The 71927-nt window shown below is 47.8% G+C and overlaps 1 long non-coding RNA gene across 1 annotated transcript; it reads right to left on the bottom strand.

The window, feature by feature from the left end:
• Positions 1-12811: 12811 nt before the first annotated feature.
• On the bottom strand, positions 12812-66386 carry LOC135363996 (uncharacterized). Its single transcript, XR_010410426.1, has 4 exons — positions 66154-66386; positions 20488-20650; positions 16719-16799; positions 12812-12968 (listed from the first exon to the last, which is right to left on the bottom strand). It is a non-coding gene; the product is annotated as an uncharacterized LOC135363996 (long non-coding RNA).
• Positions 66387-71927: the final 5541 nt, after the last annotated feature.

Raw genomic sequence — 71927 nt, 5'->3', positions numbered from 1 at the left:
GATTAATGGCTCCAGCAAAGTGGCTCCCTTTAAGTCCCAGGACCATTGGCTCAGGGTGAAGACAATCTGGTGATTTAGAAATGAAATAAAATGACCAGAATCTTCCAGAGAGTCCAGAGGGAGCTGAAGTCAGGGAATCCACACCTCCCTCATAAATCATCCTCGGCCTCTGTGGATTCTGAAGTGGAATCTGCCGTGGTCCCCACAGATCACTGCCACACTCAGCCACCTCCCCAAGCATCTGAGGGTGGCGAGGGTCCCTCAGGTGTGCTGGTGGAGAGCAGCCCACAGCCTGTGGGGGACTCTGCAAGGACACATGGTCTCCATCACTGGAGAGGGACACTGGCTCTCTCTAGCTGCCTTCTCCCAGGCCCCATCACGTGCCCAGCCACACTGGCCAAACTCCTCATGGGCCCACCTGAGGCCTCAGGTCCACGCGGCAGGGAGGGCCCACAGCATCCCAGGGGTCAGTTCGGCTCATGCATGTGTTGCCACTCTCCCCACCTCACTCTGGTGTGCGCCCGTGCCCAGGATGTTGTCTGAGCACAACCTCTCCTTCCCTTTCCTTCTTTTGTTTAAAAACGTAAAGAAGATAAAATAGCTTAATTCTGTCAAATTCCTGGGGTTTTGTTTTGCAGTAACAACAGCAACAACAACAAAATACAAACTAGCCCAATGAGGACAAAGAGTTTTCCTTATACCCAATGATCCAGATCATTTGGTGGTTGGTAGGAATGGAGTTGAGGTGGGGGGGGCACAATACAGAGGGAGAGACAGCCAGCATGGACCATCTCCCCCCGGAGTAGCCTGTGTGCTCCTTCCTATCTTCCACCTCTCTGTCCTTGGTTGAGCCAGTAGGTCACCCTCCCATCCCCCCCCAACACACACACACACACACCAGTCCTTCAGTGTGAGGCTTTTCTATCTTTTGAGTATGGATGAGCCCACATAGAGCCTTGCCTTAAACTGGGAGTGGCCGACAGCAAGAGTAGCCATTAAGACATAGGTAGAAATGTGTTCACAGTAGGCAGCTAAGTGCAGAGGGCAGAGATGACATCAGAAGGTCAGAAAAGCATTCAGGTGAGGGAGAGAACGATCACAGGGCCAAGCTGCTCCTCCCCAGAAAGTTAGCAGCACTTGGAGCACCGTCTTTGGAGGACGCCCTTATTCCGTTCCATCCATTCTCCACCTGCATTTACTACTGTCTACAATGTGCCAGGCACTTTACCGGGTGTTGGAAAGATAGAGATGAGGAGATCCGCCCCTGCCCTCAGGAAGCCCGCAATCAAGGACGGAGGAACATGCTGGGACAACTCACTAAACCCAGAGGCAACAGAGTCGGTGCCAAGGCCATAGAAACACAGAAGGAAATGGTTCATTTTTAATGAAAATTCCAGGAAGTTCACTAAGGATGTGACATTTGAGCTGAAACTGAGAGAGGAGAAAGTTTTGCAGGACATTATCGGCTGAGGGCAAGATGGCAAGGAATGTTCAATAGGTTATACAGTGGCTTCCTCGGGCTGCCAGAACCGATCACCTCCAACTTAGTGGCTTAAAACAACAGAAATTTCTTCACTCACAGTTTGGGAAGCCTGAGGTCCAAAATCAAGATGCCAGCAGGGCTGGTTCCTTCTGGAGGCTCTGAGGGAGATTTGTCCTGTGCCTCTCATTCAGATACTGATGGCTGCCGGCAACCCTTGACATACTGATGGCTGCCGGCAACCCTTGACATCCCCTGGCTTACAGACTCATCACACCAGTCTTGGCTTCCATCTTCACGTGGCCTTTTTCTGTCTCTCTGTGTCCCCCCCCTTCTTATAAGGACACCAGTCCCTGGATTTCATGCCCACCCTAACTCTAGCATGATTTCATGTGAAATGATTAGATCCTTAATCCTTAATTACATCTGCAAAGATTCTATTTCCAAGTAAGGTCACATTATGAGGTTCTGGATGAATAAAAATTTGGGGGAGGGGAGGGAACACAATTTAACTTACTATAGGTGGTAAACAGATGTAAGGGAAAATGGTTTGGTTTCTGCTGCGGAGTCTCATATTCAGTTATGCAAATCCTTGCCCCACCCGTTTAGGGGCACAGATGTGCATCTGCATCCCAGCTGGATGTGGGCACAAAGGCGGTGGCAATTCAGGCCCTGTGTCCCAGTGCCCAGCTTTTGGGAAGTGACTCATGGATCCCACCCTCAGGTGTAGGCTCAGCCAGAATCAAAGCTCCAGGCAAGCCAAGGAATTAAAATTCCTCCTAAAGTCCTCAGGTTTCTGTTCATTCAAAGCTCAAACTTCAATTTCAGCACTTCTCAGAGTTTGCTAAGAAAACAAGGGATGCTCTCTCAAGTCCCCCCACCCCGCGTCCCCCTTCTCTCCTCACAACTGGGTACAGCGCGTTCTGAGCAGAGAGGAGGCTTCAGTGAGGTATGAAATGAAACAAATCCGCAGGCAAACAGCAAAAAAAAAGCTGGTGTATTTTTAATATGCAGGCACATTTCGGGGATTGTGGAGAAAGTTTTGCCTCTTCGTATTGAAAAACCAGTGTGCTGGAAAGGCAGCCAGAGGGAGGGGGGAGAAATACACAGCTCTCTGCCTGCACACAGACGCTTCTTAAAGAAGCAATTGATTAAAGAGAAAATGCGGGGAACCAACTGTTCACACTTGCCAAATATTTCTAGAGGCTTCAGAATCACTCAAGGTAGTGGATTTTTTTTTTTCCCCATAACATTGTCTACAAAATCTGTCACCTCGACCCCCAGCGCTCAAACAGGGCAGTGTCTTGAAAAATGACTTTGTTCTCCAGATCACTCACAGCGCTGGCCTGACACTGCTTCTATTTTCTGCATCAGTGTAAACCTAGTGCAGACACAGCTCCACCAGGGCTCAGCCTCACAGCAGCCGGGAGCCGGGGAGGGTGGCCTTCATCCCCTCAGATGGCCCGTCTCAGGCCAACTCGCCTCTGCCCGACCCCCTCCCACCTGTGACTAAAGCCCCACAAGGACTCATTGCCTATCCTGGATCAGTGTGACCTGGGATCGCCCACCCTGCAGGGGACAAAGGGGAGTGGCAAAGCCACAGAAGATAGCTCTAGGAGCAACCTTTGTGACCGTCGACACCAAAACCTTTTTTCTACAGTGGAGGAAACTGACGAACACAGGAGGGCGTGCCTCTGATGGGAGCTAATGGACATCTACCAATTGCTTTGGCTGTTTAGCAATCCAGCTCCTTCTTTCATTGTGGGGAGCTCTGGCCTTCAGAGTCCAGGCAGGGCGTGGAGCCCGCCTCCCACAACCGAAAATGAACATGCCAGATAATTACTTCCTGTGCTTCTCTTTTAGCCAGGGTAGAGGCACTTGACCTAGTCTTTTGCCAACCAGCCTCTCTGCTGCGTATCATGCTACCATGATTGGGAGATAGTGATTCAATGGAAAGGGGACAGAGGAAGATCTTACCTCTTAACGACGTGGTTCTGGATGTTGTTCCTGGCTATAAAACTCCTGATTCAGTGAATGCCCAACATCCTTTTCATCAACCGTTCTTTTCCTCCCTGACTTAGCCATGGTCTCTTTCTGTTGTTTGCAAATAAAAGCCTTGGCTAATGCCAAAAAGAGTTGGGCAGACACACAGCCTCCAGAAATTGGTAGGAATTGGGGATGGTCTGGGGCATGGTCAGGGCTGACCACAGGGAAAATTTAGCTAGGATTAAGAGGTGTGACTCTCCCAAAACATGGTGAACAATAGCGAAAACATTAAGTTTTTATCTGTGTCACCTATACCTATTGAAGTCAAGGCTTATGGTATAAAAAGAACAATATAAAGGGCATGAGAAATTCAAGATCTGAAGATAAAAAGCTTGCTTCTAATAGTGTTCGGTGGATTTTTTAAAAAAGAGAATAAAAAAACACAATTCCTAAGTTCTCAACTCAAGACAAAAAATGAAAACCAAGGATTTTCTATGACTGTACCAGAAGAATCTCTTTTGTCTACAGCCACAATATTGAAATAGACAAAAATCAAGCTCAAAGTTTTATCCTGCAGGTTGCTAAATTACAAGATTAATTGAATTTGCAGCCTTGCACTATTGCTTAGGTGAAAATTAGAGCATTGATCAGAAAACAGGTAGTCTTGAGAATTGAAACAAAGATGTATGGGAAGATTCAGATAACCCAGAAAGCATTGAATTTCTAAACTTCATTGATTCCTCTCTCTCTTGTCAGCCAAAGCAGCCCCTCCTTTTCTTCTCATCTGTCTATTCCCACCTTACTTAAAAATCCCAATGATCTAACCTGAGGGTGTTACTTTGCAAGGGAAAGCCAGTTCTCTTCCTCAACCTCTATCCTCAACCCCCTCTATCCCTTCTTCTATCCTCAACCCCCTCTATACCTTCCTCAACCTCTTCCTCCTATCCTCAACCCCCTCTTCCCCTCATTGTCTCCACACCTACAACTAGAGTTAGATCTCAACATGTCCCTGGGACTGGGTGGGGGCAACGCATGGGGAGGGGATGAAGTCCATATCCAATATCTGAAGGGAAAACATTATAGACAAAAGCGTGTGACTTTGATCATTGATATTAGCAGAGACCTGGGAAGTAGATTCTAAAAGTGCTAGGCCAACAAGGGAAAACCATAATTTTAGGTCAGCTGAGTTTACTGATATGGTGGCATCTGCCAGTGACTCTGCATTGGATGTACCAGCTGCAGCCTCTAGGAGTCATTTTAATTGCTTGCTGGGTAGGTTGACAGAAACCTGGACTCATTTGTGTTCCATACTAAATGTAGTTGAGATGCCAGAAATTACAAGGTATAATTTAGAGGAAGTAAATTTGAAGACCAAGGGAGATAGGAATGTTGGAGGGGATTTATCATGACTGTTTACTTATCTCCTAACTATGTCTCCCAAGAGGACCAAAAACACACTTCTTTTGTCAAGACAATGGCAAATACATTGTTAAGGGAGTGCCAACATCTTTATGAAAAGCCAGAGTGGTTGTTATCTATCAGCTAAGGATGCTGATGGAGAAAAGCTGTAGTTGGAAATGAGATACACAATTTCAATTGGACTGGATGTCATAAGCAACACCAGCTTGGGAACAGCACTAATTGCCAGGCATAGTGAGCTTGGCTATCACAGTAGGCAGCTGGCCAGCCCAATAATCAGAATGGTCTGACCCCCAGGGATCACAGATATGGCAGCTCATGGTATCTCAAAAGAAACTGAGATGGACACATCAGTAAGGTCCTTATTTTGATTTGACAGACTTAATGAATAGAGGCCTGACTTATGCCATCATGAATGAGAGTTGCAGTCTATAGCAGACCTTGTTCATTTCCCACCCAACAACCATTCATGAATAACCCGCCTTCCTCCTTTCTAACAGAAGTCCAACGAGAGGCACCTGGGTGGCTCAGTCGTTAAGCGTCTGCCTTCGGCTCAGGTCATGATCCCAGGGTCCTGGGATCGAGCCCCGCATCGGGCTCCCTGCTCACCAGGAAGCCTGCTTCTCCCTCTCCCACTCCCCCTGCTTGTGTTCCTGCTCTCGCTATCTCTCTCTGTGTCAAATAAATACATTAAAAAAAAAAAAAAAAAGAAAGATGTCCAATGAGATTTCTGGGAGCCGATTCCTTACTCCAAAAAAACAAACTCTAGGGAAGGAAGAGTCCCTCTTCTCTTAGACATCACCTGATGTATGTGGTTCTAGCAGCCAAGATGGCAGCCAACTTGCAACCACAGAGGGAAATAAACCAATATGCTGAGAAGGGCAGAGCAAGGAAATATAAAGAGCCCAGGTCCTTAATGACATTTTCAGCTGTTGAATTAACCAACCCTGCCTTCAGACTTCTCATTATATGAGAAATATTTTCTTATTGTTTAAGCCGGTCAAGACTTTCTGTTACTGAAGCCTAAAATATCCTAATGCTCTATGGTCCCTCTTTCATTCCTCATACCTGAGTCAGTTCACAAACTCAGTTCTCCACATATGAAGGGGAAGCTGAGTACCCTTGAGGAAGAAACCTGCCGTTACATGGTAACTATACCCTGAATCTTTTCCCCAGAAATCCCCAAGCTACTCTGCAACCAGTTACCAGAGGATCTGTGTACTAGGGAAAAGGAAATACCTAGAGTCCCTCTCAAGATTACTCGACACTGGTCTGGCTCTACGTAATAGCAAAATCTGAAGACCCAAAACACTATTGTGGTGTCAGAGCAGGTACTAATGGGTGACAGGCAATAAATGGAGTTTTCTCAAAGTCTACCTCATGGTAGGCCCAGTGGGACCTCAAGCCCAAACCTTTGGTCATTTACCCAGTTCCTGAGCAGATGGCTGGAATAGACATATTGAGTGACCAGCAACATCCTCGCACAAGTTCTCTTACTAGAGAGCAAGGGAATAAAGGCTCCTGGGTAAGAAGAGTCAAGTAGACGCACCTGGAGTTTCCTCTCACTACCAAAATGGTAAATAAAATGCAAGCTTTCCCCCCTAAAAGATTCAGAGAGATTTAGTATCACCCCTAAATATCTGATGGATGCAGAGGTAGTGATTTCTCTTACGTTCCAATTTAACCGGCCAGTTTGGCCAATTTGGAAGACAGTTGAACTTTCACAAATGGCCATGAATAATTATAAACATAATCAAATGGTAGTCCTAGTTATAATCAGAGAGTCAGATATGGTCTTTCTACGGGAACAAATCAACATACTCCCTGGTACCTGTAACGCAACTATCCAGCAAATATTTTTTCTCTCTTCCTAAGCAGAGAACACCTGAAGATTTCACCTGGTAGGGACAAGAAAGAGTACCTTAACACAATCTGGCTGTAGGGGTGTGTCTACCCTCAGATATGGACCACAAATTAGTTTTCTGATCCCTTGATCATCAAACATCCACCAAGAATATGCTGTTTTACAAGGATGTTGACATGACAGGATATGAACAGCAAGAAGTAATGGTTCACTAGATGCCTTAGTGAGATACATACATATACCAGAAATGTGAGGGGGAAAATGTGAAAATATAGGTGCCTTCTACTATAGGGGAGAAGGCCAAAGGTGGACTATGTCTGATTATTTCCTCTAAAATAAAAGACAAAGTCAGTCAGAGAAAGACAATTATCATATGGTTTCACTCATATGTGGACTTTAAGAAACAAAACAGAGGATCGATCATAGGGAAAGGAAGGGAAAAATAAAATAAAACGAAATCAGAGAGGGAGACAAACCACAAGAGACTCTTAACTATAGGAAACAAACTGAAGGTTGTTGGAAGGGAGGACAGTGGGGTGATGGGGTAACTGGGTGATGGGCATTAAGGAGGGCACACAATGTAATGAGCACTGGGTGTTAAATGCAATGGATGAATGACTGAGCTCTACATCTGAAACTAGTGATGCACTATATGTTAACTAATTGAATTTAAAAAAATAATTTTAAAAATAATAATAAAATAAAAGATAATTTTCCCTGCCATGTACCTCTTAAAATGAAGAAAACTGGCATAACATTTCAAGGGTCTCTTTGCATTTTAGAAGCAACATATATCATATTTTGGTTACTGCTCCAATCCATTTTCCAGGAGACCAAGAAGGCTGCCAACTTCTAGAAGAGTTCAGGGGAAGAAAAATTCTCTACCTAGTTCAGGCTGCAATGTAAGCATCTCTTCAGTTGGTCCTTATGATTCACAAGATTTAATGCTACTTGAGGTGTCTTTGGCAGATCAGGATGGTGTATGGAGTTTGAAGCAAGGTTGGATAGAATTGTAGAACAGGTCCTTGAGGTTTTGGAGAAAGCCAGGTCCTCTTGAGCAAGTTACCATCATCCCTTTAAGAAACAGCTCTTGGCTTGCTACTAGGCCTTGGTTGAATGCATGGCCATTAGACACCAGATAATCATGCAACCTGAGCTACCTATCCTGAGCTGGATGTTATCTAATCCACCTAACTATAAATCAGGCAGGCCCAGCAACGCACCATTGTCTATGGAGGTGATATAAACAAGACCAGGCTCAAGACAGTCTTAATGGCACAAGTGAGTTTCATGAACTTATATTCCCAGTATGCCTGCTCCTCACATGTTGCTACTCCTCATCCAACTCACTTGTATGGTTGAGGTACCATGAAGTATACAGGATGAAGCAACATACTTCTTACATACCTAGAAATCATGAGTCTAGAAACCAAGGGATGGACACGGGGATGGCACTTCTATCACACTAAATATGTTAGCAAAGTTTGTGCCTCCAATCTTTATGACTCCATGCATTGCAGACTTAGAAATTTTAGCATCCCAGGAAGAACGTGCCTACCAGGAAACACTACAATTAGCTCACTGAATTGAAAGTTGAGGCTCTAACTTAGCCATTTGTGGTTCCTATTTCCTCTGAATGAACAAACTAAAAAATGGGATTACTATGTTGTTTAGAGTACTTGCTCTAGATCTCAAAGGGAAATAATATTGCCACAACACACTGAGTCTGGAAAGAGTATGAATTGAGCACAAGGGATACCAAAAGGCGACCTATGATATTCCTATTTCCCATAGTCATATAGATTGATAGGAAACCATTGCGATTCGATGCAGATAAAAACTACTTAAGGATAAAACCCCTCGAAAATGAATGTTTGCATCCCTCACCAATGTTTAAGAACCTGGACTGAGTACTGAATGAAAACAAAAAGAAACATGGGCAAGTTAATGGAGGAGGAAAATTTAAATACCATCCATAAAGAAACTGAATTTCAACTATAGTACAAACAAGGATAGAAGTACCTATGTGAATCATCTTCCCTGGTGTATTATGCACATATATATATATTTTAACAAATGTGACTCTCCTTTCTTCTCCCTTTCCCTCACTTTTTCATATAGAGTATGTTTGTTGTGATCAGGTTCACAATTTATTCTGTAAGTTACATAATATTAATGCAAATTCATGCCAGAGCTAGAGGACCAATTGATATCATCCACGGATCCTTAGCTTGAAGTTAGATATAATATCTGTTGAGAATTTGGGGAGGAAATAAGCTGTTTGGGGCTAAGAGATAGCTGAATTGCTTTAGGGTCTTTTTCTTTTAGAAGTACAAATATGGAAAGAAGAGTGTACATTGATGTTGATCTGGAAAAGGGGAGAACTGTAAAAAGACATTGGTCATTCTTTTTGGACCACTTCCTACATTTGGGAAAATCTACCATCTTAGGAGTCTGCCTCCCATTATAACAGCCGAAATGACAGATAGTTTCCCAGACTCCCTGTAGCCAGCATGTAGATGCATGGCCTAGAGTTGAGCTGTCAGAAGCACCCACCCTGGACTTTGAATCAGGAGCTAGAGATGCAAAGAAACCAGCAGGTAGTAAGGGATGTTCTCTCTGGTATCATTGACAATTCTAGTACAGTTGAATTCCTGGCACAGCCATGGGAGGGATCCTGGTGGAGAGTTCTAATTTAAGAGTATGTTTCTGGCTGAGAAGCTTTGATCATGGAACTTCAGCCCTCCTGATGGCCCAATATCTTTTGGATAAATTATTATACAGGTCAAATTAGCAAAAGCCGATTTTGCTTTACTTGAAATAAAAAACTATGATTAATACACAGGTCACAGAATGAACTGATGACCATATTTTCATGAATCACATATCTATTTCTGCATAACAAACCACCCTCCAAACTAGTGACTTAAAACAATAACAATTTATTCTTTCTCATAATTGTGTGAGTTAGTAGGGTAGTTCTTCCACCACTCACTGTAGTTCATTCAGCTGGCAGGCTGGCCTGAGCTCTGCTGAGATGGCTGGGCCTCTCTCTTCGTGTTCTCCCATTCTCAAGGGACTAGACCAGGCTTATTCAAAGCAAATCTCAAGGATTCAGGAGGATGAGAGCTGAAGGTGCAGGCCCTCTTAAGACCAAAGCTTAGAAGGAATACCTGTCAGTTCTGCCACATTCTATTGGCCCAATCAAGCCACAAAGTCAAGGAGAGGGGAAATAGACTCTATTTGTCTATAAGAGGAGACAACTTCACATTGCAAAGAAACATGCACCCCGAGATGGGAGAAGTTACTGGGGCTATCTTTGCAGACAATCTGGTATTCGTGGGATCACTTGACTGAAATGTGCAGAATCCAGCGCAGTGGGATCCAGGTGCTCAGGCATTGTCAGAATTTTTTTATATATATTTTGTTTATTTGAGAGAGAGTGCACAAGCAGGTGGGAAGGGCAGAGGGAGAGGGAGAAGCAGGCTCTCCACTGAGCAGGAGCTCGATCCCAGGACTCCAGGATCATGACCTAAGCCAAAGGCAGACGCCCAACTGACTGAGCCACCCAGGCGCCCCTGTCAGAATTCTGTCTCTCTCTTCTTCTCTACACTTGATTGGAAAGACAGTCATCAGCAGCTCTGAATTACAGGGACCCTTACAGACAATGACCATGGGACAGCTCCATAAAAACCACATAGTATGAGTACCCACAGGAAAGAGGGATTCTGTCAACAAGAAGAGAGAGGAAAATGTGCAGGGGAGACAGTAGCAGAGGAGAGCCTTGAGTTCAGACATCATGTATCCTGGACCTGGGCTCTTTCCACTATAGTAAGTGCCTATAATTACTTCACATTCCAGATGGAAGGAGAGGAAGGGGAGTGGGATAGTAATACCCTGGAAGCCCTGTCCCAGTCCTTCAGCTTTGGGAGGATTTGTCCTGACTATTTAGAGGTGTGTCCCATCTAAGGGGAACCCTGGAAGGCAAGACTTTGGAAAGTAATCCATACCTGCAAATAATTCACCGTCTCCTGATAGTAGTTTCTACATAGATTGGGCAATTAGAAGGAAGACATTACTTATATTATTTGTATCAATTTATTACTTACATCAATTATACTATATTACTTATATCAATATAAACTTAGCTTCTTTAAACATTGAGATTTGAATTTTTTAAAGATTTTTTATTTATTTATTTGTCAGAGAGAGAGAGCACAAGCAGGGGAACAGCAGGCAGAGGGAGAAGCAGGCTTCCCACTGAGCAGGGAGCCTGATGTGGTGCTCGATTCCAGGACCCCACTGGGATCATCACCTGAGCTGAAGGCAGACGCTTAACTGACTGAGCCACCCAGGCACCCCTAAACATTGAAATTTGAATTTTGAGCCCTCCCCATCCAGCTATGTTTCTCCCTTCTGAACTCAAGCTTCTGGGACAGGCAAATTTATATGTGATCCAACTCTCCACTTACTTGGTTTGGTGACTTTAGGCAAGTCACCGAATCTCTGTGAGCCTCAGCATCCTCATGGATAAAGTAGGGTTGACACTCTCTACCTTTTAAGAGAATTGTGAGGATTAAATGAGATAATGTATACATTATCAGTTCCCCTCCCCGTTACCAGAAGAAAGCTCTGAACCTTCCATCTTGCCTACTTTAAACACACACTCAAGTCCTCTCTATCTACACACATTTCTTCCTTTCTTTATCATATTTCCACAATGCTTGCCCATCAGAAAGCTGCTCCTTACCAGATTCTTCCTCCTCCATGACTCCTGTACCCCATACCCCTATCACACTCATGCTCTCAGTTTAGGCTCCTTCCTCTCATATTCAGTGTCCCTCCCTCTACATGGGTTCTTCCCCCTTGGAACCTCTATGCTCACATTGAACATAAGGTGGGAGGGAAGGTGGGGATGGGCTCCTCAAGTCTCCATGGAGGCAGTATCCTGGATGCAGGGAGAGCCCCAGACCCTCAGGCACAGCTGCAACCTAACAGCATGCCCTCTCCACGCCTCTCAGAGTTCAGTTGTCTCAAATGCCTCACAAAATTTCCAGCCAGTGAAACAAGCTCTTTTACCCACTTCTTCTCAGTAAGGCCTTATTCCATGTCTCCAGATGCTTCCTTTGATCTGAGCTGACCCTTTCCCCAGTCTGTGGGTAATCTTAGCCTCCATTAAATTCTTTTCCAGATCCCTCTAGAGCCATGTTAATTAAACACAAAGTTGTCACCATGTTCTCAACACAGCCTCCTTCACAGGAGCGCAGTGACCCAAGAACCCTTCCCATGTGCCAGCAAGCTCTGTTCTGTCCTACTTAGATAATTTAACTGCGTGTTGGCCAGGAACCAGACACAGCTAACTCCATCCCTCCCTGTCCAAGGCAGAGATAGTCTCTCAATGCCCTTCTATCATTACTTTATCAGGGACAATTGATGAAGTGATAAGCAAGCACTCAGAAACGTGCAAAGGATTCATTCATTCATCAACAAATGCTTCCTGAGCAAGATCTCCTATGTGCCAGGCACCTTTGTTGTTGCTGGGAATATAGCAGGAAACCAGAGAGACCAAGTCCCTGTTCTCATAAGAATTACATTCCAGGGGAGCCTGGGTGGCTCAGTCGTTAAGTGTCTACCTTCGGCTCAGGTCATGATCCCAGGGTCCTGAGATCGAGCACTGCATCGGGCCCCCTGCTCAGCGGGAAGCCTGCTTCTCCCTCTCCCACTCCCCCTGCTTGTGTTCCCTCTCTTGCTGTGTGTCTCTCTGTCAAAGAAATAAATAAAATCTTAAAAAAAAAAAAAGAATTACATTCCAGCTTGGTCTTAGTACGACCAGGTTTTCGTATCTTGGCCATACACTAGAAATACCTGAAGAGTTTTTAAAATCCTAATACTTAGGCAGCATATCAGACCAATTAATAAGAGTTTCTACTATTTTTTAAAAGATCTTCAAATGATTCCTATGTGAAGCTGCAGATACTTCCTCTGATGCCTGAGATTATCAATCATAAGCCTTGTAAGTAGCCTGGGATGTTTGTCTCGAGTGACTCTCACCTGAAGCTTCGTTAATAGAATCTCTGCAAGGAGGGAAGGGACTGCCCTGCGATGCTTTGTTCTTACCAGGCCACATCTCAGTGATTCATTAACAGGAATGTGGACAAGCCATTGAGAGGCTAGGCTGGTCCTCAAGTTCTGTCGTAGGAGGAACTGAGAAGGTGTCACCTAGGAAAGAGAAGATTCTGGGTATAGGTAAAGGTTTTCTCCAAAATTTTCAAAGGTTGCTTGTGGTTGAGGGCCCAAATCTCTTCCACCAAGGGACAGGTGGAAGACTGCTACAGGAAGGCAGACTTCAGCCCCAACTCTCAACGATCACAATTATCCAAAGATGCAAAGAGCTGCTTTGTGGGACAGTAAGGTCCCCATCACTGGAGACTGTTCAGCATTGCCTGGACAACTGCGCCGTGGGGGTTGGTGTGGAGGGAAACTAGCCCTGAATTAGCCACGACTGATCTGCCAGTGAGAATGGCCTGCATTTTACAGGCTTTGGGGGAGGCAAGCAGGTGGCCAGCAATAGTGGTCAAATCTCCTAGAAACTGCAGAGTTGGGTGGTAGTTTGAGGATGTATCTGGGCCAGTCTTCTCCCTGACACAGCCATTCCCAGTAGGTACTGAGTTAACCCCACAGCTTTCAGATTCTATTGCAGTAGGTGTCAGAGCAATCACTCAGACATGGGCCTTAAGAAGAAGTATCAAAAAGGAAGAAGGAGAATGAAAATGAGAAAGAAAAGAAGACACAGCAGTAGTAGAAGTAGAAATAGAAGTAGAAGATCACATGGCAGCTAAGAGCCAGGAAAGACCTGGAACCAAACAGCAGAGTTTAAGTCCTGGCTCCACCTCTTGCCACCAGTGTGATTTGGGCAAATTATTTAGCCCCTCAGGGCCTCAGTTTCTTCATGATTCATACAAAGAGGAAAACAAAATTACCTACCCAGAGTTAAAAGAAGGATCAAATGAGTCAATCCTGAGTGTGTGAAGAGCTTGTAAGAGTGCCTGCCATTGAGTACTTGCCCAGTAACTGTGAGCTATTATCATTTTCAGGAAGGATTGGATTTTGTCATTTTTCCCTCTAGTAAATCATTGTCATGTTTGTTACTACAGTAAAGAGACACCCAATTTGGCCCTCAAGTGGGGCTTATCGCCGTGCTTTAGAGGTGTTCTATTTACCAAACACCCAGAGTCTACCAGTGAAGAGTAAACAGGGTATAGCTCCGGATATCGAAGGTTGCTGCTCATCAAGAGCTGCCTTAGAGTAAGCACGGGCGCACACACATGCTCGTGCACAGATGCATGCACACACACAAAATCCACCAACTAAAAAAGTTTTCAAAACTCTTCTCTCTCTCTTTTTGATCATTTCCCTTTCCTCCTAACAAAAAAAAAAGAGAGAGAGAGAGAGAGATCATACTACTCTCTAAAGAAATGATAAAATCATTGTCCCTGGAGCTGTGACATTGGCACTTCAAGTCCTAAAGAAGCTCTCCCTGAAAGGGAAGGGAAAAGCTGATAGGCTCACATCCTCTCTCATCTGAAGAGGCTGTTGGCTCTGAAAGGCAGGCAAAGCCGCTGGCCTTGAACTGATCACAGCATCCCTGGACGACTGGGAGATCTCTAGGAGTTTGGGCCACTGCTGTCACCACCCCGTCCATACAAAATCGTCTAGAGCACAAAGTCTGCAAGCTGGCAAGTGGTCTAACCACCCCACAACCCAGTTCAGTTCCTCTTGCTCTCTTGCTCTCTTCTGTAGTTCAGATATGATGAGGGGCCTTCTACTAAAAGTATACTTGTCCTCCAGGTCAATAGAGCCTGGGATTAGGGGCTCCTTAAATTGGTGATAAAGCTCTAAGAAGCATGTCCTTGAATCAAGTGACTCCTAGCAAAGCCTGGGTCTGACTCTTGCATCCAAGATCTCCTTATCCAAGGAAAAATGCTTAATGGAAAAGAGGGAAGTTCAGGAGTTATTTCTTACCCCTGGAGCTGGCTTGAGAACGACCCTGACCCTTGGGAAGGTGACAGCAAAAGGGAAGCTGGCTCTAAGGTCTCAGCACATTCAGTCCTCCCACAGAAATGTGAGGTGCGAGAAGCAACACAAGTGATGGCTCACCTGGCTTTGAGAGGTCTGGGTTCTGGTGTCAGTTCTGTTACAAATTAGCTGATTGACCTTGGGCAAGTCCCATCCTCTCTCTGGGCACAACTTCCTTCTCTATAAAATCAAAGGATGCACTAACAGATATCTGAGAAGCCTTCTAGACTGGGTTGTCTAAGATCTTAAGAGGCTAAGAACAATTGCCCACCCAACTGGCCAAGTGCTCTTGGGAAATGTGTCCATTAGCCAGGTGAAGAGGTGGTGGAGAGGGGTAGGTGAGACCGGTCCATAGCCTAGGACACCAAGAGGAAGAGGCTGGAGGGTGTCCTCTCTCCAAGCAAAGATGTCTGTTCAGAGCCTGACTCCTTCTCACTCCCTAGGCCAGGGACTATCAAGCCATTTGCCTGGTAAGCAAGCAAAGAGGAGTGAGGGGCTAAATACTCATCTGCCCCTAACATGAATCTGCAAAGACACAGCACAGCAATGTTCTCAGCCTCTGGGAATTCTGCCCTGGGCCTGGAGGATAGAGCGAAGCAAGCAAAGGACCTCACAGGCCCCAGTGCTAAGCTTGATTCCAACTTGAAGCTGTCAGAACTACAGCCTGAATTCTGAGCAGCCCCAGTCTTGTGGGGCTTATGGCTCCTCCTGGCTACCTGAGAAATTATTCACTTGGATAAACCCAAATCAGACTTAGGAAAGTAGCACATTTCTCTATACCCCCTCCCTCTCCCTAGATGTCTACAGAGTTTCTCCACTGCCCCACACTTCCAAAATATCTTTCTCCCCCCAAGCCCTTAAGTCATAGCCCTGGAAACTTCTCAGGACTCCAGATTCCTGAATTTGTCAGAGACGCTGAAGGACATACCAAAGTCTAGCAGTGCTAGAGTTGGGTGTGTGAGATCCAGTCACGGGCAGAAATGGCTGGCATGGAAGAAGAGAAACCCATGGTCCTTGCAAATAAGCACCAGACCTTTCCAGCTCAATAAGGTGAAGACATCAGGAAACCTTCCTAACTTCCTACCTCTCTACTGCACCTTCTCTTACTGAAACGCCCCCCTTCCCTATTTGCACTCTAAAAACAAAGCAAAAAAAAAACCACAGAGCTGAAGGTAGGCTTCACAGGGTCAAGGTAGGATTGACCATGTCTACCCATAGGCCCCTCCCTTCCCGTGCCTGATTGGTGCAAAGGTAGAGCAAAGGGTAGACCCCTGACCCATAGGCCCCTCCCTTCCCGTGCCTGATTGATGCAAAGGTAGAGACCCCTGACCCAATCTGGCCAATCAGAGTTTTCCTCCCAGGAAGTTGAAGTCGGGAGCACCCAGAGACCCGGCAGCTGGAACTCCTGGCGTTCCCTGTCAGGCCCGACCAAAGAGGCTGTACTAGTGAGCACACTAGAACCATCCTGGCTGTTCTGGTTTCCCTTTGCTTCTGTGAGAAACCATAATGGCCTTCATCTTGAGTTGCCTGGACTCAGTTCAGTTGTGTGTCTCCAGAAACACTTCATCGGTAAAATCTCCCTTAAGTACTCCTTCCCCCAATCCCAGGACTTCCGCACTATTGCAATTACCTTTTCTCTTTAGCCAACTCTTCCTCTAGACCAGGATCTGCTCCATGGTGCCTTGGGCCATGGACTGGGCTCACCTGCACCTCCCCACCACCTGTCACCTGGCTAACTCCCACACTTCCCTCAGCTCCCAGGGGAGACCTCAACGCCCCTAATAAGCCTTCCCTGACCACCACCCCCTGCACCCTTTGTCTGGGTTAAGTGTGCCTGGAATGTGCTTACACAGCACAAGGTACTTCCCCGAAGGTGATGTGTTAAGTACTTACCTATCTACCATGACACCGTAGCTCCCTGAGGCAGGAGCTGTAGCCTGTTTGCTGTTCTGTCTCCTGCACATAGTACAGTGCCTAGAACACAGTAAGCACTCGATAAATATTCATGGCATGAATGAGTGAATAAATGAAGACATATACTAGCCTTCCCTCCTCCTTCCCATAATAAAATAATAGAAATTAAATTACCTGGTCCAAATTATTATTCATCTCAGAATGCAATCAGTCAACAAATTAATACTAATTGATGTGCCAAAAACTATATTAGGCACTATGCAACTGGGATAAAGATATGAACACAGGCAAATGAGAGGGGGTGGGTCTCTCATGAGATATAGAATCTGTAATAAGGGACTTAAGTTCCATTTTGCCTGATCTGAAGCAATCTGTGCCTCCATCTTCTGTATCGTGCAAATGGATGTGTGAGAATGACCATTAATGATTTATTGGGTTTGCAACCATCTTCTGAATCAATGGGCAGAGACTTCAGAACAGCACTCGATCCAAATGAGGTAGAAACCTTTGGGCAAAATGCCGCATCCAGGCTGGCTAATGCCTTGAGCCCAATCCCTTCATCTCTGGCGCCTGCCTGGTATCACTACACGAGATTGTGGGTTGAGGCTCCAGGCAGGTGGCCAGGAGAGGGGGCTCTGAGTCTCTGTGTCCAAAGGGGCCTGCTAATGCCATCCTTGCTACTCTGGCGGGTGCTGAGAGGAGAGAGCGACCTCCCTCCCCGCCTCCAGGCTAGCAATGACAGGGCCTAAATCGTTTTCCGCAAGAGGTGTTGTTGTCCCGATGTCATTTCAGCCTAAAATAAATCGCACTGCCCATCAGCCTGCTGGAGGCCGGCACTTGCTGGCAGCTCCCCCCGGCTGAGAAAGAGCCTACTCAGATGTGAGGACAAGTCAGCCAGCTGCAGCCAGCGCTGGGAGTGACCCTTCAGGCCCAGGGAGCAGGATTCTGCCAAGCGAGGGCACTGTGCATACCTGAAAGGGCCTGGCCGCAGCCTGGCACCAGCCACAGCTCTGCCGGCCTCATCTCCTATTTGTCAAGCCCCAGCAGAGAGCAGGATAAACAATTCAGAGAGATTCAGGCTAACCATGCCGTCAGCGTGGAGCCTGTTCTTCTCGATGTGCGTTCATGTTCTGACCCTGCCCGGTTCGGTCCTCCACGTCCTGCCAGGACTATCTCAATAATTACCAGCAAGCCTCACACTCCATGCTTCCTCCCCACTCAGTCGTCCTCTCCCACCGCCCAGGACTTGTGTTTCAGAATCCTAGATCTGATCGTGTCAAATCGTGCGAAATAAAGCCTAGCGCCTATGGCCCTTCTCCGCCCCAAACTACCTTGTTAAACTCATAATAAATTTTCCAGCCAAACTGGACACATCTCCACGGTCTCCCCATTTCAAATGTTTTGGTCCCAGAACTTTAAGGCCCAGGTCAAATGTCCCTCCTTTAGGAGACTCTGCCCTCCACTCTCACCCTGCCACCCAGGAGCTGCAAGTTATCTCTCCTCCCTCTGAAAAATAAAGAACAGCCAGCAGCGATCATTTGCTATTATATACCTTTCATGCATTGTCACATTTATCCGGCATGCCGATTCTATGAGGACCCCCTTTTCACAGATGAGAAAGCTGGGGTGGAGGCGGTTTGCCCAGGGTCACAGAACTCCTAAATTACAGAGCCAGAACTTGAACCCAGAACCACCGACTCCAAAATGGATACCCTTCATTACTGTGCAACACTCTCTATCTCTCTTCAGCCCTAAGGGGTAAGCAGGGAGAGATCCATCTCTCTAGCAATTTCCATCACCTTCCCAAATAAGTTTATAATCGAAGATTATATTTTTTATATTATATATTATAATTATATATATTTTATATTTTTTATATATTTTATATATTTATATAAAATATATATTATATTTTATATATTTATATATAAAATATATATTATATGTATAATTATTATTATATCATATATTATATAATATATATATTATAAAGATAACTTTATGATAAAACCATGCAGCTGTACACATCAAGGCCCCTCACTTCTCAGAAGCCCCTGGAGGTTCCAGGAGAGGCCCTGGCGATGTATTTACATGATCTTATGTTTTTGTAAAACTTTCTAAAGTAATATGTTTTAAGCCCGAGTAGTGAAACCAGCTATCTCTTCCCATCCCAGCCTCCCTCCATCACACTTGGCTTCTCAGCAGTTGCCCCAGAGTGACCGTGGGACCCAGCTCAGGCCGAGGTGAACGGGGAAAGCTTTTAGCTGGGTTAGTTACATGTAACTAGTTCCCAGTTTTCCAGTTAGTTGAGTTACTGCTTAGAAATGACTCAGGGAGGGGCGCCTGGGTGGCTCAGTTGGTTAAGCGACTGCCTTCGGCTCAGGTCATGATCCTGGAGTCCCGGGATCGAGTCCCGCATCGGGCTCCCTGCTCGGCAGGGAGTCTGCTTCGCCCTCTGACCCTCCCCCCTCTCATGTGCTCTCTCTCTCTCATTCTCTCTGTCTCAAATAAATAAATAAAAAAAATCTTAAAAAAAAAAAAAGAAATGACTCAGGGAGTACGCTTCCCACCCACTGTGTCAAATCACAGCACCGTGACAGGGTGGGGGGGAGCGCGCGTGGGGCGCTGGGGGGGGGCAGAGCCAGAGAGTGAATGCATGGTGACCGTGCCCATGGCTCCTCCCACGGAATCTACCCCAATTCCGAAGTTGCCGGGCACAAACCGGTGGCGTTAACCCAGAAACATGCGCCGTGTGTGTGTGGAGCCTCATGGTTTATGAATCCGAACTATGATTTATAAAAAAAACAGATTTTGATCAGCTGTGTCAGAAGAAAGACAGAATTCTCCTTTTATTCTCTCTTTAGACAATGACACTCCACAACTGACGTCCTATGAAGAAGCATCAAAGAGCATGCGACCAAAAAAACAGAGGAAGAAAACGTTCTAAGAGGTGTGCCAGTCAGCTAATTCTTTTTTTAAGTCCATTCTTTTTCTGTGGTGTTTGTGGTATTGTCAGCTTTAAAAATATATAATTTATGATGATCTATTTTCCATTTGAAATAAATATTTGATTTTATGCCTAATTCCTTATTCACAATTTTGGGGGGGTTTCCTTAAATAACCTCCCTGTCAATTAAAAAGCTTCACGCTCCCAAAAACCTGGATCCGCCCCCGGAATCTCAGTAAAAACAGCACTCTTGCTATGCAAACACCTCTTCAAGTGCCCCAGCCTCTGCTTCTGTCCAGCTCTGCGCACAAGACCCCATGCTGTGCCATGTGGCCGTTCTAGGACGACCGCTGCAGTCTCTCGTACCTCTCTCGTGGCACCCCTTCTGTTTACTTCTACTTATTGATGCTCTTGTCTTATCTCTCTCCAGCGACCACCTCGGGGCCTTGCATGTACACACTCAATAAATGTTTCAAGATGCGAGTCAGGAGGTGAAGAGCAGACCAGAGATGGGGGCAGGCGGGAGCCCTTAGGTCCAGGCACAGGTGATGAGAATACGTCTCTGATGTTTATCTTTCCTATACTCAAGTTGTGTGGGCAAAAGATGCCCCTCTCTCTTTCCCTGTATCTCAGTCCCTGATTCTCTTTTTGTCTCTTTGATTCTCTCTCTCTCTCTATCTCTCTGGCCCTGATGCTAACAGGGTTAAAGTGGCAGTCTTTGGATGGAGCAGGAATAGGAACAACAGAGACGATCACAGCCCCCAATTTTCCCATCCCAGGTAGAAATTCCAAGAGAGGCACCTGCAGGGAAGGAGCATTCCAGGGACAGGATAACTCTGACCCAATGTGTTTCTCCATCAGCATGGCTTGAACCAGAAGTAATCCACGATGGCCCAAGTTTCCGGAAAGCAGGGGTCAGTCTCATCGGGTGAAGTGACAGGTGACAGGTGAGGGGCGAGGCCTTCTGTAGAGGGAAGCCGAGCAATAAAATTCATTTCAAAGATCACGAGGTTTGGACCCCACCCAGGAAATGAGTCTTCCCGCCAACTAGATGGGAATGAAAAGGACGAGTATTCAAATCACGCAATTATGGTCTGGCTAAGTTAATTGTTGCATTCATTTAAATGGATTAGACATTTTAATTAGCAGGGTCTGGTTGTTTGCTGGAATTGAATTTTTGGCATGTGGGTGTTAATATGCACATGTGTGTTTGTTCTAGCGGGGCCCAGGCTGGAGCAAATCTACAATGATTGCTTTCTCCCTGGACAAAAGGATCTGGCAGCTTGGAAGGAACCAGCCTGCTCTCCACAGGCCCCAACCCTGAGCTGGAAGGAAAGCCATGACACTCTCACCTGGCTTCTGCAGGGGCTCATGCAGCTGGAGAAAACATCTGTGGGCTTAGAAGAAGCAGTAGGAGTGGCGGGGGGGGGGGGGGGGCGGGAAGGGGGATGCGGAGGGAGGAAAGGGAAGCAAGCATATAAAGAAGAATGTTGACTTCGGAGCTTTCCTTTGGTTTATCCTAGATGTGGAAACTACGGGTCTCCCAAACGGGCCTGTAGAATGTGCGTCCCCAGGGGGCAGCAGAGCACTAACCCTGGGAAACCAGCTGCCCAGCAACTCCCTCATGGCCAGAGATGGGCTCTGGATAAACAGGGTATGTAGTGGCAGGAAGAAAGGCCATCTGAATAGGAGAACAAAGTTTGAACCTTCCCTGGGAACTTGGGAGGCCAGTGCCAAGAGAGCAGGAAGAAGATGGCTTTTCTTGGGTACAGGGGTATAGGAAGAGGAGAGCCGGAGCAAACTAGAGCTGGAAACAGGTTGGCATCAGTCCCAGGAGAGAAAACGGGAGTCAGGGTCCACAACGTACGGATTAGAATTCCCAAGCAGACCCAGCGAGGTGAAAAACCTGTAGTCTGAACAGAATCAAGGGTGGACCAGCCAGGCCACTCCCCCAGACGCCAACCATAAAGAGAAGTAAAATATCTCTGGAGATGTAAGAAGCTAGAGAGAATGTGTTTGCCAGAAGTCCCCAAGGGAGAGGACTGTAGGGGTTGGTGGAATACTTTGCTGAGCCTCATTGGGATGAAGTTTGGGGGGTAGGGGGGTAAGACGGGTACTCAGAGATAAAGGAGGCAGAGGTAGGGCATGTCCGGGTTGTATATAGTCACTAGACCATCCTCCTTAACAGTAGGGCTTTTATTTCACTACGTGGGGTAGGCAAGTGTGGAGCCAGCCCTGAATTATTGGGGACAATAGGGGGAGGCAAAACCTGCCACCAATAGTCCCTGTTGCACCCATCCCCCAAAGCTCTCAGCTTTGCCTATAAATAAGTGAGCCAACTGGAAGGGAGTCTTGCAGCAGACTCTGCCCATACAGCCCCAGTGCGGTGGGACCCTCCTTGTGTGCTTGCCCAAGTGACCCACTTGCCGTCTGGAGTAGTAGGGGCCACGGCAGGACCCGAGCCTTTTTTCAAAAAGCTGAAGGAAACTTCCTCTGCCTTCCCCACACTGGGCTAGGGAAACAGCCTCCAACCTGGAGGCAGCAGAGAAAGAAGGCTTTGATTCTGGGATGTGTTTCACTGTCAAGTTTGCAGCTAAGCTTGAATAGCAAACTCTTCACTCCTCTGGTAAGGTTGGTCTCCCATCTGTTTTGGAGAGACGGCAATAACACCGCTCGCTGCTATATGGTCGTCGGAGCGGAGGCAATGAGATTGTCTCTGGGCAAGGAGGAGATCGTCTCATTTGCTTTGTCTTTTTGATCACGGGAGCAGGTAGGAGAAAGGAATGTCATGCAGCTTACTCCTTTAGGCTACAACTGACAATAACGATTATTTCACATTTCCTAAGTGCCAAAAAGCTGCGAGGTACCTAGGAACCTCTCCCACAGCTTAGGAACCGGATGCAGCAGACAACCACAAAACAGTTTCAGGGAAAGGCAAACTCCCAAGATCATTTTATCCTGGCCTCGTGCCTCTGGATAGTCGTGTACATAGAATATTCTAGAAAAACAGTATGGCTAAGTCTTCCATGTCTCCTGCTGGTCATTTTGGAACGTGGCTTGCACTCAGTGAACCTGACCATGTCAAATGAGGCGAACCTGAACACCCTCCACTTCCACCACATCGCAACAAGATCCTCCCAAGGATGAAGGGAGCTAATACACCGAGAGCCCTTGAATAAATACTCTCTGCTCTGCTCTCCGTTTCTCATCCGTGGCATGACAAGGTTGGACAAGATCATGTTTACAGGCTTCTACAGCCGTGCCATCAGAAGGAGTCCCAAAGGGAAACAGTCCAATTAGAAGGCTTAGGTGAGCTCCCAGCTACTGGATGTGGCCGCGTTGAGGAGGAGTGGGGGGAGGCCTGTTTCTCAGGTTGAGGGCAAAGGAGGCAAGAAGAGAGAGAGAGAGAAAAGCCTGCAGGAACTGAGTTTAAAAGGAGTCCTTAACATGTGGGAGGTGGTTTCTTCCGAGCCCTCAATTGAAAGCAACTGAAAATGGAAAGTCTAAGCTCCTTGGGCAGGGAAGCTACTTGACCAGAGTCGTCTAGCTGCAGTGGGGGACTTTGGGGAGCTCAGAGGTGCTCAGTGAGGTCCCAGCAGAGCTCCGGCCTGGGACAGGGATTGCAGGCCTGAGAGAGGTCAGAGGCCCCCCAGACACAGCCCCTGTCGGCTGGGGAGACCCGGTGGGCTCATTCCACCACGCCCTGGGTCCGGTTCAAGCCTCCGCCATGCAGCACGCTCTGAGAGTCTCCAGTGAGGCAGTGGGACTGCAGAGGCAGGAGGACCTTCCTCCCTGGTGCCAGGAGACAGGAAGCTGATCTGGCAGACTCTCAAAGCTAAAGCCGGGCAACAGCATCAGGAGGGAGATGGAGACGTGCTGCGTGTGGGAGTTTTATGGAGTGATGGTTATAACCCCTCCAACTCTACAGAGCTTTCCAGTTGATAAAGCCCTCTCACATCCATTACCCCATTTGAGGCTCCTGGCAGACCTCAGAGACAGGCAGGGCAGCTGTCATCTTCTGTTTTATAGGGAAAGAAGCTGCACTGTAAATGAGTTAAGTGACCTGCCCAAGATCACATAGGCGCCTCCCAGCAGAGCAGGGCAATTCCAGCTACTCGGGAGGGAGCACCAGCCTGGCAGGCAGAGAGATCCAATCGCGTGCTTGCTCTGCCCTTGGCCGGGCCATTTGCTTCCTCTGAGCTTCCTGTTCTTACCTGCAAACTCGGGCACTAACAACTCAGGGAGTGGAGATAGATGATATGTGTAGGGCCCAAGCCTGAACAGACAAATCAATATAGCTACTCTTCTCATTTCTTCTGCTAGCATGGAAGCAGCTCATCACTTGCGCTCACTGCTTCCGGGCCCCCTGTGATCCTAGTGCAAGCTACCAGCGTCTGTGGTAGCCTCCTTCTCTGGAATGGGGGGACTGCAATGCCTAATGCCTCGTGGAGGTGTTTGCAAGTTAAGTGAGAAAGCAGAGAATGCACCCAGCCCGGTGTCTGTCTTAATAAATGCAACTTTCCCTTCCCTCCCTCCCTCCCTCCCTTCCTTCCTTCCTTCCTTCCTTCCTTCCTTCCTTCCTTCCTTCCTTCCTTCCACTGTAGCATGAGGCAGCTACCTCCGTGGAACCTGCCAACAAACCCCAAGACACAAAATGGAATTTGCAGACCCCTGCTGCCTCTTCCACTTGGAAAACGATCATTGTTGTTGTTGTTTCTATTAACGACTGCTTACTCGCTCTGGCTGAAACACTGTTTGCATCGCTTTCCCGGCATTACCTGCTTTCATTCTTGCAACAGTTTGGAGCTATTAGCCCCATTTTATGGATGAGACAAGTAAGACAGCAAGAATTCAGGGAATTTGCCCCAGGCTTTACACTTAGTAATGGCAGAGCTGGGACTGAGCTGTAAAGCTAGAGCTCTTCACCCACTAACCTTGAACCACCTGTGCCCACTGCCCGCAGGCTTGGGGGGCAAAGGCGCTGCTCTCCCGTGTGCCACAGAGCCACGCCCACGAGGAGGGAGCACAGAGCAAGCTGGGAAGCACCCTGGCCCAATTTAAAAGGCCAGATTTAATCATTTATGCAAATTCCAGGATTCTATTTGCCCAAGAGGGCCCAGGTCGAGTTTCATTTGAGAAGCTAGAGAATGTGGATGATCCCGGAAAGCCGATTAGCACACAAAGGGATATTATCCTCTGCCTGAAAAGCCAGGCAGGCACTGAAAATATGAAGAAAATTTACTCTTTGTGCAAACTATTCAATTAGAGAATCAGCAAGTGGGTTTAGGAGCAAGAATGAATACGAGGTATGGGAACTACTGCCTTGCTATCTGGGGAGGAAAGATCTCAGTGTCATACCTCCTTCCCTGGCAGCTCAGCTCAATGGGTCAGGGGCAGTTTAAATGTCTCACAAAAGCCCAGATGCCCATTGCCCAGCACAGAGACCAGTCCTTGGTAAATGCTCAAGAATAGCTGAGTGAATGAATGAATGAATAGATGGATGGATCAATCAATCAATCAAACAATTCTCTTACCAAGAGGTAGCAAGGAATCTGGAATGTTCTCCAATACCCCATAATCTCAGGAGACTCAGAGAGAACCCTAGTCCTTAGGTGAGATTTGAGAAATAACTTTCTTGACAGTGTAAAATAAGAACCAAATGATGATAAATGAAGGAGGAAATTCCAACTCCAAGAAAGAGATTCCTAAATCTCAGGCCAGGCCAGAGGACCACAGCGGAATGGATAGAATGACATGTACCATCTGAATCCTAAAATGATGAGAGAAATTGAATAGGAAAGGTTCAATCCAAGGGGGATATAAGATGTTAGCGCTTGATTGTTTGCATACTTTTCTAGATGCTGAAGTATTGGGAAAATACTTCAGCAGGGTGTATAATAAGTAAAAAGAAATAAAGAAAAAGAAAGCAGGATGCCCCCTCCTCCCCCTCCTGCTTCTGCTGCCCCAGCCTGACCCCACCCTAAATTTCAGGTAGTGCCCACCAAGGGAATCATTCCATCAGGATGTGGCTGTTTGCCAACTTCAGGCCCATATTTTTAAAAGCACTTCTCTTCTCAGAGTTGATGGTCACTTTATGAGATAATGATAGTAACTATAAGTTATTTATTTTATTTGTTTTTTAGCTTTCATTTTAATTCCATTTAGTTAACATACAGTGTAATATTAGTTTCAGGAGTCAACATAGGGATTCACACTTCCATACATCACCCAGTGCTCATCACAAGTGCCCTCCTTAATCCCCATCACTTGTTTCACCTATCCCCCACTCACCTCCCCCCTGATCAGCTTGTTCTCTATGGCCAAGAGTCGGTATCTTGGTTTGCCTCTCTCTCTCTTTTTTTTTCTTTGTTCATTTGTTTTGTTTCTTAAATTCCACATATGAGTGAAATCATATGGTCTTTGTCTTTCTCTGACTTATTTCACTTAGCATAATACTCTCTAGCTCCATCCATGTTGTTGTAGATGGCAAGATTTCCTTTTTTTATGGCTGAGTAATATTCCATTATATATACCACGTAATAGCTCAATTTAGGGGGTGCTTATTATGTGCCAGGAGCTGGGCTAGGGGCTCACATGGATTATCCCATTTTATCCTCAGAATATCCACATGGGATTGGTATACAATTAGTTTATTTACTTATTTGACCCAGGTAACATTTAATAAATGAAAGACCCAGAACTTAAAGGCCCAAGGCGCTGAAAAGATTATGACATTCTCTCAAAATATAATGCAAAAGAAAAACAAAACCAGACTATAAAATAATGTAAAGAAATCCCCATGATTCTTAGGTTGCCCATGATTTTTTTTTTTGGTTTTGGTTTTGGTTTTTAAAGATTTTATTTATTTATTTGAGAGAGAGAATGAGCCAGGAGAGAAGCAGAGGGAGAGGAAGAAGCAAACTCCCCACTAAGCAGAGAGCCTGATGCGGGGCTCGATCCCGGGACCCTGAGTTCATGACCTGAGCTGAAGGCAGACACTTAACCGACTAGCCACCCAGGCGCCCCACCCATGATTTTATTTAAATATAAATTTTAAAAATAATCATAAAAATACTTTAATAACTATTGGGCAACCGACCAGGATGCAAACCCTGTTCTGTCTAGGCCAGGCCTGAATTCTTAACCACAGTACTCCATTGCTAGGTGGACTTTGCTTTTTCCCGGCATCCACGTGCTTCCAGACCACCCGGACCTGCCAAGAAGCCCAAACATTTGTTTCTTCTCAGAGGAGATCACAAAGTAGATATTGCAAGAGGTGGGGGGGGGGGGGGGGTGATGGGGCGGATGATTGAAGTTGTTTAAGCTCAAATCTTAGGAAAAAGATTATAGGAATCTGCTGGTTTGCCAGCCACTTGGGCTCCTTATCTGAACCAAAGTAATCATTTGCAGAAGGGCAAAAAGGGTAAACTCATCCATCGCTGCAGCCAGTGTGGGAAGATGCCTCTCTTTATCTTCTCCAGGAGCGCACGAACTTTTGCCTGCATAATCAGCTTCTGTGAAAGGGCTGCCACTCAGGCTTGGCTCAGTTTATAAATCTCCCTTCCTGGGAGCGGACGGGAAATGAGTGGAGGGCAGACAGGGCGGACCTGGACCTGAAGGTCCCCCGAGGGTGAAGCATCGAGGCGTGCTCTGGTGCTGCTTTCCTCCCCCTGGACGAGCTAAGTCCCGCACTCATTTGGGGACCCAGCTTCACGGAGTGGCCCCCAACTGAGATGCACAAGTCCCAGGTAACTGGCTGTGAGAGCTCAAGTTGACTGACATGGCTCTATCCGATCTGACGGACTTCATTCTTTCTACCCTATTTTGTGCAAGGGGCACTTGCCATTGTATCTGCCCCGTTCCGACCACCAACACCACCCCTCCACCAACACATACCATCCCTTTTAAGAATCGCTCCTGTCACTCTGGAGGGGAGTGTTTCTGTGCCTGTTTGAAGAACGTGATCCTGCTCCCCTCCACAGCCAAGTGGCCAAAGGGGCTTAACCTCCGCGGGGCCAATCACATTTCTCTCTGACAAATACGGACGTGAAGAACTGGAACGCAAGTTGGTGGCCTCGGAACTTAGAGAGATGACTAATGCCAGGACCGGGTGGCCCTATCCTGCCAGGCACACAGAGGAGCAGAGGAAACTTGTCTCAGAGAAAGAGAAGAGAGCTGTTGTACAGGGAGAGACAAGACCAAATAGCTGGACAGCTTTGACAACGTTCTACTTCCAGCCTCCGGACTCCAGTGCAGCCCAGATGTATGGCCCGCCCTTGGGTCCAGGCTCACCTACACCCCTATAGAGTCTCCTTCTACCTTAAGCTCCTCTGAATCTGTTTTCATTATTTGCATTCACAAAAGCAGTCTTGAAAAGTAATTAACATTATCATTCAGATTAAGAGTCTACTAATAGTTATTGAATACCTATTATGTGCCAGGCATGGCTCCAGAAATATTGCCAGGACTCATCTTACTTATCATCACCTTCATCCAGCAACATCATGAACATTGGTATCAGAAAATGTTTATGAGGAGCCCACTTTTGTATAACACTGGGCTAGACTGAAAGATAGTGACAGAAGCCGGGGCCATGTCTGTCCCCTGACAGTTTTCTAGACAGGCATTCTGATGTGAAGACAAATGTACAGGGAATTAAATTAAGGCACAAAGAGACAGTGAGGTATTTGCCTCATTATTAGGTTAGGAGGAAGGAGGGAGGCTGGAGCCCGGCAGAGCAGACAAGGGAACACAAGGCATTCTAGGTTGGGGATGGGGAAGGCTGAGTCCCACGGGCGGGAAATCCTCAGGTTTGCTCCATTTGGACAAGGGGAAACATAGAAAGGGATCTAAAAGAGGCTGAAATATTGTCAGTCCTGGGGCCTACTTCACCAATCAGCAGGTATCTGCTTGGTTTCAGAATTCAGGCAGGAAGAACTGAGGGGAGACCATATCAGGCGGTGGGGTGGAAGGGCTGAGAGAATAACCATGAGAAACCCACAGTGTTGTTGTTGACCCACCTGGCAGGTCCCAGGAAGCATCCAGGATGCCAGCAACAGAAGATAAGTGGCGGGAAGGCAGATGGGAAGAGAGAAACATCCAAAGGGGAAAGCACCAAGTAGAGAGTGGGAGTGAAGACAAGGTGGGCCAAAAGGATCTAAAGGCAGAGGAAAGAAGCAGAGGAAGAAAAATTTGACAAGAATAGAAGGTGCAGGCTGGGGGCGCCTGGGTGGCTCAGCTGGTTGGGCATCCAACTCTTGGTTTCAGTTCAGGTCATGGTCTCACAGTCTTGAGATGGAGCCCCACATCAGGCTCCATGCTCAGCGGGGAGTCTGCTCGAGATTCTCTCTCTCCCTCTGCCCCTCCCCTGCCTCTCTAAAACAAATCAATAAACCTTTAAAAAAAGAAGAAGAAGGTGCAGCCTGGGAGTCCGAGGCAGGGAGGGGCCAAAGACTAAAAATGTAAATGGAGACAAAGAAACACCCAAGCAGAGAATTATAAAGAACCAGAGATAGTGCAGGAAGGAAAGACAGACAAAACTCTGGAGAGGGGATGTGGGAGGCCAACGGAGCCCTAGAGAAAGGGCTCGCCATTGCCCCAGGGGACATTTTTCATTCCCTGAATCTTTCTGGCTGGAAACTTTAAGACTTCTTTTCTCATCTTCATTCTATATATGGACAGCTGAGCACTGTGCTTTGTCATTCTTCCTTCCATATATCCCTGCCATTCTAAACCCCTCTCCCCCTGACCTCACCCTGGATGATGACACTGGAGTCTGTCCCCACCCCTACTCTCAGCATGGTCTTTATCCAGGTCCCAATGACAATAATCTCCCATTTATCTACTGCTTTAACAAGAATTTATGAGACGACCTCTGACCTGCCCCCAATTGCTCTGTGAGTTAATATTACTATCCCCATTTGACAAATCCATTCATTCATTAAGCCAATATTTCTTAAGAACTGTTCCCAGTTCCACGCTCTGAGCTAGGGATTCAACACTGAACATGACAGGTACAGCCCCTGTCCTGGACCCACGGATATTAGACAACTAATTACAACTGTGACAAGTGCCACAAGGGACAAATAGAGGTTGCCGTGAAAATCTCTGACAGAGGGCCTGATTTCATCAGAGTATCAGGGAAGTAATGTTTCAGCTGAGTTCTGAGGGAGTAGAGAAGCTGAAGTTTGGAGAGGTTATCAGAACTGTGCCAGGCCCAGAAGCTGCAGATCTGAGCCCAGAACTGTCATCTTGTAATTCCACGCGGGACTCTGCCCTCCACTGCTGCTCCCTTGGGTAGGCCATGCTGCAAAGCATGGAATATACAGAGGTAGGCACAACTCTCTCGCCTTCAGGGGAGATGCCCTTGTTCCAGAATGCGGTGGCTTTCTCTGGGCCTCTCACATCAAGCCAAACTCCTGCGCCTGCATCCCCAGCCCTCCATCCATAATCTAGCCATCCCCACGGCTCATCCACCCTTTCTCTCTCACTGCTCTGGGCCCACGTGTTGCAAACTAGAGAAGCCTTTCTCTAGCCCTGGCATTGTAGCACTAGATTTCCATTGAGCCATGACAGATGACTCTGCTGCTGTCCTCTCCATCTCGTCACTGTCCCAGGTCGTGGGGCATTCTTGAATTCATTTGTGTATCTATTCATTCCTGTAACACTTTGAAGCCTCTGCCATGTGCCGAGCCTACATCCTGCTCACACTATCTCTCCTCCTTGAATTTTCCTTTCCTTTGTTCTGCACTAAGCTAAATCCTACTCACCTTGAGCCTCATCTCACCCTTCTTTAGGGAGTAGAGAACCCAAAGCCAGAACACTGGTGTCCAAGTCAAGCTATAGCTTGAATTTTTGCAGCCTCGGTGGCCCCACCTTTCAAATGGTGAAAGAATGAATGCTGGCAGAAGAGTTAAAATGCCAAAACAAGATGAGTTTTTGTACACTTTGTAAATTGTTATACCCGATTAAGGAATACGAGTTGACTGCTTGACCTCTAGCTCACCCGGAGCTCTCTCTTCTCCACACCCCTCCCTGTTCGTACATACTCAACACAAAGCCACAATCATTGTGCTGCTCTTCTCTCCTCAACTAGATGACAAACTGTTTGAGGCACGGGGACGCACCATCCTCTTTTGCATCGTCCACAGTACCAAAGGAAGAGCCAGGCGTTCAGGAAACCAGGTTTGTGGATTGAGCTCTCGTGTAAGCATAGTGTCCAGGGAGTGTCTGCCCCAGCCTCACAGAAAGGGAAGAAGGCAGGCAGAAGAATTCCTATTTGGACCCCTGGCTGGCAACTGCCCAGAGCAGACACCCGTGGGGCTGTCAAAGAGGGGGGCAGCCCGGTTCTCCATGTCATCTGACCTCAGGGTACCCAGGCCCCAGAGCTGCCAGGGGGGCCCAGGACAACCATACCTTGGAAATAAGAACCACCAGCCAATAGATTGGTTGGAGGATGTAGCTTGTTTTTCTAGCAATTGTTGAAGTTCCTGTCCCCTTTGCCCGCCTTGCTGAAGCTTTTCTCTAGCCCTGGGATTATAGCAATAAATTTCCATTTAGCCATGACAAATGACTCTGCTCTTCCCCCGCTCCCTCCGCCCGGCCCCGCCTCCTGGTTCTGACTGCTCCCTCCCAGAGGCAGTGCAAGGGCCTTTTCTGCAGGTGACACCCGCAGGTCCTGGCATTTCCGGTCCTCAGCAGCGGGGACACAGCCCAGAAGAGGCTGATTGTGCCCCTGAAGTGGGGAGAGGCCAGGGTGGGGGACGGATGAGGAGCAGAGGGAAAGACTGGCCCGCAATGTGGACCAGCCCCCCCAGGTAGAGTCATTGAGGACGCAGGCAAAAGCAAGAAGAGGAAATGAATGTGAATAAAAAGAGGCTGATGGGAAAGGAGGAGGGCAGAGGGGAAAGGAGGAAGAAGCAAAGATGTTCATTAGTTGCACTGATTCAAGGGGAAAGACGAGTGATTAAATAATTCGCCCCCAAGGAAGAGCTCCTGCTCCTGCCTTCCTTCCTTGGCAGGAAGCAGAGATAATTTCTTAGCCGAGTGGCTCTGCCTTACTCTATCTAAGCCGGGGTGTGTAAGAGGAGGGGGTGCTGAAGAACGGGACTCCACAGCCAACTCTCAGTGATGCATACTAATGGGGGGCTACATGGACAACATCCCAGAGTGGATGATCCCCCTAACTTGTCTCTCTCCGCTTTAGAATTTATACTGCAGCTTAGGTATGCTCAGCTCAGGTAACCCGGTCCCTGAGCACAGGCCAGGAGACCGAGGGGGCCAGGAGGGGCAGGTGGAAGCTGGCATGACTGGAAAGGTTCCCATCTTCAAAGTGAGCAATCGGGGATGCCTGGGTGGACCAGCTGGTTAAGCGTCTGCCTTCCCTCAGGTCATGATCCCAGGGCCCTGGGATGGAGCCCTGCATCGGGCTCCTTGCTCAGCGGGGAGTCTGCTTCTCCCTCTGCCTGCCGCTCCCCCTGCTTGTGCGCTCATGCATCTCTCTCTCTCTCCCCACGCCCCCCCCCAAAAATAAATAAAATCTTAAAAAGAAAAAAAACCAAAGTAAGCAATCTTCATGCTCAGGGTCAAAAGCCAACTCTGCCGATGTGCAGAAAGGAAGGAAGCTAGCCCTTGCATTGTGCCAACCCTGTGCCAGTCCTTTTAGTTTGATTAACCGAAGAACATTTACTGCACTCCTGAGACCTGCCAGGCACAGAAGTACAGAAGGGAGACAGGCTCCCTAAAGGATGCCTCAGTCTAGACAGGGAGACAAAGCGTCAACAAGTCATTTCCATGTAACACGGTAAGGGCTGAGACTGGGAGATGTGTGGATGTACGAGGGGGTGAGGGGGAGACAAGGCTGACGGCTTCTGGAGGGGTTCCCAGAGAAGGTGGGTGCTGCGGCCGAGCCTTGGAGCTGACCGTTCATCCGGTTGGCTCGTAAGGCACTTCTAGGTCTGCTACTCTAAGATGCCCCCGCCCAGGCGCCCTTTGCCCGTTCACAAATTTCTCAGATTCTGCTGTCCTCCCTCGAATTTTAGCAGCCTTGCAAAGGGAAAGGAAGGCTCACACCCCAGGCCCCGCCTGCTGGGACATGATGGACTCCGGGCATTTGACAGAACATCAGGATCCCAGTTGGAGCCTTCCCTAACACAGATTTCTACCATGGGACTTTGCCCTGCCAACTCATTACCATGTTTCTAGCAAGTACAAGGCAACTCTGAAAAGCATTCTCTTTCAGGGCACTCTTTAGGATATATACTCTTAGAAGGAAGTGCAAATCCAGGCTGAGGAGCTAAGAGGGTCCAGGTTCCTCCCCACCCTCTCTCTTCCCACACTCTTCTCTGGTTCTTGGTCAGGTATATCCATTTCCTTTTCAACCTAAGAGTTAGTAGCAGCTAATTCAAAGAGTAAAGGCAGATCTTTTCTCTGTAAGAAGGGTCCCCGAGAGAACTGAAAATCAGTAACTCCCAAGGGAGCTGAAGGAGAAATACACAAGGTATCCCAAGTTTCCAGGAAAGACTTGGAATGCCCTCCAAGGATTGGAGGATTGCCCCTGGAGGGTCTCACAACTAATTCCTGGAGAGCTTTGCTGTGGCTCGATTTCCTCTCTCCACGGCAACACTGCTGAAGGGAAAGCCTCAACTGTCTAGGATGGTGTGAAAGAGGGGTCTCAGCAATGTTCCTTTCTTTTTTTTTTTTAAAGATTTTATTTATTTACTTGACAGAGAGAGTGAGAGAGCCCAAGCAGAGGGAGCAGCAGAGGGAGAGGGAGAAGCAGGCTCCCCACTGAGCAGGGAGCCCGATGCGGGGCTCGATCCCAGGACCCTGAGATCATGACCTGAGCCAAAGGCAGATGCTTAACCCTCTGAGACACTTGGGGTCCCAGCAATGTCCCTTTCTGCCCTGATTTTTCCACCCAACTTCCAGGACTGAGCCAGGCTGCATTTCTCCATTTGCCGAGATGAGGCATAGGGTTTGACTTGCTCCCTCCACCACTCCCCCCCACACACATAACAGGGTCCCAGGAAGGCAGCCCCACAAACTGATCAATTTAGCCAACTTCAGCAATGTTTAAATAAGAAGCCCTCAACAAATTGGGAGTCTCTTCCCTTCCCATAGTTATAGCCAGAGGTCAATGGGCAGCTCAGAAACAAGACCTATCCATAAGCAGCGACTCCACACACGTGTACACACACATATTCACAGACTCCTTCCTTGACTTGAGCTGGGGTTACAACAGGAAAGGGGGCATGCTGAGTGCAGCCCACACAGGCGCAGCCATGGTTAGAAGTAGAGACATGACCCATACAACAAATAGTTTCTTATATCCGCTTCTTCTACTTCTCGGCTAAAAACAACTTGAAGTAGAAGCCGAGTTCCAAAGTTGAGATCCAAGTGCTAAAAGTTCAGAAGGATTGCAAGGTCTCCCCTCCGTTGCCACTCACCTCCACTAAGAATCGAAGCGTGCAAGGGGACCTGAGATAAACTCTAAGCCCAAGGGTGGGAGTAACCTAATCAGGTCAAGGTTAGTATAAAACCTAAAAACCTCAGAAGCAAGTTTTTGTCCCATCACGCAGCCACTGGTTCTTCCAAAATCAGGTGCTGCAGAGAGGAAAAGAAAGGCTGAGGGAAGGAGACATTCACGTTGACGGGCAGAGAGGAAAAGAAAGGCTGAGGGAAGGAGACATTCACGTTGACGGGCAGAAGAGCTCTTTGGGCACCCGTCCCCAACCTATATGGCAGAAACCAATCAGAAAGCATTTACTGATCAGCTACTTTATGCTTCATCCTTTCAAGGCGCCGTGGAGAGTGCAGAAGAGAAATAAAACAGGGAAGCACCTAATAAAGCGTCTGGTCCAGAGTCACATCATTGGTGCTCATTATACATTTGCTGCATTGCACTGCATTGAGCCGTGATAAAAATATTCAGGACTTACTGGGTGCCTACTGTGTACCAGGGACCCTGTTCCAAGCTCCTCTCATGCATTTGTCTTATTCAATCCTCCCCACCACTTTAGAAGTCAGAACTTCTACCTACCCTTTCTCAGATAATGAGACTGAAGGGCAGGAAGGTTAAGACCCAGGTCTCCCATCTGCTAAGCGGTGGCCGGACTGTGCATTCAACCTCCAGGTGATAGAAGACACAGAACACCCATATTCTAGGTCCCGCTGTAGCACTCATAAGCTGTGGGACTTGAGCTCCGCCAGCGAGTTACTTAACCTCTCTGAACTCATTTAAGGAATGACCACCTCACCTTGCTGCTGGGAGGGTTAGTCAGCTCTTGCCTAGCAGAGCCCTGAATACTCGCTGTCCACACCCGTTCCCTCAGGAGCTCCGTGTAGGGAAGATGGACACTGGCATGAAACCAAAATGAACAGGGCCTCCACTTCCTTACCAGCGAACTCGGGACGCTGCTAGGACCTACCTCATAAGGCCGTGTGTTGTGAGGATAGACTGAGTTCATACAAGAAAGCACACAGGAGAAAACCTGGCCCAGAGTAGGTGCTTAGCAAATGGTAGCTCAGACCATGGTTACTGGCACTTTATCCTTACCATTATTATTACTGGTTATAGAGATGGATTATGACTGGACTTCAGAAAGCTGGGCTGGAGGGCTGAAGAAAGCTTTACGCAGGGTCCAGGCTGGGCCGGGAGGGATGGCTAAGATGGTAGGGGCAGTGGGACGAGCCAGGGAAATGGGATTCCGGCCTCCTTGTGGGCAGTGGGAATGTCTGTCCAGGCCTAGAAAAACCCACACGCTGCCTCCCCCTCAAACTGGGGCCCGTAGAATAGTAACAAAGGTCCTCGGTGGCCTGGCCTTGGGACCACCAGTCCTGGGGAGGTGTCTGGCCTTCCTGAGAAGTGATCAAATCAGCTGGTCCAAAGCTCTCAGAGAACTAAGAAAGCTGCTTCCCACTAGCCATGCAAGGCCACCGCCTTCCCACTGCACCCTTGAAAAGAGCATGCTACCCTTCCCTAGAAGCCCCCCAAATGGGTCCGGAGCCCCACTTTCTCTCCTCCCCTCACCTCCCCTGAGCCCCAGCCAAGTTGGCAACTATCGCTGGCTGCATGTGGGATTTGTGTGCTGTTTATGGTGCTGGCTTATTCTTCTTGAACCTGAAAGCTTTACTGGGTATTAAATCCCAGCATCGGGCTGCTGTTTTTGCTCCCTAGTGAAGGAAGGAGAGAGAGAGAGAGCTTTAATGCTCTGCAAAAATTGGGGCCTGAATCATTTATGAACAGGCATCACAGGAAGCCCAGAGCCAATGTTAGGACAAGGACTGCATCCAGAAGGAAAATGTTTGTTGTGGCAGGTCTGGCTCTGCCCTCACCCCATCAATCCGTAAGCCCTTGTTAGCAGGATCACATTAATTGTCCCCTTCATCATTTCAGGGCATCCTGGAGATGGGGGAATGTTTGAGGGATGGCTGACCACTGTATTCAGACAAAGCCCAGAGCAAGCCATCATCTTTCTGTGAGAAGAGAGAAGCTGTGTCCCGGCTGCTATGGCTTATTTAGCCTTAGCTTTGTTCTTCTTGGAATGTTTTAAAATGGCATGTGACTCGGGTGCCTGGGTGGCTCAGTTGGTTAAGCGACTGCCTTCGGCTCAGGTCATGATCCTGGAGTCCCAGGATCGAGTCCTGCATCGGGCTCCCTGCTCGGCAGGGAGTCTGCTTCTCTCTCTGAACCTCCCTCCTCTCATGCTCTCTATCTCATTCTCTCTCTCAAATAAATAAATAAATAAAAATAAAAAATAAAATAAAAAATAAAATGGCATGTGACTCTCCGGCGGACTGGCCGACCAGGACTTAGGGGAAGCCTGCTGACAGATGGGCTGTTTCAGTTGAACAAACCCAAGTGGATCGTGGATTCCGGCCACCCTCCTCCAGCCTCAGCTTCAGATGCAGAGTCAAACAGCTTCTCTGATTTATTTTTTGCTTGCGGCCACTAGGTCAACCCCTTCGGTAGAAAGGTTATTGGGAAACAGAATGTTTCATTTTAGAATCATGGAATTATAATGCCAAAAGGAACAGAAGAGAAACAGAACCAGATGAATATCAGGAGCATCTGGGGGCAGGCCCCTCTCCCCTCCACACCACCCCCTTCCCTCCCTTGTCCCCAAACAACGTTATAGGCATGCAAATGAAAGGGCAACTTTCCTTGTCATGAGTGAAAGACCTTTGTAATTTCCAGCCACCATGAACTAACTGTCCACTTCTGACTCGTGCCCTTGTGGTCGTGGAGATCCAGAAATAGAGAAAGGGACAGAGCTACCCCAGAAAGGTCGTGGCAAGGCTGGTCTGGAGCCCAGGTCAATGTCTGCCCGATCCTTCAGCACCCCTCCAAGCAATAGTGCAACCCAAGTTAAGACCGAGAAGTCTGCTCTCAGAGCACCGGACAGGACTCTTGGCACCCGGGAAAATGAGGCCATCTCCCTGTTCCACTGACCTCACGGAGATGTTGGGAAACAACATGGAGGCAGTGCTGGCAACGACCCCTCATATCCTGGAAAGCAGGGGCCCTCACTTGTGCTCTGGCCCTATCGCCAACCACCAGCAGGACTTGGGGTGACTGCTCCTTCCTGCCCTTCAGTTTCCTTATCCTAGCCATGAAGGAGTTGACTCCCGAGGCCTCCGCAACTCTGCGATTCTCAGCTGGCCCCCATCCCTGGGCCTGGGTGGACTTTGGAAGGACCTGAAGTTGAAGGGGTGGGGAGAGGGTGAGCATCGGGGTGTCTGCCTAGCCTGCCCCAATGGAGACATCCCCACCCTCAGCAGGAGTCTGGTGCCAGCAGCTGAGTGCTAAGGACAGTTACCCACAGACTCCTCCCAATCCGGGCCCAAGCAGTCGCTCCAGCAGCAAATGGAACATTCTAGAAGCAAGAATTGCCATGGTTCTCCCTTGGGCTCAGGGCTGAGGCTCAGGGGACAGTCAGGTGGACCCGCCCCCCAGAGATGAATAGCATCCCCTTCTTCCTACTTGTTAAAGCTTGAAGCTCCCTCCCAAAAAACTTCCAAGGAACAGTCAGTCACCAAATGCCAAATCCAAGTCGATCTGGAGCTCTTGCAGAGTTTGAGTGGTGGCTCAGGGAGGTAGAGGGAGTGGGGAGAGAGGAGGGTGTCCCAGGGGCTAGGAGGGGCAAGAGCACAGAACCCTCAGCCCAGGGTAGAGAGCAGGATCCTAGAGTAGGTCCTAGAGGGTGTATCCTAGGGACAGCCCGAGAACTGAAGCCGAGAGAACTCTGGAAGCACAAGAGGCTGACACACAGAGAGCTGAGAGTCTGGGCAGGAAAATGAGGTTTGGGCAGACAGCTGCCTTCAGCAGAGAGCACAGTCATGCACGGAAAACACTGTCACAGGAGCTAGAACAGAATGACTCTCCCGCCACCTTGCCCCCAGCCCAGGGCCTCAGTTCATCATCTGAGAGTGAGCCGGTCAGGAGAATCCTCAGGAGGCCAGCCCATGGGCAGCACGGCCGGCGGTGCTCCCCAGCCCACAAGCCCAGTGACGGTCTTGCTTTGCCACTTGGGGGAAAACATCTGCTAAAGTCCCCTTTCTGGTCCTGGGTTTTCTCCTCTGCCACGGAAGGGACCGGACCAGGTGGCGCCCAAAGCCTCTTCCAGCTCTGACATTTTGGACTTCTGTGATTGATTAAATAAATAAATAAAATTGAAACAATAAGAAACGACAGAGAGGAGAAGAGGAAGGGGGGAGAGAGAAGCTTGAAAAAGAAGAAAGAAGAACAGCCAGGCCAGCACAGGACGGGGAGGCCTGTCAAACTCTTAGGGCGGTTGAGCTTTGGCGAGTGGTGCCCTTGGGTACATCAAGAGGAATTTAACTTGCCAAGGCCTAGGACTTTTGTATAAATTTTCAGCCCAGTCACAGGAGGCCGAGGGTCAACTGGAGCCTTTTGCCTTTAAACCTAGAGATTGCTCTGAAGGCCCCAGCAGACCCAGGCCCCTACTCTGGAGAGCTCAGCCTCAGAAGAACCGAGGACACTCACTCCACTAATTATGTTACAAGAGAAACCTGAGAGGTTCCTGGGCCTGTGGCCACAGCCAAAGTCTGCAGCTCAAGCCAAAGTGGGGCAGGGCCAGCCCAGCCGGGAGGATTAATGGCAGTGATTGAATATTTTATGAGTGGAATATTGTGTATTTTCCAAAACCAAACGGAATGTCATTTTTTTTTCCCAAGAGAGATGGGGAATATCACTGTCCTCGTTTCCCATTCAAACCACATACACCATGGCAAGCAAGATGAATGGCACCGGGAGCTTCCTGGAGAGAAGGGGAGAGGCAGAAAGAGAAAGAGAAGATCCTTCTTCGCTTTGTCCGGTCCCTGCCCATCTGGCCCCACGTTGCTGCCTCCCTCATCCCCTAGTTCTTGAACCCACTATCCCCTGGACCACTCCAGCAGCCAACTGGGGATACAAGTCCTTCCCCAACCCCCATAGGGTCTCTGTACTGCACGGAGATTAAACCACAAAGCCACCTAATCCATCCCTCTGTTTCCAAGAAACACAGAACATCAGACCTGAAAACTTTGCTTCCAGATCTCCCTTTGTGTTCTAAGTCCAAAGTCTTGTTTTCTTTCAGAATGCCTTCCTTTGGTCTAACTGAAGTCCATCTTGCTGCAGATGAGGGACATGTCCTCTCAATGTTGACTTTTGTGCAGAATGAACTCTAACTGGCCTCCTTCCTTGGGACAGAAGCTCTGCCTGTTCTTGCTGTGAAAGTTTTTGGGACCCTGGATCTAACATTGCCTCCTAACTCATCCTCTTTAAATGCATTATTGGCCCGTGCGAATGGAACTATTTGGTTAGCGCTGGAATGGTGAGAGGCCCCTTCCTTTCTCAATACCCTATTACGTGCTCCAAGGCCACCCACATGCTCTGCTACTTTGCATTTGCCCTGCAATCTTTCATGCCAGTTGACTTTTCATCTCCAAATCCCTTTTCACATTAAACACAAACCCACACACTCTGTCCCATTTTCCTTTGAAATAAATCATAAGCCCATGCCAGAAACGACTCAGGGTGTTCTCTGGAATTTGTAAACAGCATTAAAGTCTTGTGGGAAATGTCACAGAGTGTTGGTCTGAATTTATTAAGTAATTTCTCAGCTTAAAATATATCTTTCCAGCCTGCTGTCTGACAACATTTACCTCTAATGGAATTTTATCCACTCTTGATCACTGAGCACACTCCCATCCAGAGTGTAGATTCCCAAGCTCCCCCTGTTCGGTTCTCCAGCTGGGTAGATTTCAGACATGGTCGCCATGCCCCCGCTCCTCAGAAGGCAAGCACCAGGGCTCTGGCTGTTCCATATTTCTCAGGACACAAGTACACCATCACACCGTTCACACAGGGATGTAGCTGAAACTTACAGACATATTCAAAACAGCCACTCTGGCTCACACCAGCGTCCCACCAGGGAATGGCTTGAGGGAAGAAATTTAGTCTCCCCAAATCTCCATCAACCCTCAAGCGACCCCACACAGACTATCTGAAGTAAAGCCGGGACTTAGTGCACAAAATAGCTTCAAGATGGGGAGTCCCCTAGTCTGCCTCCTCCTCTTCTACCAACTGTCATCCATCAGCCCCCGCTTGATGGACATTTTGGCACTCTCCTTGGGATTTCGAACTTTGGTTTCAATCAATCAAGTTACACATCTGTAAGAAGCAGCTGCTATGTACAAAGTGAAAACAAAGTGAGGGAATGAAGAGGCCACCAGCTTATGTCCTTCCCAGATGGGCCCCAGGCACTATCCTCCAGCGGTGGCCTCGGGCCTCCTTGGTTCCAGGACCCAACCTGCCCAGACAGGGAGCGTTTCTGCAGTATCAGCCCAGCTTCCCTGGGGGCCTAGATTGGTCCTTGTGTTCTAAGCCCAGCCTCCAGAGTGGTTAATCCCAAGCTTGTCACAACCCAAATGTCAGCTTCTCTCTACTCTGCACTTACACAGAAGACAGTACAACATACTGGTCAAAAATCAGACGGAGTTGGAATCCCAGGTCTGCTGTTTACTAGCTGTGTGACCTCTGACATGTTACTTGCTATTATTTTATTATCTAGCTGTCAGAGTCCCCTTTGCTTCTCTTCTTCTGGTTCGACATACAAGCTCCTCAGTCTCGGTAAACCGTTTAGTGACTGGTGGTAGGGAGAAGATCAGTAGAGGCCCCAAATGGGGCTCTTCTTGAATACCCTACTCTGGGGACGCAAGGGTATTTTCAGCTCTCAAGAGGTTTGCATTTCTGGAGCTGAAGGTAAAAGCTGCCCACCCTGCCTTCCTGTCAAAAGACTCCAAGGAGGGCATCTTCACGTGGTGAGTGAGGAACAGGGCAAAGGGAGCTGAAGGTCTTCAGAGATACTGAAGTTCTTTTTCTGGGGGCACAGGATTTATTGAGGAGCAATTAACAAATAAAGTTGTAATATATTTAAAGTGTACAACATGATGATTTGATATGCGTACGTAGTGAATGATGTCCACAATCAAGTTAATTAACACATCCACCACCTCACATAGTTCCTTGCCCCCCCCCTCCCACCTTTTCCTGGTGAGAATGCTAAAGATCTACTCACACAGCCAATTTCAAGTACACAGCACGGTATTATCAACTGTAGTCACCACGCTGTATCTTAGATCCTCAGAACTTAGTCATCTTCTGACTGGAAATGGATACCCTTTGACCAACCTCTCCCTGTTTCCTCCACCTCCCCGCCCCTGGCAAGCACCACTCTACTCCCTGTTTCTATGCATTCAACTTTTTAAGTTGAAACTAGTTTCAAAAGCCAATCCCAGGACAGAAGTTACCAGTAAGGAACAAGAAATCTGAGACAAAATATCAACCTACTAAACCCCACTGGGCCAGGTTAAGAAGCCAAGTATAGAATGTGAAATTTGAAATTTTCGATTAGAAATGTTGTCCTATTCTAGGATATATGCTCTATTTGAATATATCCCTTCTCTATTCTACGAACATGCCTACCAAGGAGATAGGATAGCAGGTGCGTGTGCTGAAAAATGTTTTATTTGGGGTTCCTTTTTATCTGGACTCAAGACAGTACCCAACCTCCTGTTTGACAACATCGTCTTAAACATGTTACAATTAATTATACGACTTTTCTTCACATCACGTTTTAATTTGGGAAGACGTGGGAGATTTTCAAATTGGTCTAAACTCACTAGAAATACATTGACAAACTCAGAGCGGGTTAGTTATGTGTATTCTAAACTCATCCTCTTTTTTTCCATTTCAGAGGATGGCTTTCTAATCTTGTCTCCAACATCAAAAGGCTATTTTAAGCCAATTGGGAGGAGGAATACGCCATACAGTATTGGTTTACTTTATACTTTAGATTTTTAAATCAGTGTAAGGAATTAGGAGACTATTTAAAATGTTTAAATGCCCTGAATAAACAGTGCAGTGAGAGGATAGTCCCACATGTCAAGACAGGCGCTCAGACAGCAGGTGGAAGGCAGGACAGGGTCCTGGAAGCCCAGAATGAGGAAGCCTGACCCAGGCAGTCAGGGTTTCTTCCTCGGGACTGTAAAATCCAAGTTAATGAGCCAAGCTACAGAAACCACAGAGAGCTGGAAGACAGGTAGGAAGGTCAAATGCAAACAGGCCAGAGCTGAAGATAAACCTAGGATTAATTATAAATCAATTAAACCTACCAGCTCAAATGAAACAGCCAATTTTGCATTTGACATTTATGAGTATTTTTGTTAATTACAATTGTTATTGGTACGTGTATGTCTGTGTCTATGTTCTCAGAATGTTTTTCATTTGTATTTTCTCGACTTTCATTTGGAAACTTCTTTATCTGAAAAAAAGAAAAAAGAAAGAAAAGAAACATTTTTTAAAAAATTCATGTGGCATTTCCTATCTGTGGAGTTGGTTTTGCAAGTCATGGCCCCAGGGAAAGTTGTTCTTCAATCTTGGTCTGCATCAGAATCCTTGCAAGACCCTGAAGCAATACAGCTGGGCATCTGCACTTCCTATAAGCTGCTGGGTGAGCCTGAGAATCGCTAAAGCTTGAGAACCATCACCCCAGAGACCACCTCCCTCCACACTGTGTAAGGGATGTGAGTAACCGTCACTTCACACTCTCCCTCCCACGTCTCCTCCTTCGTTCATACCTGGGAACCCATTAAAATAGAAGGACAGTCACGTTATTGGTAAGAACCCCTTGGGATGTTTTTCCTACCCTCAAGTGACTTATCTGGAGCACCCGGTAGCAAGAAAGAGCATATCCACGGAAAGGTCCTCACTAACACAGGGACCGGGGATGGGGGTGAGGGTGAGTGACGTCATATTTTGGCACACGACCGGGGCGTCAGACAAGTGAAGGCTAGGGCTGCATTGGCCAGAGCAGGCTTTATAATGAAAATGAGTCTTGAAGGGAGCCCTAAAAGATGGGTACCTGGAGGCACGTCACAGGGTAAAGGAAGGCTGCAATGTGGGTGTGCAGGGCAATTATCAGGGTTCCTCTCTCTCTGCAGTAGTACTATGCTAATTAAAAGTTGCCTTTGGCTCCCACAGGCACTATCTAGTTAAAGCTCAAAGAGGAGGAATTTTTTTTTTAAAGAGTCCATAAAATTTAGTACCAACTTAATTTTTATTCACTGTAAATCAATGCAGAAACCAGAATAGACCTAACACATTGTTGCTGAGCGTGTTTTGGAAACACGACACATTCTTGGCTGGAATCAGAAAGGTGATAACACTAAAGGAAAGGTCGCAGGCCTCCAGTCCCACTCTGGTTACGGTTCTGCCCCTGCCCCCTCGCAACAGGAACATCTCCAGGAATAGGAAGTCAGCAAACCCCAGAGTGATGGATGTAGGGTCAATCAAATTTTGGGGCTCAGTAAGAGGTATATACAGTCGCAGCCCTAAACCAGGGTAACTGGACGTCTGCCACTGGTTAGCTTAGAGACCCCTGAGGCCCACTCCTCCTCCCTGTGATGCCCCTCCCCACAGGGGGACGAGTCCGCAGGACTAAGACACATACCCACCAAGAGTCTACGACCTCCCTTCTAAACAGCACTCTGGGTATCTATTCTCCACTGCAGACTCAAAACCATCTTAGACACACAGTAACATAGGCAACTCCAGAATGCCAATTCTGAGATGAGCCATGGGGGCCTTGATGGACAGGACAATAGGAAGTCAAAAAAGGAGGAGGAGAAAGGACATTTCTTAGAAAAGAAATCTAGAACAATAGATGAGGAAGCATAGAGAACAAATTGCAATGGGCAACCAGGAAGATAACAACTGAAGACTACAGCTCTGTCTGAGAGAATCTAAGAAAGAAGGAAATGATGAGGGAGATGGGGTTTGGGGGACAGGACCCTGGAGGAATTTAACAGAGACCATAGACACAGGAGAAAATGTTCAAGAGAACCCAAAAGGACTCCAGCAGGGCAGCTAACCTGCTTATGAGGAAGGACCTGGAATCCAGAAGGACCCAGTGATTCCAAGGACCCTGGTTGGCCAGGGGTATAAAAGTCCATCTTGTGTGTTAAGCATGCTCAAGCTGCATTTAACAAGCCAGGTGGGTGCTTCTGGTTTACCTCTTTCTCTCTGCATATACCTTGAAACCTGGAACTCCTCTTGCTGGAAGGAAACAGAGTTTGCTTGTTCGACATGACTTGTGCATTTGAACCATGAAGGAGCCACAGGAGGGAGAGGGCCACAATCCCAAAGTTAAAGTCTAAACAAACAAACAAAAGAAGAAGAACAGGGCGCCTGGGTGGCTCAGTTGGTTAAGCGACTGCCTTCAGCTCAGGTCATGATCCTGGAGTCCTGGGATCAAGTCCCATATCGGGCTCCCTGCTCAGCGGGGTGTCTGCTTCTCCCTCTGACTCTCTTCCCTCTCATGCTCTCTGTCTCTCATTCTCTCTCTCAAATAAATAAATAAAATCTTTAAAAAAAAAAAGGGGGGGGGGGGCGCCTGGGTGGCTCAGTTGGTTGGGCAACTGCCTTTGGCTCAGGTCATGATCCTGGAGTCCCGGGATCGAGTCCCGCATCGGGCTCCCTGCTCGGTGGGGAGCCTGCTTCTGCCTCTGACCCTCCCCCCTCTCATGTGCTCTCTCTCTCTCGTTCTCTCTGTCTCAAATAAATAAATTTAAAAAAATCTTTAAAAAAATAAAAAAGAACAAGTGTCCGGGTTCCTGGAGGTGGAGGCAATGGACATGGCCAGGGGGGACTGTCCATGGGGCCTCTGTGCCTTTATGCATACTTTTATTTATCTAAGTTAAATGATGGTTGGGGAAAGGGGTGGGTCTGTTTTGTTCTAGAATCCCCCACCTTCGCCTTGGATTAACTGTAGACACCTTGGATATCATAAAACTAACCCTGGAATCCATAAAACTGTACATGTGGGATGCTATGTACCCAAAGCTAGAGAGATGAATTGATATGCAAATCATAGAGGATGTGAAAAATGAGGAACAAAGAGAAATAGTTAAAGAGTGTCCTTGGGGAGAAGAAAATTTAGATGGAAAAAAAGACACAGAAACAAAAGCAGTTAGATTTTTTTTTAATGGAAGGAAAAAGCAAAGAAGGAAGAAGGAGGGAGGGAGGGAGGAAGGAAGAAAAGAAAGAAAGGTAAAGAAGGAAAGAATGGAGGGAGGAAGGAAGGAAGGAAGGAAGGAAAGAAGGAAGGAAGGAAGGAAGGAAGGGAAGGAGGAAGCAAAGTGTGTGGGGGGGTGCGCCTGGGTGGCTCAGTCAGTTAAGCATCTGCCTTCAGCTCAGGTCATGATCCTGGGGTCCTACGACCGAGCCCCACGTCCAGCTCCCTGCTCAGCAGAAAGCCTGCTTCTCCCTCTCCCTCTGCCTGCCACTCTGCCTACTTGTGCTCTTTCTCTATCTCTCTGTCAAATAATAAATAAAATCTTAAAAAAAAAAAAGAAAGAAAGAAAGAAAGTGTAGGGGGAAAGAGGCAGAGAGGGAGGGAAATGAGCAGGTAGGTAAACAGGGAAGAGAGCAAGGCAGAGGTAAAATAAATGTTCTCTAAGTAAAAATATCCTCATCCACATGAAAACAAGGGTATTTTCTGCATTTCAGTCAACCTCTTTGTTGGTTGTTTGGTTTGCAAAAACAGCAGGGAATGTCAAACAGCTGTTTTCACAGCTTCTGTCACTTTGTCAAAGCCGGCCTGTGCAGTCTGACTGCTGGGTACCCCCAGACAGCAGCAGACAGCCGCGCGGGTGGCTCGAGGGGCTCCGGGAGCAGATGGGCAGCGTCAGCAGGTGGCGTGGCGAGAGCGGGCGCCTGGCTCCCACCACGCTCCTCAGAGCCAGGCCCGGGACCCGTGGGAGCACTGCTGGAGAGAGATAAGCAAACACTGGAGGCAGCATTTCTCTTTCCTGATTGAGGAAAAAAAAAAAAAAAAAAAACACCTAGTTTCTGACTGAAGGAAAAAACAAAGGCACCCAGGGATAATCTTCCTTCTGTGGAAACAGCACAGAAACATAGAACGCAAACTCAGGTGCGTGGACTCAGGGCCCAACTCTACCATTTGTGAGCTATGCGACCTTAGGCTGGTTGTTCCACTTGGGGAAGTCTCGGCTTTCCCCACTGACAAAATGGGGATAATGCTTCACAGGGTTCTTAGGAGGAATAAAGAAGATAATGGCATGGCCTACAGCCTAGGATAGAGTTGGCAGTCAGTGGAGAGCTCAAAAGAGAGAGAGAGAGAGAGATGACATGGAGACAGAGACAGATCAGCAGAGAGATAGATGGTAGAGATACAGAGAGAGAGATGGCCATCCAGGGAAGTCCTCCAAAGGAATGTTTGATTTCTGATAAAAGCAGGAAGGGCCTTCCCACGGCCTTTCGTCTCCACCCACCTCTGCCAATAGTGAGCCCATTTGGAAATCGCAGATGTGGACTCTCCTGTCTACCTGCCCCACCCCCCCAAATAAATCCTCCAGCAGCACCACTCTTAACCCTGCCAAGTCCGACAGAGGTCTCCAGCACAGCAGGGGACCCCCAGGATGGCGGGGCCTGTTCCCCCCGAAAGTCACCATGCAACGTCATGCTGCCTCTGTGCTGGGGTGGGAGGGGAGGGCCACACAGGGGAGAACCACCAGAAAGGGGAAGAGACGAAAGCACCAGATCATAAGGGAGGAGAGCAGCAGGTCAAAGGTGAGGTCAAGGCCACAGTCAAAACTCAAGGGGTAGGGCTCATCTAAGCAGCCCTTCACAGGACTCCTGCCAGCTAGTCAGCAGGCTTGTCGTCATCATTCTCATCCCAGAAGACAATGAGCGCTCCCCCGGGGGTTTGGAGCATTACCCAGGTCTGCCCTCCTCATTGACACCGTGCCTGGTGGGCTGAAAGCATGCGCTTGGCCTGCTTCTGGGAGCCCTTTGGAGCCTGCTCCCACCGCCACCTTCCCTTGGGCCCACCCCTAACACTCACGGGGCCAAGAGCAAGAGACTTAAATGTTATAAATCGAGCTAACAAACTGTTAGATAAAATACACTCTATCCTTGACAAATGCACCATCATAAGCCTGGAAAGTTTCCGTTGAAATTCTCAGCCTCCTTGGAGCTCTGCTCTGGCACATGGAGCTATGGGGAGAGATGACTTCTAGCCCCCAGCCTGACTCCCACCTCTTCCCACATCGGCAGCTTCTGTCTCACCCATATGGGACCACACGCACATACATGTGGGCTTCCAGCCCACTTGTCCAAGCTCTGACCACACTCCTTAATGACACAGGCCATCTTTAAGGGATATGCTGGGATGGAAACCCACACAGACACTAGAAGCCAGCATTCAAGCAGGGAATTCCTGGTTACCTGAACTACGGTGTAGAGAGGCGGTCACAGGCCTTGAAAGGGCATATCCTCTTGGCCCCAAGGATTCCTCGCCCCTTGGGAAGGGTTATGGCAAGAAGAGGGCTAGAGTGGGACCCCCTGAAGTGCAAGGTCTAGAGCAGAGGCCCGTTGCTCAGAGCACCCTGCATCTTCATCAAGATCAATGAGATACCACCCACACCCGTCAGAATGACTAAAATTAACAAGTCAGGAAAATGGCTAAAATTAACAAGTCAGGAAACGACAGATGTTGGCGAGGATGTGGAGAAAGAGGAACCCTCTTGAACTGTTGTTGGGAATGCAAGCTGGTGCAGCCACTCTGGAAAACAGTATGGAGTTTCCTCAAAAAGTTGAAAATAGAGCCACCCTAGGACCCAGCAATTGCACTACTGGGTATGTACCCCAAAGATACAAATGTAGTGATTCGAAGGGGCACCTGCACCCCAATGTTTATAGCAGCAATGTCCACAATAGCCAAACTATGGAAAGAGCCCAGATGCCCTTCAACAGATGAATGGATAAAGAAGAAGTGGTTCATATATACAATGGAATATTACTCAGCCATCAGAAAGGATGAATACTTACCATTTACATTGATGTGGATGGAACTGGAGGGTATTACGCTAAGTGAAATAAGTCAATCAGAGAAAGACAATTATTATATGATCTCACTCATACGTGGAATTTAAGGAACAAAACAGCGGATCACGGGGGAAGAGAGAAAAAAATAAAACAAGACGAAATCAGAGAGGAAAACAAACCATAAAGAGACTCTTAATCATAGAAAACAAACTGAGGGTTGCTGGAGGGGAGGTGGCTGGGGGATGGGGTAACTGGGTGATGGGTATTAAGGAGGGCACATGCTGTAATGAGCACTCGGTGTTATATAAGACTGATGAATCCCTGACCTGTACCTCTGAAACAAATAATATATTATGTTAATTAATTGAATTTAAATTTGAAAAAATGAAAAAAAAAAAAACCATAAAAGATCATGAGGCATGCCAAACAGCATGGCCATGCCCACCCTGGGCAGCGTGGAGAGCATCTCCACTGGGTGGTTTGCTCCCCGCCAGGGCTCTCCCCACAGCCTCCTAGCCGCACTCCTGCCGGCTTCAGCCAGAACCCCCGAGTCCCTCAGGCCCAGAGCTCCTTTGGGAAGGCACTGCAGGGGTGGAGAGGGAGAGCCGGGCTGGCCACTGAGGCAGCATGGAGCGGAGCTAGGACTCCTGGGGCAGGTCCCATTGTTAAGCAGGCCCCCAGCCAGATTTAATGGAGCGTTTCTGCTGTGCTTTTCGCAGTGTTGTGGCTCCTAATAGGCTCCCCCGGCGAGCCACTCTGGGCCCACGCTGCCTCTGAGCAGCTGCTGTGCTGGGTAGGGGAGCGGGAGGCTCTCGTCTGCAGACCACGTGCCTGTCGCCTTCTCAGGAAGCCATCACAGCCCATCCTGGAACCGGCTCCCAAGGAGGCATCACACTTTAGTGTAATTCCTCAACTTCACAGCTGCTGCTGGGAAGGTGGGGGCCTGGGGAAGCGAGCACCAAGCCGCTCAGGGCTCAGGAGTCGGGAGCCATTCCCAGGCCCCCAGGGAGAGCAGGCAGGGCTCCAGCAAGCCTCTGGCCCTGTCAAAGGCCAGGGGCTCCCCCAGAGGTGGTGGGTCTCTTGCCCAGCCCTCTGCAGGCCCCAGGGACAGTGGGAGCCTGGAAACTGAGGGAGAGAGCCCGTTCTCTGAAGTCAGGCACATTGGATTCGGGGCTGCCTGCATCATCCCCTGGGTGTGTGATCTCTGGCAAGTTACATCACACCTCTCAGCCTCTGTTTGCCCATCTGTAAAATGGAGGTGAAAGTAATTCTTACTCCCAGGCCTCAGAGTTAACTATAGCTGTGCCAGTTATTAAAATACTGAAATATCTGGTAAAGAGCAGTGGTTCTCAAAGTGTGGTTTCTAGATCAGCAACATCAGCGTGGCCTGGGCACTTCTTAGAAATGCACGTTCCTGGGCTCCACTACAGACCTCCTGAATCAGAACCTCCAGAGATGCGGTCTGGCAATCTGTGGTTTAACAAGCCTTCCAGGTGATTCTAAAGCAGGCTAAAGTTTAAGAACCCCTGGTCAAACCTCCCCGACGCCTGCCCCAGTGTTCTCCCCACCCTGACCTCGGCCCCTTCCCCGGACTGCCCAGACCTCTTCCCGATCCAGAAACCAAAGGGTCAGCGCCTAACACACAGGGTCCTCCTGTCCCCGTTCCAGCTGCTTCCACTCTGTTTGGGCAACGCCTGTGTCATACCAGTTTTTAAATATTTTTCATATCAGCCCTGATTATCATAAGGTTGTTGTAAGGACTAGATACGTGATACTTATGCGGCACTTAGCAGAGCGCCTGTTATGAAGAAAGCCCTGGGCTGGTAGAAGGGCACCCTGATGTTATTCTGGGGGCTCCTTGCTAGTCTTTGCAACTTTGGTTCACAGTTCTGTCCTGGGCCAACACCCCTTCCACATCTTTCTTCTCTCCCTCTGCAGTGAAGAAGGAGCCCACTGCTGACTTCCGGTGGTCACCAGAGATGGCCCGGGCCCCAACCCACCTGAGAATAGCACGGAACCTCTGCTTCCCACCCCACGCACCCCATTCCTGAGGAAAATATGCAGCCTTGAAAAGCCGCTCCCTAACTCCTGGCAACTACTGATCTTTTTACTGTCTCTATAGCTTTGCCTTTTCCAGAATGTCATATAGTTGGAATCCTGCAGTATGCAGCCTTTTCAGATTGGCTTCTTTCACTTAGTAATGTGCATTTAAGATTCCTCCATGTCTTCTCATGGCTTGATAGCTCATTTCTTTTCAGCGCTGAATAACATTCCATTGTCTGGATGTGCCCCAGTGTATGTATCCATTCACCCACTGAAGGACATCTTGGTTCCCTCCAAGTGTTTGGCAACTGTTAATAGAGCTGCTGTAAACATCCGTGGGCAGGTTTTTGTGTGGACACACACAATTTCTTCTGGGCGAAGACCAAGGAGCACGATGGCTGGATCGAATGGTAAGAGTATGTTTAATTTTGAGAGAAACTGTCCAACTGTCTTCCAAAGTGGCTGCAGCATTGTGCCTTCCCACCAGCAATGAACAAGAGCTCCCGCTTCTCCGCATCCTCGCCAGCATTTGGTGTTGTCAGTGTTCTGGATTTTGACCACACTAATAGGTGCGAAGTCATACCTCATTGTTGTTTCCCCGATGACCTGTGATGAGGAGCATCTTTCATATGCTTGTTTGCCATCTGTATATCTTCTTTGGTAATTTGTCTGTTCAGATGTCTTACCTGTTTTTTAATCAGGTTGTTCGTTTTCTGATTGTTGAGTTTTCAGAGTTCTGTGCCTATTTTGACTAACAGTCCTTATCAAATGTGTCTTTGGCAAATATTTTTCTCCCAGTCTGTGGCTTGTTTTCTCATTCTCTTCATGTGGGTTGATGTTTGTTTTGTTTTGTTTTGTTTTGTTTTAGTAACAAGGGATAAAACCAATAAACATTTAAGGAAAGGTGAGTGTTACAAGAACTCTCAAACACCCCACAGAGAAATTTCTCCTGAGGCCCAGGGATGTAGACCAGATGGCTCTAACAAGTCCCGTGGCTCCCGTCCCTTATGTCCACTCATCTCCAATGACAAAGCTCTGTCCTTAGATAAGGAACTCCCCCGCCAACCTTCCCCAGAACAATTTTCTGCTTCAATAGACAAAGCATCAGTGCTTCTTAACCCCTTTAATACCACTGACCTCTCTGAGAATCTGACCAAAGCTCAGGCCTCTCCCCAAGAAAATGCACAAACACACATAAGCCCACACTACATGCCTACCCAGGTGTTCACCCACTTCTGAAGCCCATACAACATTCAGCGACCTCGGACTGAGAGGCTCTGCTGGCAGGGGAGAACAGAAAGAACTGAGCTGCTAATCGTCAAGCTGTCAGGGCACCAAGGAGCAAATAAAGTCATTTTCTTTTTCAAGCAAACCCCAAACTCACAGTCCCTATCTTCAAAGCCCCCGTAGGCTCTTGCTTTGCCAGTGACTTGCTCTTTTGAGATCTGGGGAAGAACTGAAGAAGTAATAGTGGCCAGAGCTTGGAGAGGTCATCCGGCCCTGGCCACACGGACCTCATGCAGCCCCGTACCAAAGCAAAGGAGCGGTCCGCCCCACCACCACCTCTGGGGGCAGTCTGGCCCCAGCAGCCGCCACATACCCCCATGGCCTTCCAGCTGCTCAGCTGGTGATCTTGCTGCATGGGCCCTTCGTGGTTTACAGAGGAGGAGGGCTGGCCCAGGGTGAGGCAAGTGAGACATCGAGTGTACAAAGTTTAAGGGCCTACTCACTCTCGGGAGCCTGCAAAGAAGTTCACGCAGGAGACATTTGGCCAGTAGCCCTCCCCAGGTGTGGAAACAATTGGCTGCCAGGAGAATAGAGAAACTAGAGCCCAACTCTCATGGGTTGGTTTGCTCCCTGTCCCACTTTTGGTGACCTCTGCGAGTGAGGGAGGGTCAGATCTCCCCCAAGGAAGAGAGAGCAGGGACCTTGTTAACACCTGACCCAGATGTTGGAGGAGCCTGGAATTGCAGGGAGAGAGTCTTTCTCTGAGCCCCTACCCGGGGTGAGCGTGCGGTCATGTCTACGGTGGAGAGATGGAGGGACCGTGCCTTCGTGGGAGCTGAGGGCGGGCACTAGGGCCTGCCCCTCACACAGGGGAGTCCTCCCTGGGAGAGCTTCTCCCAGCGCCATGCCTGTGCAGACACCATGAGCTCACCCAAGCCCTTCCCTGGGTTGCTGAGCATTCACACATTTTTGCCCCTAGAAATAGATCCCATGGCCCCGCAAAACCAAGTCCTTCCCTTGGCGTCTTCCCTTGCCTCACCCTTCCCGCATCTGTCAGCTAGCTGCCTGAGGCTTCCCCAGTCCGCTCAGTCCTAGGAAATGCCATCACAGAGAGGAGGGGTCCCCTCACACACACACACCCCTCACCTTCCTCCCTCTGGCTGTGGTGGCTGAGGAGAGGGGTGAGGGTGTTGAACAGACAGTAACTGAGAATGGCAGGAGGTGGGGAGACCATCAACAGCTCCTCTTAGGTGTGAAGCTGGTGAGCCCCTGAAAGCTAAATAGGGTGTGAAATTCATCCTTAATCTCTTTTCAGAAGTGGAAGTCCTCACCACCGGTGGATCCCCAAGTCCAGGCAATCCAGGATGCAGAACAGGTGAGGTGGCAAGGCTCCCCCTTCCTGTACTACACACCTCACCATCACCCCCATTACCCAGACCTCATCCCGCTTCCCTGTCACCACAACGGTGTCAGACCTTGGAAAAGTGGAGACACACACACACACACACAGAGAACATCCTAGAAGTTGAAGGTTTTTCCCTAGCCCCCGTCACTCAGGGCAGATGGTTTCCAGGGTTAAGAGAGTGAAGACGATGAGCTTATAAAAAAAAATTGTCCTAGAGAGAATGATGAGACTATAAATAATTTGAAGTCTTCATAACAAGAACGTGTTGTTCCACAGAAGACTTCTAGAAAAACAGGACAGAAATCTGGAAGTCAGCCATGTGGCTTCATGACACAGTGCCACTCCCACGTCACTCTAAGACATCACATGAGACGTTTTTTCCTTCCTGGGCCTCAGGTTCATGATGTGAATATTTACTGAGCATCTTCATTGTGGCAGGCACGGGGATAAGTATCGGAGATCCAACTAATAACAGCTAAACATTCATTACATGCTTTTTATGGATAGGCACTTTTTTAAACACTTTTAAACACTTTGCATATATTATCTCATTTAATTCTCACAATAGCCCAGTGAGATAGACACTATTATTAGCCTTTTACAGATGAGGACACTGAGGTACAGAGAAATTAAGCAACTCGCTCATGATCACTCAGCTTGGAGGTAGTAGAACAGAATTTGAACTCAGACTATCTGATCCCAGACCATGCTCTTAGCCTACTGTATACTCCCCCTCAAGACAAAACAGATACATTCCCCGCTTTGTAGATCCTGCCGTCTAACGTGAAGTATGGCCCATGGGCAATTCTGGCCCGCTGCCTGTTTTTATAAATAAAGTTTTATTAGAATACAACCACACCCACTTGTTTACCTCTTATGTCTGCTTTCACGCCACAATGACACCACAATGGCAGAATGGAGTGGTTGTGACAGAAACCATGGCCCACAAAACTTAAAATGTTTGCTATATGGTCCTTTAGAGAAGAAGTTTGCCAATGCTTGGCCTAATGAAATGGAACTTTCTTGCCTTCCTCTGGGATATCAGGAGGACATGCGGAGGTGATGTTAGGGACAATACTTTGAGCTCTTCAGTCTAAGAAATGTCCAATACACCACAGCCAGAATATAACTGGCCTGTCATCCAGCTACTACTCCACCTTCAGAATGATCAGCCAAGATGACGTGGGAGCAGCCTGCTCCTAATGGTCCCACTGTCACTCAATGTCCCAGAGCAGACAGCCTCCCTGCAACCTTCCCAGAGTCTCTCCATGGGGCTGAGCTCCAGGGAAGGTCGGGAGGGCTCTGACCAGTGGCTGGTGGAGAAGATGCACTTTCTGTATTTTCCCCAGACTTGGAGGGAAGTAGGAGTGAGCAGGGGCTGAGCCTCACGTGGTGACACCACGTTGGTGGGGCACCAACTGGCAAGAGTCATAGCTAGTTACAATTAGAAGCTCCACATAAAAGGAGGGAAGAGATATATTCTCTGGGGCCCAAACAATGCAAGTAGCATGGGAGATGGTGGCTCTGCCCCCACCCAGAGGGGTTGCCTACCGATCCATCTAATCATTTGATATTTATTAAGCACCTACTGTGTACCAGGCCCCAGGGGGAGTGCTAAGCTCATAAGGAGTCCCACTATGGATACGGTTCAGACAAAATCACACGCTGGACAAGGATCAGACAAAAAGCGCCATACCGTCCCTTCTAATTCTAGGATGCTACACTTCCCTGGTCTCCAGGCTCTGCTCCCTTGCAAGGGAGGCCTCTATATTCATAAGATTTCAGGTGGTACACAGGAGGGGATCAAATCTGAAGACAGCTGTCCCACTACTTTTCTTCTTTCCAGTTTTTTTCCAATTGTTCCCCATTCTATGGCAGAGCAGCTTGCTGAGCAAATAGCAGTAAATATGGAAGGATATATGTGTATATATATATATATGAAATAGGCCCAAATTCTTTTATTTAGCTTTGATTTAATGGTGCCTAATAAAAAAAAAAAACATTAAGTAAAGAAGCTGTTGACATCAGTGCTTTGTGGATGCAAAACCAGGGTTAGCGTGGGCCTGGGTTCACATGAAAAAGGTCAGAAGATGTTTACATATCAGATACAAATTTTAGGTTAAATCCATACTTGTTCTGTATCTTGTCATTACAAAGCTGAGTCTCCATCTCAGTCTCTGTATGAAAAAAGGCAAGAACTTTCCTATAATCCTGAACGGTTTTAGAGTTCTAAGGACGGCTAACTTGTAATCAGGAGCCCATTAAACTTTGCTAAAGGAGGCAACATGTGTTGAAACGTTTGCTGTAGAAAATTGTTCACGTAAAGTCGCTAAGCTGTGTTTATCAAAGGAGGTAGAATTTTCTCACCAGCCTCGCTATAATTAATTCATGGACTATGACCTCACAGGTCTTGTTATAATTCAACCAGTGAAAAAGACTCGGCAGAGCCTCTCAAAATTAGGGACATGACTAAAGGCATTACTTTCTGCACACACAAAAAAGGGGGGGTGGTATTTTAAAAGTAAAATAAACAAGTGGTTCTAACAGATTAACTTCAAAACCCCGTGAAGAATCTCAATTTTCCACAACAGGGGAATTCTCATGTAAGGAGGCTTAATGAGCCTCTCTGCCTGAAGATTTCTTCCCCTTTCTGACGCCAGTACTTGAGCTCATCTTCAGGTCACCACGTGAGGCTCAGCCCCTGCTCACTCCTACTTCCCTCCAAGTCTAGGGAAAATACAGAAAGTGCATCTTCTCCACCAGCCACTGGTCAGAGCCCTCCCGACCTTCCCTGGAGCTCAGCCCCATGGAGGGACTCTGGGAAAGTTGCAGGGAGGCTGTTCCTTCACCCAGCCCAGAGTCGCCCTGAGTCAGAGGCCTGCCGCTGGTGAAGCAGCTTGCTTTTTGATGGATTTTTTTCACCTCCAATCAGCATCAGCGAAGTGGTGCTGGCTGTTGATAAGAGTTCTGGGGCTTAGACACAAACATTAATGGAATGACAGGTGGGAAAAAACAAACACAGCGTCATGCGGGGCGTCTCTCAGCTGGCTAGATGGCCCCAGCAGAGCTGCCAGAAAACCACGTGGTGGTATCCATCTGGGCCTCCCAGGCCAGGCACATCCAGCCTGGAAGCGATGGCTGTCCTCCTCGACACAGCCCATGAAGCAGGTTCGAGCCCAAGGTGTGGCTTGTGCAGCTCCCGGAGGAGACTCACAGTGGTGCTAGGTTTTCAATGATCAATTGCTCAACTGAAAATAGCTGAAACTGTGCTCAATTTCTGGGCTAGGCTAAACTGAGAGCCAGATAAATACCAAAGATAAGTACTGTACCACAGTACAGACTGTGAGGCACTGAAGGACACCTAGACACCCCCGGGGCAGTGTGCCACCCTCCTTCCCCACAGTGAGAACACCCCACTCAAGTTGAAAACCTCCAGGGAGGCAACTTCTACCTCCTTCCCCTTGACCTTCCCTTCCCTTCCACATTTGGCTCTCTCAGCTTCTTCTTCCCCTCCTCTTCCTCTTCTCCCCTCACCCTCCTCCCCTTCCTTCTCCCCGGGACCCACCTTCCCCCTCCCCATTCCCTTTGCCTGGCAGCTTCTTCCTATTGACCTAAGGCCTCACATGCTCACAGAAAGGAGCTTCTCCCAAACTCAGGAGGCAGACATGCTAGTGAGAAAAGCCAACACCATGAGGAATCCCAGAACAGAGCTGGGGGTCACTTGTCTCAGCCTGACCTGGAAGACAGAACCATACCCTTTCGGGAAGGCTGCAAGGGGAAGTGTCAAGGACACAGTCTCTAAGCTAGAGAATGCCGGCTCTAACAATTGCTAGCTGTGTGATCCTGGGCAGGTTATTCTACCTCCCTGTGCCTCAGTTTCTTCGTCTGTGAGAGGGGGAACAATAATCCCTATCTCAGAGCTGTTGTAAGGATTCAAAGAGGTCATGCAGATAAAGTATCTGGCCCATGACTGCTGATCAATAAAGTGAGTCCCCTCCTTTTTCCTTCCCTCTCCTTTCTATAAGTCAGGAGTGTGGCTCCTTGATTATTCTTTTTTTTTTTTTTTAAGATTTTATTTATTTATTTGACAGAGAGAGACACAGCGAGAGAGGGAACACAAGCAGGGGGAGGGGGAGAGGGAGAAGCAGGCCTCCCGCGGAGCAGGGAGCCCGATGCGGGGCTCGATCCCAGGACCCTGAGATCATGACCTGAGCCGAAGGCAGACGCTTAACGACTGAGCCACCCAGGCGCCCCACTCCTTGATTATTCTTACAGAAACAGCCTGGGAGACTCTCTGGACCCATCCATATTCTACCTCACTACACCTGCCCAGATCATAGGACAAGTCAACATCTGTAGGGTGTTCTGTGTCTTCTATCAGGCCTCGGCCAGGCCAGGTCAGAAGACCATGGTTAAGAGTCAAGTGGGATCGGGGGCGCCTGGGTGGCTCAGTTGGTTAAGCGACTGCCTTCAGCTCAGGTCATGATCCCGGGGTCCTGGGATCGAGTCCCGCATCGGGCTCCCTGCTCTGCGGGAAGCCTGCTTCCCCCTCTCCCATTCCCCCTGCTTGTGTTCCCTCCCTCGCTGTGTCTCTCTCTGTCAAATAAATAAATAAAATCTTTAAAAAAAAAAAAAAAAGACTCAAGTGGGATCAGGGCGCCTGGGTGGCTCAGTCGTTAAGCTTCTGCCTTTAGCTCAGGTCATGATCCCAGGGTCCTGGGATCGAGTCCCGCATCGGGCTCCCTGCTCAGCGGGAAGCCTGCTTCTCCCTCTCCCTCTGCCCCTGCTTGTGTTCCCTCTCTCGATATCTCTCTCTGTCAAATAAATAAATAAAATATTTTAAAAAAAAGAAGAGTCAAGTGGGATCAGCCTCTGAGGGCAGACACATATGCAGGGAACAGGGTTCTGGGCGGCTCACATGGTCAACAAGTTCTTTAGGAGCCTGTTGACAACGGGTTCAATTTCACCTCCCCTTTTTAGCCCTGGAGTGAGTGCTCAGCCCTCAAGCAGCTAATGCTCAGACAGCCGGCCCCAGGCTCACATGATGGCCCCCTGTACTGGCCTCTGCTGCCCAGAGTCTATTCTGAGATGAGCCTCTCTTCCAAGTGTGATAGTCCATCAGGACTCCCCTTCCAGGACAGAGTCTTGGCACCCAGCCATGGCACCCAAGGATGCACACCTCTGCATAGTTACTCCACTGGATATTTTCCAAGGGTCTCCCCTGGTTCCCTCTCTATCCTTCAGAAGAGGCAGGGACCATATAAGCCTGAGGGAAATCCATAACTGTGCATTCAAAAGGTTTTCTAGAATAAAAGCCATGATGATAGCCAGGAACATTAGTATAACACTTGGAAGTTTCTGCAGACCTTTTGTCAGTTTACATCCTGTCAAAAAGTATGCTGTCTGCTATAATGCATGATCCCAAAATTTCAGTGGCTTTAACATCATGAACGTATTTCTCCTTCACATTACAGTTCCGTGCAGATGGCAGAAAGGAGGGGAAACTCTAACCTGCCTTGACACTGGGAACCCAGGCCTCTTTCATCCTGTGGCACTGCCAGCCCCTAGAACCTCCAAGTCCTTCACTTCTAGAGCTCAGGCAGGGAAAGAGAGAGTATGCGAGATCCTGCGGGAGGTTTCTGCGGACCCGGCCTGCACGTGGGAACATCAGTTCCACTCACACCCGGGGTCAGGACTCAGTCAACAGGGCGCATTGTACTTCTAAGGGAAGAAAGGAGCAAAAGAGGAACGGAGACAGGATTCGATAAACAGCACACCATCTTTGCTATGAAGCCACGAGACAAGTAGATTTTTTTTCCCCCCCAGAGCAAGACACTCAGGCTCAGAATGGCTGTCACGATCAATACTGCTGTCAGTAAATGGACAGAAGGGGGATCTGAATCCAAGTCTTCTAGCTCCAGTCCATTCTTCATCTCATGGAGAGCCTCTCCCTCCTGCGGATGCATGTTGCTGAGCAAGTTATGGAGCCTTAAGTATGACCCTGGGTGCTCCCATGGCATCTCCTCTTCTCCTTACCTCCAGGCATTTGAAAAGCCAGAGAGACATTACTGCTTACCTCCTTCCCACTCCCTCCCAACCAACACTCCCTCCTTCCACACCCGCACCGTGGGAGTGCCATCAAGCTCTCCTTGAGCCCTTGCAAACTCAGCCATGAAAATGAAGACATGAAAGCACACCTATGTTTTTGGCCCTGAGTCAGAAAACATGGCCCTTGACTTGGAAGAGCTCACAGTCTAATGAGAAAGATAGGGGGGCATCTGGGTGGCTCCAGTCAGTTAAGCGTCTGCCTCTTGCTCGGGTCATGATCCCAGGGTCCTGGGATCAAGCCCCACATCAGGCTCCCTGCTCAGTGGGGAGTGCAAGCAATGTCCGTACTGGACGATGAGTCAGGAATATCCTAGCGGACCAGGCAGACAAGGCACCAAAGCCAGAGAGGAGCATCTGCACAGACATGAAGAGGGAAAGGAGATGTCTGGGCAAGTTCCCCACAGGAGAGAGAGAGAGAATCCCATAAGGGTGAAGAAGGTCTCCCCACACCTTTTTCTTCTAGGGCCCCGGGGAAGATGGTAGACCCTGAAGAATGTCATGAACTGGAGAGGGTCCCAAGGTTTTTATGCTGCAAGACCAAAGGGTAGGGTTACTGACCTTGTTACTTACCATCACTTGCACAACACTTTGCTATTCAGAGGCACTGTTTACACATTGTCGTTATGCAGAAGAGGAAAGCAAATCTGTGAAAAGTTAGGCCTTCAGCTGTTAAGCAGGAGGCCTAAAACGCAAGCCCAGGTCCTGTGCCCTAAACCCAGGTATTTCCACCAGGGCTTGTGTCAGTAGATGGGGGAGGGGTGCCACAGGAAGACACGCTGCAGACCTTCTCAGTGTCCCTCTCAGAATAGAGAGCAGAAGTGGATAACTTATGGCCAATTCTTTTTCCTTCCCATCCTCACACGTGGAATTGAGAAGGGAATCTTTAGAATCCATCCCTAGGGGACCCTAGTTCAGCACCCCAACCTAAGGAATAAAGGAGATCTCCCCTGACTGTGGGGAGCACTCACCTTCCCCACCCTCCAAGTCAAATATAGTTCCCTCCAGGAAGCCACCAGAAGACAGAATAAAGGGCGCACCTGGGTGGCTCGGTCGATTAAGCGTCTGCCTTTGGCTAGGGTCAGGATCGGGGGTCCTGGGATTGAGCGCCCGTGGCAGGATGCCTGCTCTGTGGGGAGTCTGCTTCTCCCTCTGCCTCTGTCCCTCCCCCAACTCATGCATGCTCTCTCTCTCTCTCTCTCTCAAATAAATAAATAAAATCTTTTTAAAAAAAAGAAGAAGAAGACAGAATAAGTAGCAGAATCAGAGATAGATAATGCCAGAAGCCAACACAGATGAGAACACCATTGCCTTGTGCTCTGTGACCCTCACAAGCCCACTTGGGACTTACACAGGAAAGCACTGGGCCAGTGGCCACCTTCTCCGCACGTCACCCCACCTTCGCCTCCCCTCTGTCCCCCCATGCCCAGGGCCTTTTGTTTCTCTTTCTCCCTGTTCTTTCCTTCAGCCCAGAATTGGATCAAGAGAACAAAGACTGAAGGGAGGCGTGCCTTCTAGAGCTGACCAGGACTCCTTCCTTTTCCTGTAGGAGGAACCCTGGTGAATGAGAGTAGCCGGCGCTCCTCCCAGGGGACCTGAAGTCCCACCACCTCGGGGACTACCAGGTACAGCTTGGGCCCAGATTCTTCAGAAGTAAGCCGATACCCAGGGTAGGGGCTACTCTCCACCTGTTGTTCACTTAAAGAAGCAGCCGTATTTTCCAAATCAGAAAGGCGGCTCTAGTCTACTCGAGGGATTTTTTTCTGAGTTATTTTATTGTTTATAGGCAGAACCCTATAAAGCTATACAGAGTAAGTCACATGAAGTTATGCATTTACCGAATTATATTTATTTAAAAGGATAATACATAAATGCAGGACTGTCCCTAAAATCCAATGTGTACGGTTGTCTTTGGTTCCTTCTGCAATCTTTTCTCCCCTGCAATGGGGGGCAAAAGAAGAAATATGAAAATGTGGTGCCCCAAAACCGAAAAGAGAGATCTGGGGGCAGTTCTCCTCAGACAGCACCTAGGAGAGGAAGGAATCTGGAGCCTCCTAAACTGTGTTTAAAAATCCCACCTGCTATGTGCCTCCATTATTGCATTTATCACATCGGTTTTTTGTATGTACCGGGAGCTCTTTGAGACTGAACTGCACGCCCTTCCTCTTGCATGCCCCGTGCCCAGTGCAATGCCACATAGGAGCCCAATAAATACATGTCGGGTGATTCATCTATGAACTGACAGACTCTAAGTTGTGCCCACCAGGAAACCAATACTCTCTAAATTTGATGGTCTATGTTCTCAAATTTACTTGCTTCCTTAATGTCAAAGTAAAATTTCTTAAAAAAAAAAAAAAAAAAAAACAAGAAAAAACAAAAAAACCCAACACAATCGCTCTTGGTTGAACTACAGAGAGGAGGATTTGTCCTTGCCTACACGTAGTAGTAGTAGTAGTAGGGAAGGCAAGATTAGGTTCCATTATAAGGGGAGATGAAGACTCTGCACGAAGAAAATTGTCAAGCCTCATGCAAAAACTCTTCAAGGAAACTGAATTTAAGAGGGTGCAATGAAGCCTCAGGCTATAGAAATTCCAAAGGTCTTTCAACACAGAAGGGTCAGGAAACCAATCTGAAAGTGGAGGCACCCGTCAAAAAAAGCAGACAGTTCATCCAGGAAGATCTAGCAGCAGTGTGCTGAGAATTTTCATCACGAGTCCCTGGAATTTCACCATGGGGACCTTCTACAGGTGCAGCCAACCACGCTGTGGCATCTCCCTCCTAGGGGTCTTCAGGGTGATGCAGACAGAGTGGGAGACCATGATAGCTGCCTTTCCATGACTACAGGGACCCTTGCAAATTCTTTTTCACTTGCACCTCAAAGGACAATACTTCATATGTTTGTCCCCTGCTCAACCCAGACAGAGGAAGTTTGATGACCTTGTGGACATGAGCACTATCTGCACAAATAAGGGAAACCAGCTGGCTCTGTTTAGTTAGTTAACACTATTCTGTTCCACATGCAGGAATAAACATCTCCCTCACCAGGGAACTCAACAACAAGAGATGTATCAGGCACTTTCTATACAGTAGACACAGTGGATTCAGCCATGTATTAATTAGCAAGACTACACTTTGGTTACAACCCCCAAGGTTCAGTGATTGAAAACACGAGAAGCTGGCTTCTTTCTCACGTGACAGCCCAGGAGGACGTTCAGGTCCTCCACCACTGTTCAGGGAGCCGGACTGCCAGCTTCCACAGCAACCTCCAAGGTCACCAGGATATCACCATCCCCTTGGGCCTTGTCACCATCTGCAGCAAGTAGCAAAGGGAGAAAGGGGGCAGCATGGAGGAGACACTCTTTTCTCTGGGCCTGAAGGAGACATTCCAGTGGGAAGGGTATGGTCTGTCCTAATTGCCACCGACACTGAGAGAAGCAGGGAGCTAAGAAGCCTTTTCTAGACTTCCTCACCCCCAATCAGTTGGGCTAATCAAACACAAGCGGTCATGGGGGCGGGCAGTACACTCCAGCTTCCCGGTGGAAACCCTCTCCAGGCTGGTTCCTAGGCTCATCCTCCCCCTCTCTGCAGTTCCCAATGCTCCTGCAAGGTGGGGTATATTGCCCTCTCCAAAGTCACCCCTTCACTCACTCAGTCAACATATATTTATTGTTCATATTATATGCCAAGCATGGGGCTAGGTGCTGGGGACACAGTGATACAGAAGTCACACATAACTGATGTCTCCACAGAGCTGACATTTTTGTGTGCTGGAGACACAAGGTAAAAGCCAACCAATCATTCAACACATGATTTCCTAGAGCAATAAGTGTCTTAAAGGAAATAAAACTCAGTCGTGGGAATGAAAGTGTAGGGTCAGAGGGCTGTTTTGGACGGAGAGGTCAGGGAAGCCCTCCCTGAGTCCTAAGAGGAGAGGAGGAACAGTCATCTGGACAGCAAAGAAGGCTTGGGCCCGGCAGCAAATCCCAAAGCCTGAGGCAGGAATGGGCTTGGCAAGTCTGAGGACCAAGGGGAAGACCAGCATGGCCAGTGCCCCATAGGAAGGAGAGTGGCCTGAAATGAGATCAGAGAGGTCAACAGGGCCATATTGCAAAGGGTGAGCCATGGTAAGAGGTCACTGGATCACTCAGCAAGTGTTTATTGAGCCCCAGTGAGCCAAGAGACTGAAGATACTATGGTGAAGACATAAATCCCTGCTTTCGTGGAGCCTGCATGTGCCTGGGAGACACAAAGTCAACAAATGGATGAATAAATAAACAATATCACATCACAATAAATAAACAATAATGGTCAGAGCTCTGAGGGAGGTGAAGCGGGACACGAAAGTAGATTGATGGGGCTGCTACTGCCCACAGGACTGGTGAATCATGGAGGCCCGAAGGAAGTTTCTGAGGGCACAGCATTGCAGAGAGCTCCTAGGATTGCCCGATAAAGCACAGGATGCCCAGTTACATTTGAAATTCAGACAAACAAATTTTGCAGAGGACCTACTTATACTAAAAATGATTCATCGTTTATCTGAAAGTCAACGTTAACTGGGCACCCTGTATTCTTAGTGGCTAAATCTGGTAACCGTAAGAGAGAGGGAACAGAAATTGAGAAGACCCTGGGGTAGGAGCATGCTTGGCATGCTCACAACACAGCATGAAGGCTGCTGTGGGTGGCGAGGCTGAAGAGGGGCAGAGGCCGGAGCACGCAGGGCCCTGGGGTCCACAGCGAGCACTTTGGATTTTCTTCTAAGTGGAACGGAATCCTGGAGGATTTTGAGCAGCTATGTGGACAGAAACAGAAGATCGCTACCTTACTTGTCCCAACTCCAGAAGGTTCAAATGGAGGACGTCGAAGATCAAGGTCATTCCAGGTCCAACTGTTCCGCTGTACTACACCTGCCTCTGTGTAGCCACAGAGATGGGAATGGGGGAGTTTGGGGACCACTCCAGATCGGACCCTCATTCCCTGGTCAGGGATCGGGGTACCCTCTCCTGACTCCCCTTCTCTCATTCTTCTTGAGGTCCCTCCAATCGAAGTGGACCAGAGCATTCATCACAGTGTCCAGGGCTTGGGCCATACTATTTCCTCATGACTATTGCCTACAGAAAAGCGCCATTCCTGCCGCAGCCCCCAGGCCCCCCGGGGCACAGTTCCAGAGCCCACGGGCACAGCCTCCATGCCGCCACCTACCCCGCTGCTTCTTTCCACCCAAAATGGAGCAGAGACCAACCTGGGAGAACTTTGCATTAGACAAATCCCCCTCCTTTTCTCTTGACCTAACAGTTCCCCTGTCAAGGCTACACTGAGAGAGAAAGAAGGGTACGGCTTCTTTGGGTCCGACCACTGTTATTGATTCTCTTCCCTCACATCAGCCATCCTGGGCCTACAGTCTGGGCTCCTGGTGCTCCAGCTGCTGGCTTTAATCAATAGCAAGAGTAAAGACAGGTAGATACTGTTTCCAGGATGCTCCATAAAGCTTCTCACACTGAGCTTGAAAAGGAACATGTTCTGGGATTAATTTGGGACCTGTGACTCTATAAGCATCCAGACTCCAGCTGAGAGGGGACAAGGAAATTGCCAGGACAATGGAGGTCCTTCCCTTAAAGATGTGATGGAAGGAGATTTCCTTATGACTTCTTAAGAAGCTCTAGACCTCAGTTTCCAGTAGCAGCAACCAATTCCAATTTCAGTGATTGAATGATCCTATACAAAGTGTATTGATTCAGGAATTGACATGAGAGTTATAGATCTACCTAGAAGGGATTCTCCAATGATTTGTCTCTGTCCTTGGCTTTGTCCTATAAGCATCTACTTCAACAGCTTGAATAGAAACATGTTGTTTAAGTTTACAGAGGACCCCAAACGCTGATGATTTAGGGGAAAAACCTGAACCAGCTGGGTAAACTTGGGCAATCTGCTTAACCATTCTGAGCTGCATTTTCTGTATCTGCTAAAATGAATAATAAATCCTGCCTCCGGAGATCGTTCTGGGGATTAACTGAGATCCTCTATGCAAAACACCTATCCCAATGTCTGGCACAAAGGACACACTCAGTAAGTAACAATCCCCTTCCCTCAGTTTTGTCATCTGTAAAATGGGGATGCCAAAATTATAAATGTCATTAGAACCTGAAACCCAATTCACTTTGGAAAGAATGACTTAGTTGTTGGATAACTACCACAGGATAAAACAATAGACCGGAATCAAGAAAATGAACATTAATAATCCATGCAATTAAAAACTAATAACAGCACAGAGAATACAAGCTTGATAACAATTCCAATGAAAAAGACCCAAGAGGGCACCTGGGTGGCTCAGTTGGTTAAGCGACTGCCTTCGGCTCAGGTCATGATCCTGGAGTCCCGGGATCGAGTCCCACATCAGGCTCCCTGCTTCTCCCTCTGACTCTCCCCCCTCTTGTGCTCTCTCTCTTTCTCTCTCTCTCAAATAAATAAATAAAATCTTTAAAAAAAAGACCCAAGAGTTTTAATTACCCACAAGCTCAGGTTGAAACCAGAGTGGGACACATTTACCATTATTATTACATAATAATAATTAACATATATTGAACACCTACTATGTCCCAAGTGATACTCTAAGTATCGAGCTTTACCCATTTAATGCCCTCAACAACCCTATGAGCTGTTACTTCTATCACGAGTTTATGGATGACAAAATTCAAGCAGAGGTTAAGGAAATTGTCTGTGGTCACATTAATCTGCTAATAGCAAAGCTGGGACAGAAATAGCAGAGCTGTGCATAGGGCAGACCACATCTGAAGTTGCTGGGTCAGTTCTGAGTACCATGTCACATACAACCACATTGTCCCTACCCTGATGCACCCCAGCCTTCAACTGTTCTATGCCATCAGGTTGGAAGGGGGAGGTTAGGGGTTGCATAGATTAGAATTAAGCCACCGACTCAGGCCAGGCTCTAGAGTCCAAGCCATGACACGAAGATACCCACATTGTTAAGATCATCTCACTTCCTATCAGGCAAGGGGCTTTGTGCCTCGAGGAAGGGCCTTGGGTGCCCTCTTGCCCCTGAACTGTCACATGACTTCCCCCCTCCTCTTCCTCAGCCCATTCAACTGATCCCCATAAGTTAATGCTGTCTGCTATAAAAAATGATGGTGCAGAAGAATGAAGCGAGCAGGATAATTCTTCGAAGTCTCGTAGTTTCTAAAAATTCATGCAAATTTTGTACTCTCCTCCATACGATATCTGGGTTTGTTTTAATGTAAAAATAGTATTTTAAGTGACTTACCACCGAGTAAAACTGATGCTCTAGAGTGATGAACCATGGTTCTCCTGCAGCTTTGCAGAACCCTTGGTGTACGGTTACATGTCCCCAGTTTGAAAAGCTCAGAACTGCAGATGCATATTTCCTAACATGGAAAGTGGTCCAGGGCACATCATTAGGCGATAAAAGTGATAAAAGCAGGTTACCAAACAGAACGTACAGTATGCTCTACTTTTGTATGCCTGTCCGGAAGGCTACGTGTATACCAAAATGCTCACCGAGGTTCTCTCTGGCTGTAGGAATGGGGGCGATTTTTATTTTGCTCTTTTTGCTTCTTAGATCATAGAATTTTTCTACAGCTATCATATGTATTCTTTGTGGGCTTGGAGTATGGGGTTTGGTGGTGGTGGGCTTTTCAGGGAGGGGGGAGGTTAGCTTTGCTTTTTAAGATTTAAGAGTTTGTGGCTGCCTGAATCTTTCAGACACTTGCTCCAGCAGCCTGTGCCTTTCAGCCCCTGAGGTCTTTGCCCTCTGAAGCAGGGGGCCAAGCTGCAAAAACACCATGAACATGAATTTACCCAGGCATCCTCCCTGGCACCCCATCCTGTCGCCCTGTTGACTCTACCAGCTGTGACCTCAAATATCTGGGATGCTCCCATAAACCCCTGTCACCTTTGAGGTTTGCTGTGGGGCAATCCCCAACTCTGCTCAATCATTCAGGGAAAGGTTTCCCAGCCTGCATCCTCCCAACAAGCAGCTCCAGGTGGCACCAAGGTCTTGCCTCTCACCTCTGGTCTTAATGCTGCTATTTCACACGCACCGTGCACCCCCAGGAGGAAAGCCTCCCACATTGGACTGGTCTCCTTCACCCTGCACGCTGCCTGTATCTTGTCACAACTCACTGCTCACTTGGAACCTATGGCTTGACTCCCTTCTTCGCTGGAGGTTGCCCCACTGCAAGCTCAATTTCCCAATCTTTTCTCTCGACCTGGATCTAAGGTCTCAGTCAGGTCCCCTTCCTACGTCACTCATGACGTCATTAACCATAAATCATTATTTGTTGCACAATTATTACGCAGCAAGCATGAGCTAAATATTTTATATCCATTGTCTTTCAATTCTCATAATAATCCTCTAAGGTAGATTTCATCGTCCCCATCTCACAGATAAAGAAACTAAGGCTGATTGAGTGAAGCTTAAGATCACAGTTCTGCTTATTGCTACATAATGAGACACCCCTAAACTTAGTGTCTTCGAACAGTAATTTTATTCTGGGGGTTGACTGGGCTCAGTTGGGTGATACTTGCTTGAGGTCACTCATGAGGCTGCGGTCAGATGGTAGCTAGGGATGGAGTCCTCTCAAGGACTCTTCCCGACATGTACATGTCCAGTGGTCAATGTTGGCTATGGTCTTGGACTTCAACTGGGCTAGCAGCCAAAACACCTGCAAGTGGCCTCTCCACACAGTCCCTCCACTTGGGTCAGTTGGAGCTTCTTCAGAGAAGGACCCCGAATTCTAAAGAGAACAAGATGAAAGCACATGGCATTTTTATGACCTAGCCTTCGAAGCCACACAGTACCACATCTGCCATCTTGTAGCAGTCCCAAAGTTCTGCCCAGTTTCACGGGGAAGGAACATAGACCCCACCACTCAATGGGAAGAGTGTCGTTGTACTGCAAGGAGAAGATGTGGATGGCACAACACCTTTGGAAACTGCAATCTGCCCCAATGACAAAGCTAGGGAAATGGGGCAGAGCCAGTATTCGAACCTGGGGCAGCCTCACTGTTAAGCTCATGCTCTTAAACCATAGCGGTACACTGCCAAGAGAGATTCCTCCCACCTCAAGCTCTGGGTCTGGGACACAGAATACAATACATCATGAAGACATTAACCAACAAGCATATCCAGAAGAGGGAGGCCAAGATGATGAGATGCCCAGAAACAATGTCATATAATTTAACAAATAGTCGAGGCTATTTAGCCTGAAGAGGACAAAACTTAAAAGTGAAATGACAGCTCTCTCAACTACATTAAAGGCAAACATGGGTGAGAGGGAAGACAGATTGTGTATTGCCTCCCCCAGTGATGGAAGAGACAGACAGGCGGATCCAGCCCATGAGAGCAGTTGGGTGCAGGCGACACAGCACTGACCTTGAATGTGAGCAAACCAGGTTTCCCTCCCAGCTACGCCTCTAAGCAAATCACTTCTCCACAGCGGAGCAAGATGGCGGAGGAGTAGGAGACCTGGATTTCGTCTCCTCTCAGGAATTCAGCTGGATAGGGATCAAACCATTCTGAACACCTACGAACTCAACAGGAGATCGAAGAAAAGGGTAGCAACAACTCTCTGAACAGAAAAGCGACCACTTTCTGGAAGGTAGGACATGCGGAGAAGTGAATCCGAGGCGATATTCGGGAGGATAGACGGCGGGGGAGGGGCCTCCATTGGCCGCTTCTGGCAAGTGATAGAGCCGCGGAGCACAAAATCGGAACTTTTAAAAGTCTGCTCCGCCGAGGGACGTCACTCTGGTGGCTAAGCGGGGGGTGGAACCCTCCGGGACAGTGTGGTCTCAGGACCCTCGGGGTCACAGAAGGACCGGGGGTGCCTGAGTGTGGCAGAGTTCCCAGGTATCGGAGCAGGGAAGCCGGCTGCAGAGGCGGAGCCCAGGCGCGGGCTCTCAGCTCGGGGTGCCCATAAACCGTGATCCGCGGCACAGTCGGGCCCCTGCTCCTCCAGCAGGGACCCAACAAGCGGCAGATCCGGGGAGACTCACCTTCCTCCCCGGGGAGGAGCCGCGCGGGAGTGCACCGCAGGGATCTGCTGGGTTTGGAGACTCCAGACCGGGTCGGGTGCCAGAGATAGAGGCGCGCGGTCACGGGCCGGGTGAGCACGGAGTGCGGCCGGAGACCGAGGAGACAGGAGTGACTGACGGCTTTTCTCTGGGGTCTCACTGAGGAGCGGGGCCCCGAGTGCTCGGCTCCTCCGGGGCGGAGATTGGGAGGCCGCCATTTTCACTCTCCGCCTCCAAAGCTGTACGGAAAGCTCGCAGGGAACAAAAGCTCCGGAGAGCAAACCCGAGCAGATTCCTTAGCCGGCAGGGGGCAAGGGCGGGGCAATTCCGCCTCCGGCAGAGACATTTGGAAACCACGGCAACAGGCCCCTCCCCAGAAGATCAGCGAGAACAGCCAGCCAAGACCAAGTTACCGATCAATGAGAACGGCAGAACTCCAGCGCTAGGGGACTACTGCACATAGAATTCATGGCTTTTTTACCATGATTCTTTAGTCTTTCAAGGTTAATTTTTTTTTTAACGGTCTTTTTTTCTTTTTTTTTTTTTAATTTTTCTTTTTCCCTTTTTCAACCAACATCTTATCAATCCCTTTTTTTAAAAAACATTTTTATTTTTCATTTTTAGAGTCATATTCTATTCCTTCATAGTAGTTACCCGTATTTTTGGCATATATATATAAGTTGTTCTCTCTTTAAAATTTTGAGATAGTTTCTTCTAACAGATTAAAATATACCCTAAATCTCTAGTATATGGTTTTTCCTACTCCCCTGCCTGATCACATTCTCTCCCTTTTTTTTTCTTTTTTCTTTTTTTAAATCCTCTTCTTTCTTTTTTCAAACAACTTCTTATCAATGCCTTTTATAAAATTTTTTATAATTTCCATCTTTACAGTCATATTCTATCCCTTCATCATATCAACCCTTATTTTGGTACATATATAAGTTTTTCTTTCTTTAAAATTTTGGGAGGCACTTTCTTCTAAAAGACCAAAATAAACCCCAAATCTAGTGTGTGGCACTGATCTATATACCAGCCTGATCATATTTGATCACATTCTGGGTTTTTTTGTTGTTGTTTTGTTTTGTTTGTTTTTGTTTGTTTTTATCTTTTAGTTTTTCTTTTTTTTCTTTTTCTTTTTTCTCTCTTTCCATTTCTTTTTCCACTGCTTCAGGTCTTTTCTGATTTGTTTAGAGTATATTTTCTGGGGACGTTGTTACTCTGCTAGCATTTTGTTCTCTCATTAATTTATTCTCCTCTGCACAAGATGACAAGACGGAAAAAATCACCTCAACAAAAAGAACAAGAGGTAGTACCGACTGCCAGGGACCTACTCAATATGGACATTAGTATGATGTCAGATCTAGAGTTCAGAATCAACACTTTAAAGATACTAGCTGGGCTTGAAAAAAATATGGAAGTTATTAGAGAAACCCTTTCTGGAGAAGTAAAAGAACTAAAATTTAACCAAGTAGAAATCAAAAAGGCTATTAATGAGGTGCAATCAAAAATGGGGGCACTAACTGCTAGGATAAATGAGGCAGAAGAGAGAATCAGTAATATAGAAGACCAAATGATGGAAAATAAAGAAGCTGAGAAAAAGAGAGATAAACAACTACTGGATCACCAGGGCAGAATTCGAGAGATAAGCGATACCATAAGACGAAACAACATTAGAATAATTGGGATCCCGGGCGCCTGGGTGGCTCAGTTGGTTAAGCGACTGCCTTCAGCTCAGGTCATGATCCCAGGGTCCTGGGATCGAGTCCCGCATCGGGCGCCCTGCTCTGCGGGGAGCCTGCTTCTCCCTCTCCCACTCCCCCTGCTTGTGTTCCCTCTCTCGCTGTGTCTCTCTCTGTCAAATAAATAAATAAAATCTTTAAAAAAAAAAAAAAAAAGAATAATTGGGATCCCAGAAGAAGAAGAAAGAGAGAGAGGGGCAGAAGGTATAATGGAGCAAATTATAGCAGAGAACTTCCCTAATTTGGGGAAGGAAACAGGCATCAAAATCCAGGAAGCACAGAGAACCCCTCTCAAAATCAATAAAAATAGGTCAACACCCCGACATCTAATAGTAAAACTTACGAGTCTCATAGACAAAGAGAAAATCCTGAAAGCAGCTCGGGAGAAGAGATATGTAACCTACAATGGTAGAAACATTAGATTGGCAACAGACCTATCCACAGAGACCTGGCAGGCCAGAAAGGACTGGCAGGATATATTCAGAGCACTAAATGAGAAAAATATGCAGCCAAGAATACTATATCCAGCTAGGCTGTCATTGAAAATTGAAGGAGAGATAAAAAGCTTCCAGGACAAACAAAAACTAAAGGAATTTGCAAACACAAAACCAGCCCTACAAGAAATCTTGAAAGGGGTCCTCTAAGCAAAGAGAGACCCTAAAAGCAACATAGACCAGAAAGGAACACAGACAATATACGGTAACAGTCACCTTACAGGCAATACAATGGCACTAAATTCCTATCTTTCAATAGTTACCCTGAATGTAAATGGGCTAAATGCCCCAATCAAAAGACACAGGCTATCAGACTGGATTAAAAAACAAGACCCATCGATATGCTGTCTGCAAGAGACTCATTTTAGAACCAAAGACACCCCCAGATTGAAAGTGAGGGGGTGGAAAACCATTTACCATGCTAATGGACACCAAAAGAAAGCTGGAGTGGCAATCCTTATATCAGACAAATTAGATTTTAAACCAAAAACTGTAATAAGAGATGAGGAAGGACATTATAACCTACTTAAAGGGTCTATCCAACAAGAAGATCTAACAATTGTAAATATCTGCCCCTAACATGGGAGCAGCCAATTATATAAGGCAATTAATAACAAAAGCAAAGAAACACATCGACAACAATACATTAATAGTGGGGGACTTTAACACCCCCCTCACTGAAATGGACAGATCGTCTAAGCAAAAGATCAACAAGGAAATAAAGACTTTAAATGACACACTGGACCAAATAGACTTCACAGACATATTCAG

Source organism: Mirounga angustirostris, unplaced genomic scaffold (assembly GCF_029215605.1).
Source record: "Mirounga angustirostris isolate CCGP_5_RB_7025 unplaced genomic scaffold, mMirAng1.0.hap1 SCAF_4, whole genome shotgun sequence".
In the NCBI taxonomy this organism is placed as follows: domain Eukaryota; kingdom Metazoa; phylum Chordata; class Mammalia; order Carnivora; family Phocidae; genus Mirounga; species Mirounga angustirostris.
This window is presented reverse-complemented; position numbering and strand designations above follow the sequence as displayed.